Source organism: Colossoma macropomum, unplaced genomic scaffold (assembly GCF_904425465.1).
Source record: "Colossoma macropomum unplaced genomic scaffold, Colossoma_macropomum, whole genome shotgun sequence".
In the NCBI taxonomy this organism is placed as follows: domain Eukaryota; kingdom Metazoa; phylum Chordata; class Actinopteri; order Characiformes; family Serrasalmidae; genus Colossoma; species Colossoma macropomum.
In genome coordinates this window covers 19,582,388-19,651,654 of record NW_023494805.1, presented here as the reverse complement: position 1 = coordinate 19,651,654, position 69,267 = coordinate 19,582,388, and the positions used below count along the sequence as shown (strand labels likewise).

The window sequence follows — 69,267 nt, the reverse complement described above, 5'->3', positions numbered from 1 at the left end:
CAAACTTTGATAAAAGCTACTATGAAAGGGCTCCCAAGCGGCGCAACCATCAAGCCACTGGCCCTATCTTTAGCCCATTTCTGCAGACCTATATGATGAGATTGGCACCCTCTAGGGTGTGGTGTATAGATATTAACCTTGTGACCTTAGACTTTTTACATAAATTCTGTATTATTGGTGTATGTTTTGTGTATTTTGTATTTTTTTTATGGTTTAGATTTCATTTGTTTATTTTTTGTGGCCTTTTCTTTTGTTTGTGACAATTGTGAAGCACTACGACATCCAAAGTCTTCTTACTAATTAACTGAGTAAAACCAATTCACTGTTTTAACTTAAAAAAGTAACCTGGTTGCTTTATAATTTTGAGTTCACTGAACCTCGAATAGTATGTTAACAGAACAATAAACTGTGTTTTATATTCTGTTAACTTCTTGAATAAGATAACCAGGTTACTAACTTGTTAAGTTAAAACACTGAATCAATTTTCATAGTGAGGGTACTTGACTCTTCTTGAGGAAGACTCATGCCAAAACACACAGAAAGATTTTTTTATTGTCTACAGATGTTATAATAAAGGCTTTTTCAATGCTAGCCAGAGTGGCTGTCTTCTAGCTGACTTAACAGAACTGGCAGGTAGCATTCTCTTCCAAATTTGTTAAGCTGTCCAATAGCACTGTGTTCGAGCTAGCCTTCAAAACTTAGTAGTATTGTATGCTGGGAGATGTAGCTAGGGGGTAAAACTAGACATGATGTCTAAAAGGTCTTTTAATGATTCCTGAAAGAGTGGTGTGCAAAATATATCACACATATTATACCAAACATACGGTACTTTGGAGCGGTCATACAAAAGTGCTCAGCTTCGTCAGAGTTCTGTCCTTCAGAAATGTTTGCAATTACACTGTGATTTCCTCCACAGTCTGTCCTCAAATGTTACTATGAAATGGGGTGCACTTTAACCCACATACTATAATCCAGCCCAGTTCTGAAAAAGGTCCAAATGAGATAATTCATGTCTGTTTGGTCTAAATGGGAAAGCATCGTTTTCTAATAGAATCATATTTCACCCGGACTAAAAGCTTCCTCTGGAACAATTAAAGATAACGGATGAACATTGCCTTATTCGAACAGATCTGTACGCATATGCGCCCATAATTCTAGTCCAATTGCAAAACTGCCTATTTGCGAATGTGCTGCTACGTTTAATATGTTACTGTCTCATTCATTAATCTAGGGCTAATGAGATTGAAGCCTCACCGTTGACCAGGGCAGAGTTCTGCTTACTCAGATTGTGAAAACTCAACAGTTTTTGCACAGTAATCTCTTTCTTTTAAAATGCTTCTGTAGAACAGCAAAGGCAAGACCAACGCAACACTTTCAGGTGCTTGTACACCATATTCAATAGCAGCAAACAGCAACATATTACAAGTTTGCTACTATATTAGTTTTTATGCATATTCTAATACTTAATTGGACAAAATTTATGCACTGCATAACACCAATAAATATCTCTAAATGCACAGTCTACATTATGTACAATTATATATACGCTTACACATCATACATCATAAGAAGTCCATAACAAAACAACAAGCCTACAGCACCTGACCAAAAAAACTTCCTCTACAAACAGATTTTCTGTATGAGTTTAATACTTGTTTTAAGCACATTCTTTTCATTTGGACAATTGGCTGAAACAATGAACTAAAAATAGCTGCAAACTAACCAGCAAATTCAACTAAACTTCTAGGAACTACAAAAAGAACCTCTAGTGCTTCTCACTGCCCAATTCCTTTTATTAAATCTAATTAAACCTGGGGAAACCAAGACCATGATATAATTCACAATGAGACAAGTGGTACAAATTAGCATTAAAATGATAATGCTCCCTATTCTGGTGTTTCATCTTGAGGCATTTTTTGAATGATCTCCTCCAGTACAGTAGGCACAATCTTAAGACTAATAGCACGCTTAGGCTAAACCACTTATATATAGGTTACCCACCACTTTGCCGTATCAGACCTGGAACAGCAGTGATTTAGTAATAAAGAGAAAAGAAATAAGTAAATATGGGTTTCAACCTGCAGCTCTAAGGTTCCTGACCCCATTTCTCAGTGGCATTATCCAGGGCCTCTCACAGCACAGCCACTGAAGTGAAAGAAAAGCAAAGCTGCAGGGCAAAAAGACTGCCTTCTGGTTGCACCCGGTCTAAGATGTAGACTCCATCCATTTTCTGACAATTTGGAGTTTGAGCACTTTCCTTCAGCTGCCAAGAAAAATGGCTTTGGCAAAAGGGTTTTAGAGAAATGTCAGTGTTGAAACAATCAAAAGGATTTGAAGGTGGGTGCAAGGCTTGAAATGGCCACTCGGAAGAGGTTTAATGGGATGGACACCTCCTCCTGGCCAGGGGTCAGGTAAATACTGCACAAATCAAGAAGAGAATATCTGGTTTCTATTATTTAAATGACATTGTGCAGGGGATAGAATTGCTCTGGCACAGGCGAACGGCGAGCGGCAAGAGGGAGATGATTTAATGTAATGGGAGGAATAAAGCATCATTAGTGCAAATTAACTTTTGTCAGCTGAGGTGATCTTGTTGGGTACTAATGCCATTGGCAGCCGCTGAAGGTGGCAATTTATGCAAGGGGGGTGGGGTGAAGTGAAGTGCACCTCGCCATGCATTTACCTCCCAATGGCAGGTAGGTCACAGCCACTGCCACGGGTTTTGTCTCCTGGAGTTTGAGCAGTGCCAAGATGAGGGACGCCCATGTTTAATTCATGCCATTTTGTGTTTAAATCGGGGCCAAGAACGGACCGCAGTCCATTAATTAGTACCGAACGGCCATTCAAAACAAGAACGGCCTTGTGTAGGTCGCCATTCGGCTAGTTCAAGAGGAAACATATGTCCCCTCAGCACCTGCTGGGAGTTTTTAAGATGGTCTCTGTTTTTTACGGTAGATTTGTCTTCATCAGTTTATACACAATTTATAGCAACGGCACTAATAGCAACATTATGTGGCATCTTGTCCTGTCATGGTCATGAAATGCTAGATGATGATTACCGGCCATAGAAATAATTGCAATTAACAATTCACAAACTTGAAAATGACTCACTTCTGCCCTCAAGTGTTAGAGAGCATGTGAAAAGTTAGAGCTTGTGTTGTTTGCATTTTCTGATTTCTTTTATTTACATGTATTTGCCTCAACCCAATGGATGAAAACGCATCCAAATCACATACTGTTAGTTGCGTCGTAAACATACGACTGTAAAAGCTGACAACAGCTTAAATAACTGTGATCTGGTGATTATGTAATAACCATGACAGGCCTAGTGGCATCTACACAAAAATACAATTGGCATTTCATTTGCTAGCCTAAAACCATTTTTAGATGCCTAAAAATGCACCTATGAGACAACTCTCACTGTAAATTATAACAGCACTCTTTACTACAATGTTTTGAGCAAGTTCACTAATTTAAGAGAAATTGATATTTTACTCAAAGAATACAAGTTTTCAGAAAAGAAATGTAACTAAAGTTCAATAAATGCGCAAATGTTACTTAGAAATATTAACATTTGATTAGTTATGCACCGAAAAAGTTCAACTAGAACTACAACAAAGCACCAAAATCTAACACTTAACAAATTATTTGAATGATAATGAAAACAAGAAACTTTGATAATAAATGTTGGTCAGCGCAGACTTGTTCAAACAGTTTGAGCAGCAGCAGATCAACAGTGGGAAAAAAATCATGATTTCTGTGAGACAAGTTTCTATTAGACAAGTGATTTATCTCTGTTTATGTTGAGTATCAAGACCAAAAGTCTGATACCACTTAAAAACACAACATCCTGTCTGATATGCAGAATACAGTGAAATAGAAGCAGATGGAAAGTCCCTGCGAGCACAACAACATCTGTAGCCTCGGCTTTTGAAATGATGAAAACATTCGCAAACAACAGCCAAAGTGCAACGCACAGCTAAAAGTAGTAGAATTAATTACCTTGAATGACCATGTAAACTGTTTTCATTTATTGTCAGTATTATTATCAGCTTTGTACTATTGAAATTTATCAATAATAAAAGTATATTTTCTTTATTACATTGTCATTTACACAAAAGCATAAATAAAACAGCAAATAGTGTGGTTAGTGTCTTGAAATTCTGTTTTGGTTGGAGCATCACTACTTTTGATTCTAGACTTCAGAAATTATACACTACTTTACTGTAAATTAACAGGTCACTTAAGTTAAAATCAATTTGTAGACTTAAAATTATCTGTACATTAGTCCATTCTTCATGAGGTTTTCACACAATGTAAAGGGAAGCTAGTTTGAAATAATAAATGTTAAAGATGTCTGCATTGCTATAATAAATCAGGAGGGATTATTCACTGAAGTGCTCCAAGGTCCATTACTGAATGAAGTGCTAAATGTCTATTACTGCATATTTTATCGCATCTCTGCAAGCCTAATCAAAAGATACTGCAGGTGTCTCAGTCAAAACACCAGCTGTGAGCCCTCTGGGTGTCTTCCATAGAGGATCAGCCAAGCCCCGTTTCAAGTCATGTACACTTGTATGGATTCATAGCTTCAGTAAGAGCTTATAAGCTGCTGAAGACACCCTGCAGATCTGGAAGCAAAAAAAGAGTCAGAGAACCTAATAGTCTTGTTTGGAGTAACAGAAAGAGAGAAGAAAGATTTTTTTTAAATCATGATGCATTTAAATGACCTCAGTAATCTAAGAATTTTTGTCCCAGAAGGCAAAAATAAATGTCATCATTACATCCCTGAAAAACTCCCACAACAAAACAGAGCAAGCGAAAGGGAAGCAAAAAATTAAGATATCTTAGCATTGTTGAAATTTATACTGCACAAAGGCACACTGGCTATCACAGACACTTTGATCAGATTTTTAGATAAGCTACTGGCAACATGACCACTGCTGCAATAGTTTTAACATGAGGGTAGATCAGACACATACCAGGTATTTGGAGAAAACATGCAATCTGATGCTTGCATAGCCTGGCCTACAGAAAACAAGCACCACAACAAACAATATGTATCTTTGTGCAATGTCAATAAATGTGTAGCCAATTTTAAGCATGTTACAATTAATCATCATTTGAGAGATGTTAAATAACTATTCAGACGTTAAATATCTATGGAGAAGTTGAGCTCAACAGCTATGAAGAGGTTGAACTCAATCAATCAGCATTGCCATGTCAACCATTTTGAAAATGAAGAAAAAAAAAGAAATGTGTTCATAGTATAACACGTGCACTAAAATACAGCTACTGTTCATTAAGAGTCAATACTATGCTTTTTAAGGGCCCATATAATGGAACACTGAATTTCCCTCGCTTTTTTGCAATAAAGCAGTTGGAAGGAATATGCAAACCTTGTTGAAAGTTTCAAAACGTACCATTCACTACTCAGTCCACACAGTCCATATGAAGAAACTATGCTGTTTTAAATTCACTGTTTCTGTGATGTCACAAGAACAAACTCAATTAAATATATCAGCCTGCAACAGTTGAACCCCACCCATTCATACTGAAGTTCTAAGAAGTGTTTCAGCTCTCTGTGCTTTTTCAGTGAGACACAGTAAAAGACACAGTAAAAGAACAGATCTCATTCACATGTATCAGTCCGAAAGGCACAATAACAGAAACAGCCTGTTTAGTTCTAAGAAAAATACAATAAAAATGTAGGATAACAGCTCTTTAAGGCCAGACAGGGGCAGTCTTTTTACTTGGCTGGACTGTTACCCATGCTCTATTTCAAATGCAAAGCAAGGGGATGCCATACCTTGGTGAAAAAAAAAACAAATACTGACCCTCTGTAAAACCGTCATAACCTTTTCCCTTTTCTTTGAACTCATGTTACCTAATATCACTTAAGATTTCTGAGTGATTAGAATGACTTACTTATATTTTAATTCCACAAACATTTTAGTTTCTTACAGTTTCCTTGAATGTATTGGAAGCGGGGTCTTTGCTATGATTGGGGCCTAGGCCCACGCTTTTTTCCACTGGCCCATCCACAGTGACTGTTCACGTACTTTCTGTATTAAACTCTTAATATTAAATAAACCAAAAGACAAATAAAAACAGCAATTGCTAAAAAAAGACACATTTGAAATTCCATTTTTGACAATGACCAAAGTCCCAGCGTAACCTCCTATAAGGAGTTTGCTAAGCATTTCTTCCTCCTGAGCCACAAACACACTCTCAAACCCAGCCACAGTTTACAGCGCAAATCCGCTAAATCTCAGCACTCATCCTGGTATGAGAAGTACACATTTAACCAGTGCTGCATTAGCAGTGGTACTGTACATGTGAGAAGGACCGTTACACAGATTTAAGGATTGGATGTGTACAGGCTTGTTTTAACCTCTTAAATGGCCAGGGCCCACTGGCAGGCCCAAAGTTTTATTACACACTCCATGGCCTACAAATAGCTCAACCAGTTGAAGTCCCTGTAGTTACTGCACAATAAGCCTTAGTACATTATAAGCAATCATCAACTAATTCCTTAACACAGATGGCAAAAAAGCCAGTATATTAAAGTTTTGGTGGTCATTAGAGTTTCACTTTTTTCTACTATGTGTTCCAGTTTTCACGCATGTTCTGATCGACAAGCCGGTAAAATCTATTGCAATGTTTCCCCTTCTACGAATACCAGCGATACAGCTATATTTAACGACATTCTGAACCATGGCAGCATGTCTTATCCTCTAAACAAAAGGTTTGTAAAGAAAAAAGCGAAAGAATAAAAGTGTGCACACTGGGGGAAAAAACAAAAAGAAAAGTGACAGACAGGGTGTTTACAGAGTAGTCAAGATAAGTTCTAAAAAGCTTGCTTAAGATTACAATCTTGATGATATTAATAACAGAAAAATTACATTTGCTAGAATGCTCTGTCAAATTAAGCTTTGCTAAAGCTAGTCTAGCTTTGGTCAAGCTACAAAAAACTTCATCAAACTAATTCAGCATTTAAACATTCTGTAGTCTGCTGCCTAATTGTGGACGTCCAAGCCTAACAACATTAATAACAGAAATAAAAACTGAGCCTTGTTTTAAATTTGGCAGATCATTGCAAGTTTAACTTTGGTAAAGCTAACAAAGCCTAGCATTGATCACGTTATCATGGCCCAGCCACATGAACATTTAGAAGTCTGCTGCCTAAATGTACATAATGTAGCAACAAAGTACATAAGTACCTTCTATTGTAATTACTTTTGCAAGTAGCAATAAATGTAATGAACTATTGTTCAATTAAAAGGAAAAAGATTAGCGATAAGTTATTGAAATGACCAACCTGACAGAATTCTGCTTTCTCACAGGATCTGGGCCAAATCGATCCGGCCGCATGTCATCACCATTCTGAAGATGAAGTGCGTTTCTTCTCTTTTTAATTAGTCAGCGTATCTTGCCAAGAAATTGCTCATTACCTCACAGGCTAGAGACACATTCGCTCATTCCCCTGGATATCACATTTCTTTTGTACAGCCGTTCCAACTGTGTTGTGCCCTCAGTTGAACAAGGGTGGGGTAACAAACTGAAAGCAGCATTGTTGGTCAGCCTGCACTTCATCATAAGTACTTTTAGAATATACTTTTAATCAATCTATCTTGATAATACAAAAACTGGTAGAAATGACAAAATAATATACAAATAAAAAACAAAATAATATACAAATAAAGAAGCCAGACAGGCTTGAATTGAGTTTTAAAAATGTATTTCATAACGATACACTAAGCATTCACAACACACACATATGCTTATACGTTTACATGTTTTTGTTTTATGCGTTATGCATACTATATTTAGGTTATTTGATGTTTGTCATTGTTGTTTTGTATACTATTCTTGCATTTTCTCTGTATTTTAATGTTATTTAGGTGGAGGCTTTATATAAGCCTACTAGGTTTTTTGCCTCTTCCTGCACTGTATATTATGTTATCTTTGTTCATTTGTGCAAAAAAAACCCTTACAAACTACAAACTTTATTTTGCTACTAAAACACCAAAATACTAAAAACATTTTTTAAATGGTAAATACAATATGTAAAATGAGTACCTAAGTTATATAAGAGCTGGGAGATATGGCAAAAATGTAATAGCATGATACTCCAGGACATTTTAATGATATACAGTATGTCATGGTATTTATTTTGTCTGACATCTGAGAAGTTGGAACAGACAAAGTAGTGCCACATTTAAAAAACACTATCAAAAATCTTGTATTCGATATTTGCACTAAGCACTAAATTCAATGAAACGGGACTAATTATGCTCTCTTTGTTATCAAACAAGTCTACAATATCCACAATATGCTCATGAAAGCTTACTGTGACATATTGTAACAATAAATATTGCAATATTGCGCAGCCCTAAGTTATATATACAGTATAAAATATTAGCTCTTTCCATGGCTGAGGGGGTGGGACTAAACTAAATCAAACATCCTCATAAGCCACACTTTGGGCAACCTTGTCATAAACCTTATATAGCAATATCTTTACTGTAAAGTTGCACAGAAAGAATTTTTGAAGAGTCATATTTCAGCCTCTAATAGCAACACATTATGAGGCACATTTTCATAGCTATTTTTCACCCAGGCTTTTCTGCATTTTAAATTCACTACCTGCCATTTTTCCTCATGTCAGTCTACATCTACAATGGAGCACGATGGTGCCCATCATAGACTGCTGCACTACGCTAAAACAGCTTGCTCAGTGAATAAGACAAAACCTTGATGTGTTAATCAACCTATGATAAATAGGCCACACTCCCACAAACAGTTCTGTTGTGAGTCTCCAGGGTATTTACTGTGCTCATGTGTGCACATGTATTTAGCAATTTGTAGGGACCAAATGCCCTCAGATGGTGAAAAATGTCAGTTTTTTCATTGTGGGGACATTTGGCTGGTCCTCATAAGGAAAAATGGCTTACTTGAAAAAACAAACACAGCTTGTATTTGGAAAGGTAAAAAGGATTCACCTTTTATTACTGCAGTTTAGGTTCTGGCTGAGTGAGGTGCAGGCACAGCAAAATCTATCTACAGCATTCAAACTGTGGAGCAGGAAGGAATTGCAGGGGGCACAAGATGGAAAATAGCTAAACATCTAAATGACTTCATAAGAGTTCTTTTTTTCTTTTTTTTAACTTCCTTATTTTTCATAGTGTAATTTAGTAGTGTTAGTTTATTTAGCATGCGTTAAATAGAAATTACGCAATTTTGGTTTTGGTCGGGTGGTGGAGCAGTGCTTAAATAATTGGAAGGAGGCCTCAAAATCTACTGTACTCTGATCTACACACACACACACACACACACACACACACACACACACACACACACACACACACACATGCAAACATAAGTTTGTATTCCTGTTTTACGAGGTATTTCCACTGAGCCCGTAATGCAGATGCTGATGGAAAGACTCCATTAGAACAGAACACAAAGATGTGCATGTGTCTGCATTTGTGTGAGTATATGTTGAGATAGTAATGTGCAGATAAGTGATGTGTGTCTGGGGGAAATCGTGGTTAGAGAGCAGGCTCTCCAAAGTCACGACGGCACGGCACTCTGGAGAGGTGGGGCCCGTCATCATCAACACAGTGACACGTCTAAATCTGCTTAGTTAGTGAGCTCTGGCTAACGGATTATCAGCCAGATTTGAGTAATAGACTCCTCATTTGGGCTTAATGCGTTTTGCATAGAGAGCAACCTCCTCTCATCAGTCTTAAAGATGAATCGGCTTCCCAGGCAAAATTCTAAAGATATTAGTCTGGCGGCAACTGCATAAATCATACGATTTTTACTAATGGGACCAAAAGTTAAACACACTCCCATCCTCTTAAGGACACAAAGAAGATTATTATGATGTCAAGACGGCTGCACTGAAGCAAAGGTCTCAGTTATTTACTGTAGGATTTGCATGCAGGGATGACTGTCTGCTCAAAATATGAAATATCTTTTCCAGTATCTCTTTGCTGATAAACGCATTGTGCATACAGAAAACAGCTGGTCTACATTCTTATAAAAATCAAATAAGCCTTATAATGGCTCCTGATCCAGCCGACTCATCAAGGGAAATGTCAATGTTTGGAAGGTTGACCTGACTCTGAAGAGGATGAAGCAGGAAAATGACAATCCAGCACTGTGACTAATTTCAAAGCAAATATTCAGAGTTTAGGTGGTCCTTACGCCAGTACAAAACAATCCTGTGCTGTGTAAAATTTCGCTTGTACTTTTGTCCATGTTTATAGAAAACATTACATCAAACAGTGTCTGAAGCCACAAGTCAATCTGAGATTACCTGAAAAGGTTTGATGAAAGTGGTCTGATTAGTGTCACTTGGAATCACTTGTCTGTTATTTTTTAATCATCAATTATAAAATGTGCATTTAAATTCTATAAACTAAATGCCAGAAGTGTTTTAAGATGTTCTACTCAACATTTTGAGCATGTTGGGAACAATAAAAAACAATAAAATGAAAAAAAATGAATGGAATTATCTATTCAGAATAACTCATATAATGTCAAGTTATCTGCTTAGAGATTTGATCACCACTTTTGACATGCAGCATTCTGGATATTAATTTAGAGCTATAACTTCATTATTCATGTTATATTTTCAATATGTTTTTTCATTTATCTGCAACAAAATGGGTTTTGTTTTATTGAAAATACTGATTCCAATACTGACTGAATGTCCACTATGTAAGATTTTTGTTAAAACTGAAAGAAGTAGCAATCCTGAGCCAGAGGGAAAAAACATGCTAAGTGCACTGCTAAGGGACACCCTGTAAAGCCTGAAATAGTCAGGTCAGATTTCACCTAAGTCTTCAGAGCATGTCATATGTCTTTAAATATTAATGTGATACCCACAAAATTAGAAAAGGAGGTCTGACTCAATGCTTAGGTCTCAAACACAAAAGCAACATTATGCTGTTGAATAGCAGTAGATAATTCACTATATCCTCGGAAGAGTTATCTTTGAATGCTCACAATCATCAGATTCATACATGGTGAAGTGGTCCGAAGCACAATCCATGTTACAAAATATTATTCCACATGTTGTGTGCAATTAATTACATATTTCCAACAGAGAGGTCTCCAAATCCCCAAAATTTATGTAGTGTAGCTTTAAATAAGGTTGACATTTGTAAAAGCGTATAGTTCAATAAACACAGATGTTTTTTCTAAACAATAAGCACTCACAATAAACTTTCTGACTCCCATTGAAATCCAGCGTCTCAGCAGGAACCATGGATATTGTAAAAGCCTGTTGTCAAATAAACTTTGATCTTTGGTCCACCAAAACAGCATCTATTTGAATCTGCCATTAACTTGTATTGAAGCTTGGCTTCAACAGAATTTTACGGAATTGCTTCCACTGGCTTTAACAAACAAATTCATGCAGTCTATGCTGGCTGTCAGAAGCAGCTCATGTTATGTAAGCGAACATTAGTGCAGTGACAGAGTAGATAGTTCACACTTTTTAATTACTAAAAATATTGGAGTGTAAGTGAAGAGTAATACATTTCAGTGCAGTGTTATAATGAATATAGTGTTATAATACTGTTAGTATACCATCCATTATGTTAGTTTTTCTCTTGACCATGTTTGGTACAGAAAAGATAACAAAGGGATTTTGCTTTGCACAGGAGAATAAGGGAAGTGGGGGGAATGTCAAGGCGCGGCAGAATCAAAGGCATGCTGCTCCTCTTCTTCTGGTTTTTTGAGAGTCCCTCTCTCTCTGGAGGCCTGTCATACAACACTACTCCTCTCTACCCTTCATTAGACACGCGCTCTCTCCCTGCGCCCTATATGTGCCTCGCCTCCACCATCAAATTAAGCACCAACAAACAGATGTGCGCACGCGTCCAAGAAAGCCAAATATGCCTGAACTGTCAGACTTTCTTCATACACAAATGCAGGTATTGCATGCGCGCTTTCACTCACTCATGGCACACACACACACGCATACGTCACTTTGTCACACACCCTCGAATGCACCGTCCGCGTATCGTCATTGTGCCTGTGCATGAGCGTGATGCCACAGGGTTTGTTTTGTACATCTAATTTGACAGAGCTTTAGCAGGGGCCTCGCGCTTGTCAGGCTGGATGCCTGTGAGGAGCCAGGAGCTGCTCTCTTGAAGTCGTTCTGTGAAGCGCAGGCACTTTGAACGAAGCCTCCCATTCACCAAGGGTCTCTCTCTCTCTCTTTCTCTCTCTCTGCTTTGGAAGTGGAGTGGGGAGGGGGTATGGAAGGTGGGGTATGTGGTGTGGGGGCTTGGGGGGATGATTGGTTAGTCGGACTGAGAGAGAGACAAGAAAAAAATCTCTCTATTCCAGAGTGGTCGATTCTTCAACCAGCAGCGCACAGGGAGGCTTTTTTCAAGTTCGTCAAAGCAGAGATGACAGAGATGACCCCGTCTCTCTCTCTCTGTCTCTCTCTGAACTGAGGAGGGGGTCTCCGCCAGCTTCGGGCTGCTTCAGTGGGACACTTTTCCTCATTAGAGGAAGAAAGAAGCGACTTGAAGCTCCATTACACCGCAGCCCTGCCAAAACAGGTGCGGAGGAAAAGGCCGCTGGCTTTACTGTAAGCTCGGCGAGCTCAGTGACCAAACGCTGCTGGCGGCGGGGAAAGTGGGGGGAAGGGAGGTTACGGAAGGACAAACAAGGGCTGATGTGCAGTGTCTGTTTCCTGACACCAGTCGTTCAAGGCTGGAAAACAAAGATGACACGAAAGCACAGTGGAGTCGGAAGCGGAAGAGGCGTGCAAAGCAGTCAGCTTGTGTTTGGCCTCTGAACCATAGACACTGTTGACAGAAGCAGGTTTAGGAGGGAGAAATCATGACCAGGTGGGTACTTCACAAAGCAGGATTTCTCAGTTTAGTCAGATAACTTAAACCCAAGGCTGTCCAATAGGAAAAGAGCTGAGGGACATTCATATAGACAGTCCTCATCTTTGGGCTTACACGGCTAACTGGGAAATCCTGCTTCGTGAAATACTCTCATGGGCTGTAACCACGATCAACATTTTAGTGAGGTCCATTTTGCAGAAATGTGATCCATTTTACATAGTTAATAAACCAACTGCCAAATATGTGTGCGCCATGTGTGCAAATTGTTTTATTCACCACTTCATTGCTCCCTTTTTTACCCATTCATTGTGTTTATGTATCTTTCTCCTCTCATTTGTTGATTGTCCTACATTCTTTCATAAACTGCATAAACTGATTTGACTCCAGTTTAATTTTATTTACTCATTTAACTGTTTATTTACCTGTTTATTTCTGGCTGCTTATTGATGCTTATATACTAAATCAGCTAAAAGTTTCACATAGAGGTGGGCAATATGATATTTTATCAATATTGTTATAAATTATGCCACAATGCCCTTTTCTGAGCATATTGTATAACTACATCTTTCATTGACATGAATGTAATGGATTTCAGTACAAAGTGAGCATAATTAGACCTGCTTAATTAAACTTAGTGCAGTGCAATTTGTAAAACATTGAATAAAAATCATTGCAGCTGTAGGTTGATAGTAACTGTAGTATTTTTATATGTGGCACTACAGGTTCTAATTTGCATCATGATTCAATATTTCTGCCATGTTGCCCAACCTTAGTGTCACATGGATTTCTGGTGTTAATGACCTTATTTTAACGTATACTAATTTAACATGGTTTATGTTTACCTCTCTCTTGTGTTCTCTTTTTGTGTGCTTGTCCTCTTATTCTCTTTGCTTCTTGTTCCTCACTGATTGCTGAAAAGACATACATTAAATTATTTGTCAAATAGTTGTCTCTACTAAACCTCCTAAAATTAAAGGAAAGTTCTGGGCAAGTGATTAGAAAGTATTTTAACTTTTTTAGCCTTTTAGCTCTATTTACCCCTATTCATTAAGGACTCACTTGCGGGCACCCTCTGGCATTTTGCTGTCATGTTTTTGATACAACGGGGGAAACAGGAAAAGGCCAAGCTCCCCTTAAACCGGCTCTGGTCTTCCTGCTCGCATCCCATTATGCCTTATAGACCAAAGATTGCCGTCTCCAACTGGGGAAGGGTCTCTGTAGTATGTGTGTTGGATACATGTACATCTCAAGAAGTCAAAGTGGCTCTGGATATCGTAGCGTATCGTTCACAGTCAAACACAATGAACAATTAAGTCAATGGGCAAACCCAGCTATTCTGAGGTCAGTAAAGTGAACAACTTGTGTCACTGCTGATTGGGGATTCTTCGAATGCATGTTTTTCTAGCGCATTATTAGGAGGTCGCTGTTTCCTCACTGAATCTTAGGACACGTCAAAAGGCTCAGTCAAAGTTCATTTATAAAGTCTCTGACTCACTGTCCTCTATGATAGTCACGGCCATGATCGTGGACTCGTTCCTACACTGTGACGCAGCACATTACCAGTGCCAAAACATCCACCCACGTAAACAGTTGACAAAAAAGAATCAGTACAGCTGTCCCCTGTTAGTTAGCTAAGTTAATTTAGCTAGCTTTAGCTCTCCAACATGCTAAGATAGTATATAATGTATATTGTAGACTACTCTTTATGATTGCCAGATGTTATTCTATTTGTCTTGGTTTTTGTAATCAGAATTATTGTGGAATTACTGCGGAACCATTCCGAGTCGAGTCTCGGAATGGTTTCTGCTTCTCCATCACTTAGAACCGGATTCAGAGTCGATTCCAAAATTTCTGGAATGAACAGCTCTACTGTTTGGGGAAATGCCCCGCCCCTCAGCTGAAATTGAGATTTTAATTGACTTTACCGCTGAATTTCTGCAACGAACAGTCCTTCTGTTTGGGAAATATTTGTTATCTATGCAGTTAGGGACAGTGGACATTTTTTTCGAAACAAGCAGCCTGAACTCCGAGATACGTTGCATAGTTGTCCCGCCGATGGCCGAAAGCGAAAAAGCTTTCCTCTTAAAGGCACAAACATCCGCCCACAGCGAGGTAGAAGCCAATGAAATGGCAGAATTATTTGAGGTGCCCAATCAGATTTCATGAGAGGCACCCACCCCTTTAAAATCATGCATAGCGAAGCACCGCACTGGTAGTGTGATAAGTTCGCCTCGCTGTTCTGAAGGCCACGGTAATGTGAAGCTAGTAAAATGCTAGCTAGCTGCCAGCTAGCTTGTATATGGCAGTAGCACAGGAATGAAGTGAACACATCAAAGCACGTTACATTTCTTAAATGGTGAGGATACCAGCAAATCAGTTTGCTGAGATAATTGTATTCTCTTATGCTACTTTTATACTTGATAGGTGTGAGTGCAATCACTATTTTTTTTTTCTTTCACAGCATTATAGCAGTGGTCACCAACCCTCCTCCTGGAGTTCTGCTTCCCTGCAGAGTTTAAACATTTAGTTAAAGGGGAACTCTAGTCATCTAGTTAAAGGGGAATCAATTTTTCAAATTTTCTGCACAATGAAGTGTTAAAGATGTAAACAAAGTCACTCAGAGTGGTTTGGTGTGAAACTTACTAGTCAGATTTGTTCACAGTAGTGGTGATAGGAACCAGTCCACCTCTAAAGGCTCCCTATTACTCCCTATTATTATTACATGAAATTGTTATGAATACTCAGCCTGATGTCTGAGACATTGTTTTACAGCAGTTTTGTGATAATGTTTTTGGTATAAAATATATATTAATCCATTTATGTTAATCCATACATGGTGTAGGTATACAAGAAGGGTATTCTAAGGTGAAATAGTCCCCAAAGAAAACTTTTTTTTATGTTTACCACTATTTTACCACCATCAACATTGCATACAAAACTCAGAAGACAAGTGTAGATTCACTGGTGGTTTTGGATATTTAATAAAATAGCTCTATTTGCGTTGTAGATATCGGGACCCCTGGTTCCGATCACCGTAAGAAGATGTGTGTGTGTGTGTGTGTGTGTGTGTGTGTGTGGTTCCGATCACCACCACTGTAAAGAAATCTGAGTCAGTAAGTTTGCCTACAATGAACCACTTCGCATCAAACAACTCGGAATGTACTGTGTTTACATCTCAAGGGCTGAATTACCCTTTAGGAGTATATGAGGAACCTGTGGGTGTTCACAACACATGCTGGGGTGGAAGTCCCTAAGAAGAGGCGCAATTACGCTCACCGATTCAGACACTACACCACTGAGCGGACATGGTGTATCACATACTGTGATCTACAACTAGAAGTCTAGTTTGAAGTCTAATCTGCTGCGTATTTTTTGGCCATTTGTCTTTGAACCATTCCTTTAAAATAAGTTAAAAACACAAGTCGAAATGCATTTGTATATCTCAGCTGCGTATGTGCTCCATCTGAATAATTCATCTGTGTGGTGGAGATCACATGAATCCGTAGAGAGAGAGATGACCGAGATACCTGGACTGTCTAGATAACTTGCGGTCATTCCAGATTTATCCGTTTCCCTGGGATAAAGGGCAGTAATATCATATCTGATCAGCTCGCAGAATCGGGACAGGAATGAACCGGAGCGCTCCGTGATTGCGCGTGACGGCGGATCTCCTCGCGCGCTCCTCTCTCAGTCTCTCCGAAAAGAGCCGACATGTAAAACAGATGTATGACTTGACATTAAACTCAAAGTGCACGAGGACGACGGCGCTGAAATCCGAAACGGATTTGGAAAATTCCTCCACGGGCCTTCGGCACGGACGCGTTTGATGGTCAATGACTGGAAATGTCAAAACTTCAGATGGTAGAAGTGTAGCTTCACTTCCGCTTTTAAACTGTGATCCGTTCCAGCTTGTTTACGTCCAAGATCTTACGTAAAATTCCTTTTATTCCCAGATCAGGAGAGAACTGTACAAATAGAAAGAGTTATAAAAGTTGTCTAGATGTCGGCACATGAATGATATGTTGACCATTTTGGATCTATACACCTCTTTGACTGAGGCCAGACTCTGTGTGTCCGCAGACACCTGCTCATCCACCGATTCTTCTGAAATCAGGGACGTTAATAGGGAGTTTGTCCCGTTTTGCTGCAGTAACAGCTTCTACTCTTCTGGGAAGGCTTTACGCTAGATGCTGGAACATTGCTGTGAGGTTTTGATTGGATTCAGCCACAAGAGCATTGCTGAGGTCAGATTAGTTCTGGATCACAGCTCATCCCAAAAGGTGCTGGATGGGACTCTATCACTCCAGAGAATGCAGTTCCACAGCCCAATGCTGGGGGCTTTCTACCCCTTTAGCTGATTTTTGGCATTGGTCATTATTGTGACCTTAAGCTCATGTGTGGCTTCTCAAAAGCATTCTGTTCTACTGTCAATGCTCTCCTGTGGAGAATATACAAGAAGCAGCGTCAGCAATTAGGTGCACCTTGAAAGACTCATATTTTTGTATTCGTGTATTTAATTTTTTCCCTAGAGGTCCAATTTCTACCAAATTGGTTTAAAGTGAGAGTTCAAAATACATTTTGAACATGGACTGACTTGGGCTTTAGACTAAAATTATTTTGCTTTGGGTGACCCTATGCCTTAATTATGTTTATTTTGTATATCATTTAAATAAAATGTATGTATATTTTATTTAAATGATTGAACAATCAATTTTGTCACTTACAAAACAGTCAGAATTTTACCAAATGTTTTGGTAGCGACAATTTTTGCTAATTTTGAGGCGCTAGCCAGTACATTACTAGCAAACACAGCATTGAAAGTAAAACATTTTTCATTAAAATACAAAAAAGCTTACTTAATTGCAGAAAATGTGTGTATCTGTAGTGACAATTCGTAATGTTACACACTGGTTTTAAGATTTTGGGGCACATTTACTTCAAAACAATGAACTCTAACTGATCACTATAAGGCCATGAGGGACAGGGATACAGTCGTACTTCCTGCTCTAAACACAGGGGCGTGGTTAAAATAAGGCTCCGCCTATGGACTAAAACTATGTTTCAGTGGCAACACGAAAACATGGGACAGCATTTTTGGAAGTTTTTTTAAATTTAAAAATTAAAAATTGGCCAGTTTGCAGCTGAGTTGCCATATATGGACCACTGACTGGGGAGTACATGGTATCTTTTAACAGTTTAAAAATATTTACATACTACGTCACACTTAAAAGTGGGCAAAATGGTTTTCCATTATATGGGCCCTGAAGTAGCTGAATTCACCAATTAGAAGGGGTGTCTGGACACTTTTAAACATATCTGAAATTTAGCTTCATTTCTTCGACTATTTTTTGTCAAAGAAAAGCCAGGTGGTGCTGACTTTTCCACTCGCACCTGCATGGAAGTGAAAGGAGAATCAATTAGTCTTTCACTTTTGGGTTTGTGGGGAAGTCTCTATTTCTGGAGTTCTACTCTCTTCGCCGGCTTCTCTCTGTGAGCAGCTTGTGCCGGAGCTCCTTGCTGGTGAGGAGCTGCTGCACTGGCTGACAGTGCCATCTATTGGTAGAGATGGGGAAACTACACCTAATTCACTCGTCGCTAGCAACACTGTGTGATTGCGATGTTGGATCTAAAGACTGACTTGGCTTGAGGAGTTTAACAGTGTAATCAGAGGAACTGTATTGTATCGTGTATGTACGTTGTTACGTTAGTGCTAAGTGTTCGTGCGAGGCGTCTACAGCGTTTTTGGGCTGTGTTTTTCTCCCAACTCCCAGAAACTTCCACGGAGCTGGGGAAATGTTGCTCATCTGCCAAATGCCACTACTTAAAACCATCATTCTTAGGGCCAGCTTGCTGTGTGAGCATTCAGCTTCCCCTAATGTTCGGAGCCTGACAGAAGCCATTTTCCATGGACGAGGGGGCTGAAGAGGTCTGTTGACCCCTTTCCACCACAATTTTCCCACATCACACTGTGAGACTTCATTAACTCTGAGGGCAATTTGGGGACTTTTTTCCCCTCGCATTACCATCCTGGAGTGCTGTCTATTACGCAGCCTTGCCATATAAATGAAATCCAATAATAAAGTGTTTAGCATAGAGGTTCTTTGAAGGCCAGAAGACCATCTTTTTGACTTTACCCATAAATTTAATGGAGTCGCTCTTTTTTCGTGCGCAAAGCGTATCCTTTATGAGAGGGAACTGAGCCAAACTTTTAGATTTTTTAAACACTGAATGTAATCTTACAACAACGAACTGCTGAAGACTTCAACACAATACACTTTCAAATGACTATACACTTTCAAACGGCTACGTCCTCATATAATCCATGTAAATTTGTTCATAAATATATGCTTTGTTGCAGAAATGTTGACTCAAATGTACCAAGATGTCTTATTTTGAGAGAAAGAAGAGAAAGAAAAGATGGATGAATGAATGTTATTAATATTTATGTTGGAATTAAAGCCCCATCAATTCAAATGTTTACTATTTAATTACCTTTAAGATTTAACATTTATAAAATTTAAAAGAATAAGATTCTTTAAAGAACTGCAAGAAGACAGGCAGAGTTTCAGCAACGTTTTCATGTTTCACAAAGCTTTATAAACTTTTCTCGCAGTCACTGAACAGTGCAATGACATGACAAAGAAGCAGAACCTAATTGGTCCTCTTGTGTGTATTCGAAGTGATGACTGGTTTGCAGATAGAACCTTATAGAACTAAGTTAGAGTTTGACATTGGAGATAAAAAAAAAATCTGACATAACGTTAAAACGTTGTCACAGAATAAGAAAGAATATGTTAATACACACACACACACACACACATACATATATATATATATATATATATATAAGCTTTTACAACTATATATATTCACACTTAAGTTACAGTGTTTCGCCCCAGGCTGCATCAGGGCATCCTATCACAACAGAGGTAATTTACACATCTGTCTTAAAAATACAGTAACAAAAACAATCTGTTTAATTCCAGGGGATAAAGAGAGTGGGACATAGTCTTGTAACAATGAATTATGACTGGTTTTAGTACATAAAACCAAACAAAAGTTGTCTGGGAAAAAAGAAAAATTAAGCAAATGCAGGACAGAGGCCTTTTCAATAGGTCAGGCTTTAAATGAGCCAAATTTGGAGCTAGGCTGTAAATTAGTAATCTGAGAGAACGAGTACATACTGTATAATAGGCTTTTGTAAAGAGGAGGGATGCTAAGGAGGAATGGCGCCCCCCTGTGAAACTACAGCAGAAGAGCTGCCAGCAGTACATGTGAAGTCTAGACTATTTTTCTTCTACTCTGTCAATTTTCCAGTATATTAACACCCGCTGTGCTTGTGCAAAGATCAATTACACAGATAAGATTACCACACAGTATAACAGCCATACAACAGCCCTGTCTGCAAGTTTCCACTGTAAAGCCTCTTTGGAGATAATAAATATCAGTATCATGTAACCTGTCTGGGTTGAAATCAGGACAGTCCTCGAGTGTCTTTCCTACAGATATCAAACCTGAAGCACTTAAGCAACACGAGCTACTCGTCCACCCAGACAAACAGCAAGATGATCCATTCGCTGTGCACTCCAATAAGCGATGTTCATCTGTCTAAGCCAATCTACAAACTTCCCTCTTTCTCTCTCCTCTACCAGCGGCTCTAAATGATATATGAAGTACCAGCATGAGCTTTCTGGAGAGACAAATGCCAACGACTCGCTCTAAAATGTCAAATATGTCAGTTGGAGACATTCAATGGGAGAATCTGCCTGATCAATTTGAAAGCCTGCGTCTCACACGATCGTTGGCTGGCAGGGATGGCAAAGGCTGATTTGACCTGCCCAGAGGTGAAATGTCTCTCCATGCCAAGCATGAAGGTAAGCTATTTACAATCCTCAATTCCAAGTTAGTGCTCTCCTTGTGGAAAAGGTCTTCCATTGTCTCTGTTAAAATTGTAAAAAGACAAAACAGCACCCATTAGGACAACCTACAAAGTATTATGGCTAACAAAATAATACAACTTACACTGATGCGAATGTATCGTGACCGTGTCCTAAATGGATATTGGAACATTTCTGTATGTTATCTGACCTGTGGGACAAAAGAACTATTACCTTGCCTTTTACTTAAAACCATGACCAACCAACAGTGGTTAACTAAATGATTTTAGTCTTTATTTAAGGAAGGCACATAAGTCAAATACATAAAACAGTTCATTACAATCTATAGAAGTGTGAATTCAGTCAGCTTAAATTAAGTTAAATTAGTTTTCAATTCACAGTACTAGACACACAACACGTTAGAAGTCGGCTTGACCTTATTCAAGCTCAACTCATTAAACTTGTCAATCAGTAGTATTTATACAAATATGGTGGTTTGTACACTTGACTTTACAGTAGTTCCATAATCATAAACTATTTAAGGTCTGGGCGAGATCCCCATACTCTCAGTGTTGCACTTGGAAGCGCTTTCCTCTAAGCACCCCCTCAAAGTTGGTCATGCAGCTGGTCAGGAAGGTGTGGCACCTGTTGGAATAGTCCTCCGGACAGTCTCTGAACAGGCTTACATGGGGTGGGGTGATGAAGTCAAAGCTCTCTACGGACAACCCTTTCTCCTGCAGTGCTCTAACCATCCTCTCCACATCCCTATACCTGATCACCCGGTCTGCCCTAGAGTAGAGGTACATCTGAGGCCAGGGCGCAGGCCGCTCCATCATGGCATCGTAGTGGTTCTTGTGGAAGTATTTGGTCACAGGGTACAGGACGACCCTAAGCAGGACCACCATCACAGCAAACAGAGCTAGGAGGAAGCACCGCAGCAGCACATTGACGTTTGGGCCCAGTGTGGTCTTGAGGGCACGAAGAGCACCTCTCACGTTTTGGCTCCCTGGCGCACTGTCCACAACTGTGCCCATCACACACAGAGAACTGAACTGCTTATGCCTTTGCAAGAGCTCCACCATGTAGCGGTAGAGCATGAAGCCGCCATTGCTGAACACATGGAAGAATATAGGGTTGTTCTCCACCTCATAGTCATAGAGTATTTCAAGCAGTTTGTGAGCAGTGCTTCTGAGTTCCTTGTATCCAAATGATTCCGAGATGAATACCGTCTTCAGAGGCGCAGTGTAGCGTACAGTCACACATCCCTGAAACGATTACAGAAGAGGAGTAAGACACATACAATACCTCCAAAAGTTTGTACATACCTTGTAATTAGTGAATTCAGCTACTTTAAGGTGCACACATTGCCAACACAAGTGGTTGATCGTGAATACATAGCTTATAAAATATTTGTAGAAAAGCACTGTCACTAGAAAGGGACAGTCTGCAGCAGCCACACATGAGCCTAAGATCAACATGCCCAATGCCAGGCAATGGCTAGAGGGGTATAAAGCCACCTGCACTGGGCTACGCACTTGTTTAGTTGTCTAAGAATCTGAAGTCAGCCGATTAAACAAGTATAATCAAGTGTGCTTGTGCTTGCTTTGTATGAATCACTGCAGCCACACCAGCCCTTTGCAGGCAAGACTGGACACCCTGGATCCCAGAAGAGTACAGGCTGTTAGTGCAGCAAAGGGGGACAAAGTGCCTATTATTACTCTTGATTTCAGAAAAAACGTTGGATTAGCCAGTGTTTAAAAACCTTTAGACAGTGTAATTTAACCTCACCTTGCACACACCTGCTGCAGATGTAACCTACAAGTATTGAGTAAAGGGATACTTAAAGCTTTGGACTCACCTGCGTATTATAAATTGAGCTGTACTTTGACAGATGCTTGTCTCTGCACCCAGCCCAGCCTAAAAGAATAACAACTGGCTCCTTTGACCCGCGCCAGTATTTCTCTGCCAGAAAAGATAAACAAAACTGACTGAAGGTGGCTTGGCAACAGAGCATGACAAACAAATCAGCTGCAACACTCCTGTCATTTAGCTAGATCACCTAATGCAAGTAGCGAAAATTTAGGATGAAATTAACTAGCTAGGACTTCACCAGTTCGCGTTGATCGATCGTTATGCCAGCCAGCAACATGACATTAACGTTAGCTAATGCTTATTTCAGTTCAGTTCTCGGCAACCTAACAGCTAAACAGCTAAATATATACACATTCATAACTATAAAACCAATGATGTCTTGGCTCACGAAAACAGAAAGCCAGAATTCAGCAAATTCAGTCACAATTCGAGTGGTTAACAGTAACTACAGCACAATAGCTCCTCACTCCTGTACACGGGTGATAAAAGGAGGCGTTACTCGCTAATGTTAGCTAGCCAGCTAGTGCTAACACACAGCCGCCTTACCTGATATCTGAGGCTCTGGAAAAACTATATTGTAGTCTATGCCATCATCTCCCATATTGAGTTTTTTTAATTATCACTCCTGTCTGACTGCCATGAATGTGAGTTTCAAAAAGGGGTCTGGGTTTTACTCCGACCTCTCCGGCTAAAGGGACGGAGGAAAGCACAGCAAGGTGGAGCAGAGATCATCCCTACCACTTCCGGCTGACGTTCCTCATTCAAAAATAAATATGTAAAACCTAAATTAAAAAACGTAACTTTTTCTGTAACATTATTGATGATAATTTGTGTCTGTATTTATTTTTTATTTTCGTACTTTTTATTTATTTATTTATTTATTTTAAACTACACACAAAGACTGTTCTCAGGGTTTTTTAGTAAAGGCAATGGTTCTGTTTGGGCATTTCATCATTAAATGGCTCTTTACATGGTGAAATGGTTCTTCGGAGTGATTGAATGCGTTGTATATGGTTCTATGTAGAACCTTTTTGAAAATGGTTCTATATAGCGCCAAAAAGGCTTTTCTATTGTTACAAGCTTGACGTTGTAACAACAGCAGAACCCTTTTTGTTTCAGTCTGAAGAACCATTTCACCATGCAAAGAACCATTGAATCATGAAATGGTTCTATACAGCACTCATGGCTAAACAGAGCCATTGCCTTTACTGAAGAACCATCTTTTTAAAGTGCATAGTAGTATTTGGTGTCTGTTCATATCAGTGTGTGTTTTATTCATGGTTTAATGTCTATATCATCAATTTTATTATTGTTGGCTTGTTTGCACTTAGCGATGCACCAATATCCAATATTTTGATGTAAATATGTGCTAATGCATAAATATTTATAAAATGTAGAAATTGGGATTAAATTCACTTGGATTAGCATCATGGAGAATTTTTTTTTCCTGGATGGTTACAGATAGTAAATTTAATAAAATGTTAGCTTAGCAGCCCAGTGTAACATTCTGCTCCTCTGGAATAAAAATATCGGTTTGAAATGTCAGTCAAATCTTATCTAATCTGATGCCATTACTTTTAAAAAATTTTATATATCTACCAATACAGATATGATTCTGATATCATCATTCATCCATTCTTATGTCATATCAGTCAACTTTATTTATCTTTTAATTATCCTAATTAAATTATCTTTTGTAATTTTGGCAAGGCTCCTATTTGATGTGCTCTGAAACAGGCTGTTTAACTAGGAGAATTCTGGCCTTGACCCCATTTTCCCAGCAATGTATAATGTTGCCTTTGGTGAAGACTTGTGGCTTAAGTAGAAGTTTGTTCAGCTGGTACAACGGGGGATTCCGGTGGCAAAAGAGCAGAGGCTGTGCACCAGCCTTTACTGTGCGTAAATGGGCCTGGTTAAGGATATTATGTCACTGAAAATAAGAAACATGTTTGCTACTCAAAGTTTGCATTCACCATTTTATTCATTTCTAGATGAAATCTAGAGCAGACTTGTACAGAAAAAAAATGTCACATGAACTGGCCTATGAAGAGAATGAAACAGCTTAGGATGTTTACTCTTGAAGTAATATAACATGGGCCAGTGTTGTGAACATGGATTAAGCCCAGCAAGAATCATAATTGTACAGTCATTCACAATTTAAAATCTTTGTTAAACTTTGTTTAGGACTCATCTTAAAGAAAACCAGCACTAAAATTCTAATATAATATTCAAAGAAATAACCCACACCCGTCATGTAATGTCCAGCAATTTACAAGACGAAACAAGATTTTTTAGCTAAAACAGGTACAATGTTGAAATGAGACCACAGTGGGACAAGTTTAATAGAAAATTTGATTGCACCATACACTTTGTACAATGAAGCAAGTTTAGGTTTGAAGGAGTACTCAGACCAAAGCCTTACAGCAGTATTTCTTTGTCAGTTACCTGACAGGAGGAAAGCTTTACCGTCAGAAAGCATGCTTCCGTCTGAAACATCTGCTTCAAGAGTAATGGAGGGCACGGGCATGCTGCCAACCCATTCAGCCTGCCCCACTTTCTGCCCACTGCAAGCACTTGTGCTAGCCTGCTGTGGAGGGATGGCAGTGTCTGTTGAAATCTCTGTAGACACTCGTCTGGCGAAAGGTAGTGAGTTGACACTGGAGCCGTCTGCCTCACTCTCTGTCCAACAGGAGTCGGTGTCCGAGGCCGATGACAGCCGGGTCTTCCCCCAGCGGCCATTGGCACGGGCAGCATTGCCAATGCAGACACCCAGGGAGCATTGGCTGGTGAGAGTCGTCCGGCGAGAGGAAGAGCCACTGCCAGAGCTAAAAGAGGAGCGCATGTCCTTTTCACCAACGCACAGAATTATGCGGAGTATGGGCACATAGCGGGCAATAGCTGCTCGGTACTTGGGGTGCGTGATGGCATAGATTATGGGATTGTGGATGGCAGAAGCCTTGGCGATCACTGCAGGCACAGAGTTCATATAAGGGGTGAGAAGGTGGGCATAGCCAGCAGTGGCAGTGAGAGCCACAACGGAATAAGGTGACCAGGATATCACAAAGAGTGAGATGACCAGGAGGGCAACCTTGGCCATTTTCCATTCACTCTGCATGCGTTCAAACATCTTGTGCGTTTCCCCGCAGTCAAGCTCCTTCACCTCCATCCGAGCTGATCGGATAGCCTGGAATATGGCCAGGTAGCAGCCACCGATGATTCCCAAAGGGATAAAGAAGACAAAAATGAATAGGAGGATGGTGTAGGTACGTACCGATGGCGTGAAGGACATGTAGTCCCAAGAGCATGAGGTTTGGAGACCTTCTGGGACATAAGCGCTCCAGCCGAAGAAGGGAGGTAAACTCCAGCCAAGAGCATAGAGCCACACCAGAGCCAGCACCGCCCCTGCCCTGCTACGGCTTACCCTGCCCAGCAGAGCAAGAGGCCGGGTTATGGCGAGGCAGCGATCAGCAGCTATTGCCATCAGGGTCATCATGGAGCAGATCCCAAACAAGCCCCCACAGAAAGCATACAGCTCGCAAGCTTTCTCCCCAAACACCCAGCGGTGATGCAGGCTGGCCACAAAGAAGACAGGCGACTGAGTAAGGGACATGAAGAAGTCAGCCACGGCCAGGTTGACCACCAACATATTGCCCGGGGTGCGCAGTGAGCGGCTGCGGCAGAAGACATAGATGACTAGCGCATTACCAATCATGCCCGTGATGCCCACCATGAGAATGATTGAGCCGATGATGTAGTGAGCATGGTCAGGAACATCCACGGTGGGGAAGGGGTGAGGAGGCTCATGGTGTTGGTGGCTGTGGGTCGGCCCGTGGAAAGGCACATGCAGTATCTTGTAGTTGCGAGCGCTCAGGGACTCCTTGAACCCAGCCGTGCAGTTGGACTCACCAGAGTGGCAGAAATGCCCTCTCCGAGCTGAGTGGAGGCTCATGGCACGAGTCTAAAAATTGCCAAAATTCTTCAAGGAAGGTCAAAATAGTAGCGAATCAGTGATAAAATAACATAAAATTTTCTTTTATGCCAAAGGACCAAGAAACTCTACATTGAGTAGAAAATTTAAAAATGGCACATTGCTTGATGTGATAAGTAACTTCCTCCCTCTATCATTCTGGAGTTAACTGTGCACAGCATTAGCTTTTTATATGTATATTGATCAATCCACACAGGATATTATTGATCCACTGTTCTCTGGTCTGGTTTTACGTCTGTGGGCTGATACTCTCACTGAAAATGGGGGTTTAAAAAAGCAGCGGAGAAAAAAAGCAGCTCATCCAAACTGACCATTAGTGACCCCATTTATATAATTTCCCTTCAACATTCAGTTTGAGTTGAAGTCCTGCCAGGCTTTCCCCAAACTCAACTGGGTCACTTGGTAAAGGGCAGAAAGGGAGCTGTGCCCTAAAAGGGGACACCAAGAGAAAAAGTGGGCCATGACTAGCTATGGATTTTTGGGAGGCATTAACTGACTAAATGTCACCACTGTTCGTGATCAGGTTAATATATGGAAAAACAACACCTTTTGACCCAAAATGAAACAAAATAGATCGTTTGAGTGGCTGCAGTGAGCCGAATCAATTGTGCAGGGTAGAAAAATGTAGAGCAAAGTGTTTGCTCCAATAAGTAACATCCTTAATCCTGGTAAAGTGCTCAGTGACCTGAAAAGTAAACAAACCTATTCTGCTGGCTCCACCTAAGCAATGGCCAACTTCTCATCTGCCTCACAGAAGGGACTTAAATACCTCGTCAGAGACAATGACACTGGACAGTTCAGTTATGTGTTAGTGATATTTAGAGTTTATTGATTCATAATCAAATCCTAATGTACAAGAAATCGCTGTGTCATTTTATTCAAACAATTTTACATGATCCAATTACAAACTTAATTCCAAAAAAGTTTGGACAGTAGGTAAAATACAAATAAAAACACAAAGCTTTGACTTTTAAATATAATTTGAACGGTATTGGACAAAAACACTACAAAGACAAGATATTTAATGTTTTACCTCCTCAGCTTCATTGTTTTTTATGTGCTCATATGCTCATTCTGACATTGATGCCTGCAACATGTTTCAGAAAAAGTTGGTAAATGGGTAATTTAAGACTAGGAACAATGGGAAATGTTAAAAAAAAACTTAAACAAGTGAAAAAATTATGCTTGACTATAGAAGAAGCATCCAGGAAAGGCCTAGTGCTTTATGAGCAAGGATGGGTCAACTCTCGCCAAAATCCATCAGTTTCATCAATTTTCCTCAGCAAGCAACTGCAAGGATTTTAGGTATTTCACCCACTACAGTGCATAATATCATCAAATGATTTATGGAATTCGGAGAAATCTCTGTGCATAAAGGAAAAGGCCACAAAATACAACTGAATGCCCAAGACCTTGGAGCAACATATGCTGCCTTTTACATCTTTTCCAGGGACATCCATGCTTACTTCAACATGACAACACCAAGAAAAATTCAGCATGTGTTACAACAGCATGGCAATGTAATCAGAAAGAGCAGGTGCTAGATTTGCCCCCCCAGTGTCCAGAACTGTCTCCCATTGAAAACGAGTGTCTTATTAAACTCAAAATACAACAACAAAGTCCCTGTATTTTACAAAGATTTTTACAATGTTATCCTACCAAATGTTAAGCACTTTCTGAATTGTTACATGAATTTGAGACGATGTGGTCATTACTGACCCTATAAAATTACAGAAAATAAAGCACTTCTGTAACATCCTGAGTTAGTATTCTCCCATCCTTAATAAAGAGCAATGTGGCAATGATAGAAGAAAGACCATCCTTTTTTTTTTTTGGAACATGGCATTTTATGCTCCAGCATGACTGTCTTATTCCAGTATGTCTGTCTCACAAACTTCTACCTCGAGGAAGGACATGTAGTTAACATAACATTGTGGTCTAGTGGCAGTAACATTTAGCTCCTGAATGCCAGTTTCAGCAGAGTTCAAAGTCACAGGTTCTTCATTACAGTTGAGTCCATCCTCTTGTCGTGTATGTGTCCTTGTCAAAACCTGAGAGCTGAATGTTTGGAGAACAAAAAAAAAAAAATCAGTCCCACCTCACTGTTATAATAACTCTCCTACAGTATATGTAAGTGCTGAAAGATTCATACATTAGACGTTCATTTAAGCCTGTTGATTTTACTCAGTGGATCATGAGTTGTCTTACCTGTACCTTGCAGAAAGAAGAGAACATGATTTTTCTCGTTCCTTTGATAAATATGCATCATAAAGTATAGTTTCAGTATTGGCCAAGCAGAATCCATTAGACCGCCATATATCTGGGAAATAAATCACAAAATATTATAAATACAAATGGTTAAAAATGATATTTCACCCCAATTGAAATAAGAAGTGCATTACATATGCGTATGAAGACAAACCTTCCTCTGTGATGGGACTCTGGTAGAAGGGCTGGACAGAGTCAAGGGAGGATGTCTGAAAAAATGTGAGAGCTGCCTCGGACTGTGAATACTGGGAAAGAAAAAAAACTGCACATGAATGTTCATGCATGTGCATTAATACCTAAATATAATCATTCATTCATTCATCATCTAACACGCTTATCCTCCTAGGTTGCAGAAGGGGTGCTGGAAAGCAGGAAACACACTGGACAGGTGGCCAGTCCATCACAGGGTAAATGTATATGTTTGTATAAATATAGTAATATATCTAATGCTAATGAATTTTTTATCTATTCATGTTTACTTCCAATATTATTACAGTATTGTAATACAATAAATATACATGTAAACATTAATACATAAACAAATTTTCCTTCATGAATATATATATATATATATATATAAATTTGTGTTTATGTATTAATGTTTACATGTATATTTATTGTATTACAATACTGTAATATATATATATATATATATATATATATATATATATATATATATATACCACATTCATATACATTTTTATGTTTAAATATTTGTGTATATCGCCTTTTTTCTGTACGTTATTTATATATTTGTTTTCATTTATTTATATCTTTAAACATTATTTGGCCATTTTTATGTGTAGCTCAAGAATTGGTACATGTTTTCATACCTTTCTGGACATGCTGATTATATTCTTCAGTATTTTTTCCACTTCAGCCAATCTGGTTTCTTCCTTGTCGGTGTTTTTTTCTGACTCTTTTATCCTCTGAATTGCTGAAAAAGTAAAACAGAAAAGAGATATGTTTAAAATGTTAGGCAAAGGGCGAAGACTGTTATGGTATGCCCTCTACAGAGCATCTGCCCCGAATATTTTGAACAAATTCCATCAAATTTAAGTAGGAAATCAGTGCCAAGTCGTGATTAACGTTACCCTCCAGTATCGAGGCTTCAGCTGTCCCTCCATCTCCTGCAGCTGCTCTTACTAACTCCGTCCACAGTCTCTCCGCTCCTGAACTTCCCCTCCGCGAGTTGCTGTTTCTCCGGAGGCTGAACAGCTCCTCTTCCTGCTCCTCCTGCTGGGAGCTTCTGTCCATGAGGCGATGGTCCACCTCTGCCTGCGGTCACTTCTCCTCCAGTGTGAGACACACTACAAAACGTTTTCTAGAACAAATGTAGCAAACTGCTAACCAACAGAGGAGAAGTTCAAGAACCAATACGAACAACTAGCAATGCTAATCAAAATACAGCGGATTCAAACTCACACGAACGCAGCCTTTCTCCACACTTCATGCTAACTCGGACAAAGCTGGAACTGGCTTCTTGTGTGCCAGTTCTTACTCGAATTTTCCGATAGCCCTCAAATGGTGCAGCGGTTTCGTTCAGTGACTGCTGCAATATTTAAGGTGGAACGGGAAATTCGAATGAGAAGCTGACGAATAACAAGCCAGCTCCAGCTTCGTCAAACCTGGTACATTTGTGGGAAAAGAAAAAAAAACTTTTGCTTCGTTTCACTGAGATAAAGGCAGATTTATGTGCATTCAATTTAGGCTCCTTGGCAGCTCGCGATTAGGCGTGTTAATTACCTGCGAGCTACGTGTTTGCTGGTAGCTACAGTACAGTGCCTTACCCTATAAATGGAGCACAACTATAAATCTTAGGTGACTCCAACTTGGAAGGCTTCCAGTAGGCTTCTCTTTAGTAATGTGAATCAGACCCCAGGTAGGGTAATCCCATTTCAATTGGATTAGTGCTGGGATTTGTTTTTCATTCTCAGCAACTCCCACTGGAAAGTATGATCAACAGCCCACCCCCAAGCTAAGTGGACACTTGAGCTATAACCAACAACCCACCAAAAACACGGTATATTCCAGAGCAATCAACAGCCCACCAAGTTCACTGTATGTTCAAGACCTACAATCAGCAGTTTACCAAGTCATCTGTAAACTTAAGATATATGTAATTATCCCACTATGTTTATAATGCACCAATTACTAGAACTGAGGTCAACTTTAGGTTTCATGTCTCATCAGAAAAGAATTTCATTGTAATTTCCACATCTGAAGGACAGAATAGAGAGATTTGTTGATGTTATTAGAAGAACTTCAATGTTCCTACTCTTGCTGACGGACTGGCATAAGAAACAGAGTGGATGCAAGCACTGAAAAAGTTGTATTTAATATTATAAAACACTGAGTAAAAGGCAACAATTACATTTCACAAACATTATATTTCACAATCATACTATAAAATCTCTGCCCAAAACAATGAAAAAGAAAAACAAAAACAAAGTCCAATAAAAAAGTAAACATTTTCCTTAGAATCTCATGTTATTTGGAGGTACGTGGTCTATTGGATGAGCTGGAGCGTGGTCCACTCCTCAGCCCCAGTGCAGGAGACTGCTCAGAGCTGTGGTGTTTGCGCGTGTGTCGTAACAACAGCTGGCGGTCTGGTGTGGAGTACTGGCACAAAGAACAAGGGAAGGACTCTCCTGTGTGATGTCGGCGAGAGTGGAGGTCTAAGCTTTTCTTCTGGATGCTGGCAAAGAAGGAGAAGTTAATTCTATATATGCAAACCTGTACAGACTTCATCTGCCTGTTTAGGACAAATTATGATACTGTATATACAACATGTGTGTTTACCTGCTGTAGGGACAGTACTGGCAGCGATAAGGCTTCTCTTGCGTGTGTGTGCGCAAGTGGCGCCGCAGAGAGCTCCTGTCAATGGAGGCATAAGAACACTGAGGACACTTGTAAGGCTTCTCACCTACAGGAAGCAAGGAAGAAAAATATTTTCTAAAATTTTCCCTCTAAGGCACTCAAATGTCATGGCAACCTTAGCATGGGAAGCATTCTGCTGAAAGGGCTTCCATTAGGCTCTAAATCTCTATGGCACCATGACAGTGAGGCGCCTAGCTGTGGTCCTGTCCAACATTTCCATGCTGTTGCCACAGCTCATGCAGAGACTGTGGGAAAATTCTCCTAATAGCCCCATCATGGCCACAATTTATTCGCACTGTGAAAAGGAACTGAAAAAGTGGTTGACAAGTGGTGTCACCATCATCCTGCAGCAAATGCTAGCCATACTCTTGTATGCCTCCAAAACATGTAAACAACTGAATATGCAGTTGAGGGTAAACTGCATGTAAAACGATATATATAATGAATACTTTTTCTTCTTTGTCTGATACAAAACTAATCTAAGCCTAAGTCTGAATAGTGTGAAATCACCTTTTGCAATTTAGTCTGTGCACTAATGTTATTTCTACTCTTACACAACCATTAGATCACTACTTATTATGCTTCAAAAATATGATTCGCCAATAAGGCTGGCACTTAACAATCAAATTAAGGATAAACTACATGACCAGCAGTAACTCATACTGGTTAAAAATGGTTATGTGGAAAAAACAACTGTTCGAAGTTCAATATGAAAGTTTTTAAGCGTTCTATTAAATGTTGAGTGTTTTTAGAATGGTCTGATTTTAACAATTAGGATTTCCAAAGCAATGAGATTGATTTGAACAGAACTACAGCAGACGTCTCCAGTGAAACACTGTAATCATTTGGAGTGGAATGAAGGTGCTGTACCTGTATGGATGCGCAGGTGCTGGATGAGTGAGGCTTTTAGTCGCGTGCAATAGTGGCAATGGGGGCACTCAAATGGCTTATCCCCCTGGTGGATGCCCATGTGTCGACGCATGGTCAGCTTGGTGGAGAACTTCCTGTTAACAAAATAACTTTCAGACTGATGCCTTTAATTAATACAAGATTTACAGTGAATGTAATACTTCCTGCAACATTATTATTTGTTATATTAGATCAACAAGGACATTCAAGGAACATTCCTAAAGTAGCCTTTTTTGGAGGCCCCCTAATGGCCAACTTGGATATTTTTAATTAATATAATAAACTAAAATATTTTCCCCTAAGTCTAAGTCTGTTATCAGATTAACTAGGACACTGTAGGCTCTCTGTGTATGAAATGTTGTGACTGTGTTGAGCTGTTAGCGAGCAATGATGGGCGAAGGGGGGGGTGAGAACCCCCTGCTATGAAAACAACTCACATCTCTCCACAAAGACAGGTAAAATGGACCGCACAACTACACCCTCCTTGATTAAAAAAAAACACGTAACACTGCTACAATAACAAAACTACCATTTAAACACAAAGACACTTTAAAAATGCTGACTTGCTTGCTTACCTATGAAAGTGAAAATCCAATTTGCTTCCAGTTATACATTTCCATCAAAAGACAATACTGTGCAAATGTTTACAGCACATGAAAAATTATTTTTAAAAAGCTGTTTATTTTGGCAGTAAGCATTTATAAAACACTAATGTTAGAATAAATACAAATAACATTAATATAGTAAGTAGTTATTTTATGTGTTCATTTAACCATTTATAAAGCTCTCCACAGTGCAGCCCAGTATTATTTCTAGTTATTACCCAATACCTGGTTTTGTTCCCCAATCCTTCATTATGAGAAATCAAGTGTGTTGGTGGCAGAATTTAATAAATCTATGCGACGGCTGGATGTGTCCAGGAGAAATCCAGAACCACACTTTGATTTTCAAACCAAGATATCAACTACTTTTCCCAAAACAACTTACTTTTTACTGTATTTATATTTATTTGTATTTATTTTAGTGATGTATAGAGTGTTTACAAGCAAAAATGCACTTACTGCCTAGATAAATGGTTTTAATCAAGACATTTGCAAAGTACTGTATATTCTATTAAAAATATAACATACAACTGTATCTCACCTATTACACAAAGTGCAGCAGAACTCCTTCCTTTTAGGGACCTTCCCTCCTTCGCTCATCTTCTCAGTGAGCCTCACTCCATCTTTCTTCTCCTCATCACTCTTCTTCCTTCCCACAGTCTTGTGTTTCACCCTCGTCTTTCTCACCTGGCACCACGATTCTGGCGGCACCCCTTTGAGGCATTTTGGATAAGTGCTTGATGTCTGAGTGTCAAGCTTTAGTGGTCCTCTGTGTGTGAATAAGCAAGAGTCATTTAGCTCGGTATTTATTACCACCTGGATTCATATTAACACGGCTGTGGAATCAGCCCCATTCTTGAAGGACGTCAGTTTTTCTTTTTTCTAATCACAGCTACACATAGCACACTTCAAAAATGGAGTTCATCATAACAGGGCAACAGTATGGGCCATGTCTGATAAAAGTCAAGCTTTTGCCACAATTCAAACAGGCAAGTAAACAGGCACCTACATCTTATTTCGCTTTAAACAAGGGAGCTAAATCTCCTACTGATCTGATTGAATAATTCTGGCATAATTCAAAAAAGGATTCAAATTCATAGTTAGCTAAATCACTTGCTAGTAAAGGTTAAGCAAGACTTTCTGTTGACACTGATGGGAGCTATCACAACCAAGCAGTTACCACTGTATGCAATTCTATATTTAAAGTTTTCCAGAAACTGTTCAAACAATGAAGATATTTTACATGTCCAGAATAAATAACAGAGCTGTAGATGATTCTATAATGACTGGAGTCCATATTTATTGGATTTCATGGGAGAACAAATTTAAAAAAATTACTAAAATACATAATTATGGTATGTTATAGTATATAATTTATGATTTACTGTAACTATATGTCAAAAAACAAATTATTGAATACAAATATTTGGTATCTGGCTTACAATATTAGTCTACACTGTATAAATTATTATTGAATAAAATAACAGCTATAATGACAAATGATTCCAAATTTTTGAATGGTGGTGTATGTATCAAAAGGAAACACAGATGCTTTCAGAACTAACATTAGTTATAGTAGGACTTACACATGGTAGGAATTCTGACGGTCTGGATCTGGATCATCCTGTGTGTGCCGATTGAGGATGTGCTTATGTATCTTCTTCCATGACTTTTCTAAGATTAACAGAGATAATCAGATACAACTTCATATCATAGTTCCATTCGTTAAAAACTGCATGGTAGGGGTGGGTACTCTTTTTGCTGTACAGATTTTGACAAATAAACTACCCAAATATTAAGTCTTAATTATATAACTTTCACTGGGAACTTTTAAAAATTGATTTATTGGACTCACTGTAAGTGTGACAGTGAACAATCCTCAATAATCTTCTCCAAAAATATTTAGCATTTTTTAAAAACACAGATAAACCAAGCAATACCAAAACATAATACTTTATGCTTATTATGCCCATTCCTGTTTACATAGAAATGTAATTTCATTGTCATGTATCACAGTAACTGTATTTATTACTTAAGTAAAGGTAAGTAATTTTGCTTTACCTGTGAAATCACAGTACAAACACTTATAGCCTCCTTGAAAGTGGCAGCGTTGGTGTATCTCCCATTCTCTCTCTGAGTGGCACCACTCAAGGCACAGAGAACACTGCGCCAGATGAGAAGACTTTGGCCGTGTTCGATGATGCCGGTTATGCCTCTTTTCGTGAGCGTCGCGGGAGTCCGCTCTCCTGAACGTTCTGTGGCAAACAGCACATTTATGAGGCTTCGAGCTCCTCCTTCTTCCGTGGCCCCTCCAATGACGCTCCATATTCACCCACTCCACTGTGGCCCAACTGCAGCGTGGGCACTTAAAGCCCTGCTCTCCGTCATGACACTTCAGATGCACCTCAAGCAGGCTGTGGCTGACCATATTCACCTGCAACAGGGGCGTAAACTCAGACTTCACATCAATCGAATTGATTCTTAATTGATTACAAAACAACATAAAATCTCAAATTTCATCACAGTTTGATTCAATTATTTTGATATTACTGAATTATGTTTAAATACACTAGATACACAAATACAAATCATATTTATTCATAGCAGTGGAATAAACAATAAAAACATTAAAGGGGAAATGATCCAGTGACGTTGTTACGGATCACCAATACAGGAACTGTTGGCAGATGCTAACATCCAGTATTTTTCATGTACATGTTTGCTGATGCCGATACATAAACATTTATAAAAATGAGAAATTGTGACTAATCTACCTGCATTGACTTCACAGAAAAATATATGTACTTTCATTTGTAGAGAGTTACAGATGTAGTAAAATAAATAAAATATAGACATTTTAACACAGTAGTCCATTCTGCTTCTCTGAAGTGCGATAAATATATTATCAAATTTTAGTTTGTAATATCGGTCAAATCTAAACATCTGTCTGATGTCAATATATGTTCTTTCAAAATGTCTTATAAACAGAGTAGAGTTACTACACATAAACTCTATAATAAAGTTCTGATTGTTTTATAATTGAAATAAAACAACATTGATGTAGTTGAATTGTCAGCTTCACACTGATCCATTAATATATATTCATGTATTTTTACACCCTACCTGACAGAGAACGCAGGACAGCCCTCCATCCTCCTCAGCCTGCTTCTGCAATTCAGCCGTGGTCAGCAGGGGCCGTTTGTCGTCCGCAGATGCGTCCAAGGCATCCTGCCCTCCGGCAGTCAGAGCCAGTCTGCTGACTAAAGGAGCCTGCTGAGAGGGGCACTTAGTGCTGGAGATTCTGCACAGCCCAAGCGTCATTAAATGAGCCGACTGGGCCATTTCTTCATCCTGGTCCTCAGTGCAGGCCATCCCAGCAGAAAGGGGTCCAGGCAGGCCATCTCTGGTGTCCTCCAATTGGAAGACGGCCTCCTCCTCACTGCCTTCTCCATGTCTGTCTTCCTCAAACAAAGTGCTCACCTTGACAAATAAGGCCTTGCATCAATTCCCAAGCAACCCTTTTAAAAAAGCCATTTTCAAACACTTCAATTTGAACTCACCTCACATGTCTGGGCCACATGAAGGTTGCCGTCAGAGTTAGAGCTCAAGCCAATGTCGCATGGTGGGGGACTGATGTTCTGCAGCATGCCATACATGGGAAGCAGAAAAGACATGCGCTCCATGTCCATATGGTCCTCACTATTTTTTGAGTCAGAATGTAGGTCGTAAGGAGAGCCACTCTGGTCCAGCTCACCTTCTTCATCAACCCTCATGCCCACAGTCAAGCTCTCCTCATCCTCCTTTTCCAGGCATGAGAGGTGGGTGCACGGTGAGGGTGAAGAATGCCTCTCGGAAACATGGCTGCTGATCCTGGCTTTCTGACTGCTGGTGAACTGGCAGACTCGACAGCGGAAGACCTCGATTAAAAAGGCCTCCACCAAGGTGGACAAGTGAGCTTCAATTCCCTTGGCTGAGTGGCAGTAAAGGTGTGATGTGACGCTCTCCTCCGCAAGCTGCAGAGTAACAGGTTGGACATCTTGGTATGCATCTTTAATCCCACCCATGATATGGACTAGTGATGAAGAGTGAACACACACAGGCAAATACATTAGACTGCTAACATGAGCTGAATTTTCATGGTTAGGACTGATCATGATTCAGTCTGAGCAGTAAGGCCACATGCTCTTCATAATGTTTTACAATACCTAGTGATATTTATATTGGTATTTGGAAGTAACAATATCCTAATTCATATTACCATAACTGACACTGTTACACAAAAACACAGTTTGCCCATGCGCACTACTAAAATTAACTTTTTAAAGTGCCCATTAAAGAGGAATACCACAGAATTTTAAAAATGTATGCATAATTCAGTGGTTGAGATATAAACATAGTCACTCAGAGTGGTTTGATGTGAAATGGCTCATTTGCAGATAAACTTATAGATTTCTTTACAGTGGTGGTGATAGGAGCTAGGGCTCCTAATGCCTACAACGCAAACACAGTCAGTTTATTTACTATCCACAACCACCAGTGAACCTACATGTGTCTTCTGAGATTTATACGTAATGATGATGATGGTAAAATAGTGGTGAATATGAAATATCTTTTCTTTGGGAACTGTTGTATTTTAAAACATCCTTCTTATATCCTTCAACCATAAAAGTATAAAAATAAACTGAAAAGATTATGTTTAAGACCAAAAGCGTTATCGCATAACTACCGTAAAAACTACTGTCTCTGACATCAGACAATGTATTCATAACCATTCCATGTAATAGCCCTCAGTGAGGGAGCCCTTGGAGGTATTAAACTCTAAAGACGTTTGGTTCCGATCACCACCACAACGATTAATTCTGACTCGGCGTGTTTCTCTAGAACGAAGCTTACACAAAGACTTTGTTTACCTTTTAACCATCTAATTAGGCAAAAAAATGATCACTGAGATGCAACAAACAGAAAAAGTTATTACACAATTATTATAAACCTACTGACAACAATAACCTACTGTTTTGAAGAGGTGACTTCAACTTGATCCAAGTTATCCATCAAAAAGCGTTCGTCATTCGGCTTTAGCTAGCTGATCACTGGAGTCAAAAAGTAATTACACGCAAGTCGCCATAACCTTTTCTAATAATTATCTAAATGCTATGTGGTTATAACAGTAACGTTATTTTCTGTTTTTTTTTATATAACAGGAGGAAATAGATAAAAACACTAACTACACAAGATTCCTTGTCATCATTATGGACAACCAGCTAACTAGCCACTTTTTGTTGACGCGTTTGTGGTTGAGGGAGCGAGGGAAAGTGTTCAGCGATAATCCAAACGTATACATTTTTTTTTCTCTCCGCAGCAAACTTTTGGCAAGGTAAAAATAAGAAAGTCAGAGTGTATTCAAAACAACGTTGAATATAAGGTAAATATGACGTAAATATAAAATGTTATGGGTTACGGCTTGCTTTTTAAATTCTCGCTTGTATCTGTACGGCTGTTCTACGTTTCGTTATTACAGTGTGATATTTACCGACGGTGCCCAGAATTCACCCTACGGGGCTAGCGAGCTAACTTGCTATTGCTAACATGGAAACACTGATAAACGAGTCCGCGAATGATTTCGAGTAAGCGACTTTTACCTTTTGTCTGCATGTTTGTTCTTGTAAATGCACATACATGTAGCATATTTGTAATATAATGTTGTGCCATATGGTGGCCATACCAAATGTCAAGTTTCAGTGGTTAATGTTGACCAACAATCTAGCCAAGCTAGCTAGCTACTTAGCTTGCTACACAGACAGGCTAGCTGGCTAGCTTAGCTATCTAGCTAACTATCATAGCACGTTGGCTAGCAAATACAACCATGTTTTTGATTAAAAATGAATTTTGCGTTGCGGATGCATCGTGGGGTTGTTTTAGATTGTTTTTCTTTTACGCACGTTTGGGTAAAATGTCGTGGTGGCGCATTAGCTAACGTTAGCTAGTTAGCTAGTTTGTCAAAAGTAATATGAAAACATAGGATGTTCTGACAAGTTGCAGTGTTAACAGGTAACCTAACTAGCTACAAATACGAAAACAAAATGTTTAAAATGTGACTGACTCTGTTATTAGTTGGTTGGCTATACAACGTCATTTTTTAAAGGTTTTATGGTTGTTGTTTTTTTTTAATTAATTTAATAATATATTATAGTTAACGTGTGTGATGAATGTTTTTCCCTCGTTTAACAGTCCACGTTGGACATCCTAACAGCGTGTCACCGTGACATTTTAGTAACTCAAGGCACTTTGGTGTCTCATGTAGTGTATTGCAATATCGGGAAATGTAAAAGTTGTGTTGCGTTGTGTCTTTCCAGAGAAGATGATGTGGATAACTCTGACAGAAGTAGAAACGGCTCTGGTGAAGAGGAAGAAAATAAAGGTAGGAAATGTGATGACATGGAGAAACACAAGCGAAAGAAACACAAACATCATAGCAAGCACAGAAAGCACAAATATTCGTCGTTAGAGGAAAAGGAACAAAGACACAAACACAGACACAAGCATAAAAAACGCAAACACAGAGATTCCTCCAAGGTGGACGGTGAAGACTGTCGCAATGAGGATATAGCTGATTTTATCTCACTGAAGAGGTCCAGACTGGATGACATGGCAGCTTTGGAGGATTTAGAGAAGCAGAGGGCCTTGATCCAAGCAGAGCTTGATAATGAGCTGCTGGAAGGGAGAGTGCACTCAGGAATGGGACTAATACTGCAGGGATACAACTCAGGCTCAGATGAGGATGGGGAGATGCCAGAAGGGATGTGTAATGGGGAAGAGGAAAGGGACAATATGAATGAGCCCTCTACGACTAAGGGGTGTCCAGTAGCTGAAAAAGCCGAAAGACTGGATTCCTGGTGTCGAAGCAGAAGCGAGTCAAAAGAGATAGCTGTGAAACAGGATAAATCACATAAAAGAAAGAACAGGAATGAGCCAGACACTGATACCAAGGAGAGAACTCGAGGTCCAAGCCCATCCCAGGAGAGGAGGTCATCCAGTAGTGCTCAGCAGTCCAGAGATGGACATCAGAGGTCCAGATCTCCTGGAACATCCAGGAAACAACAATCTGTATACAAAAATCCACATTCACTTTCTTCAGAGACAGAACAGAGAAGTAAAAGGACCCCTTCGCCTTCAGCACCACAGCCTGGAAGCAGACAAAATGCTGATTACGCTAAATCACCAGAGAAGATGAGACGTTCCAGATCCCAAGACAGACATGGCAGACAGCCTGAGTCTGACCACAGACGGGACAGGGACAAGATAGCAGTAAAGTCTCCATCTAAGGAAATCTCATCAGGCAAGGAAAACAGATCTCCCCGCAGAAAGCAAGACCAAAGTCCATCTCGACATAAATCTTCTAACAGGGCCAGAGAACATCATTCTCCTCAGCATCTTCCCAGGAACCCCAGTGGCGACCGAGGGTCCAAGCAAGCCTGCTCTGAGCCCCACAACAGATCTCCAGCCAGGAGGGGTCGGTCTCGTTCTGCAGAGAGAAGACAGAGAGACTTTGAGCGTCAGAGACTCTCACCTGTCAGGTATGAGATGTTTGTAATGTTTACAACAGAAATTATTTTAACCCCTCTGAATTAGGGTTTAGCTGGGGGTATGTTGTAAAGGTTCAATATTCATAAACAAATTATGGTTAATTGTCTTAAATAAATCTCCTGATAAGTTTCTAACTCATCCTCCACACACCAATATTTCAAGCTCCCATATTGTTAATTGGAGAAATGTGTCAACCATTGTGGCCAGTGGTGGGTGGCTTTGCCTAACGAAGACTAGGCCTGGATATTGTTCACAATTTTTCAATACTAAAACCTGACTTTGATAACAATTCCTGAAGATTAAAGTTTTTTTACAGACAAATCAAAATCAGGTGTGACTCAAACGAAAATGAATGTGAGATGCTAAAAGTAGGTATATTAACAGAGTGCAAAGGATTGACCAAGAAGGCACTGATTTACAAGTATGTAGAATGTAATTTAGATGTCCAGAAAATCAAAGTCTAGATTTTGGAACAAGCCTGCTTTTTTAGCTGATAAGTTTGACTATTTAGGTATTAAAATTTTAGTATTGAATGACGACGTTTTTTGATACTCAATAGTTAAAATAATTTAGTTCGACCATAATGGCCGAAATGTTGCGCCAACAATTAATATGAAAGCTTGAAAAATTAGCATTTGTCTTGCACCCAACTTTGGTAGCCATCCTTCTAAAATCATATCTTTCCATATATTTTTCCAAAACGTGATTTGCATCCTACTCACAGTTTGTTGCTGTGACTCTGCTTTGTTTATTGTGTCTGTGTTCCTTGTAGGATGCGCTCCCGTGATGAGGCAGGAGGGGGCAGAGGGTCAAGCCCCTCTCTGAGCTCCAGACGGAGGTTGAGCCGCTCCCCTCTAAGGTGTAGATCCCGTTCCCCCAAGAGATACACCAGTAGGCCAACTCCTCCCAGACGAAGGTGTTTGAGTTGTTTATTCACCCATATACACATAAAGGATCCACATCACAGAATTCTTCTAGGGTTGTTGAATACCATGTTATACTGAGGAAGCCATATTACAATGGATGAAAAGTGGTTGTCTCTCTGTGGGTTGTCTGATCTGCAGTGCCACTAAAATTGCGCTGGTCATGTTTTAGGTCCATGGAGCGGGATAGACTGGGCCACAGGCAGCAACCACGCTCAGGATCTCAGGAGAGACGAAGGAGAAGCAGAGAGAAAGAGGACAAGTTTAAGGGCAGTCTATCTGAAGGCATGAGAGCAGAACAGGATGAATCAGATGATGAAGTGTGAGTACCCAAGGACTAGTACTGTCAACATGGATTGGTCCAGGGATCATGTTATGGTTTTAATGTGAAGCATGATTTTCTACATGCCTAAAGGGCAGTTGTGATTGTGGATCATGTCTGCAAACAGGCTGGAGGATTTTGATGTGGATGAGGAGGATGAGGAAGCTCTGATTCAGCAGAGAAGACTTCAGCGCTTGGCAATTGTGCAGGTCAGACTCCATATTTCTGCTATATCATAGAGTCTGTATGTGTTATTGATATACTGTATTTTGCTGAGAGACCTACAGTAAAAATTAGCATTAAAGATGCAACATCACTGTTGTATTTCATCTGACGGTCACAAATTGCTGACCGTCATGCTTTCACGTGGCCATACGACTTCTAACTATACATATCCTTCATGTTGTCCTAATGTAATAAATATTACATTTATCTCATGAACCTACATGATCTTTCAGTTCCTGTCACTTTGTTGCTCCTATAACTGTGAATAAGTGGGTATAAAATTGCGACGTACACTGATCAGGCATAACGTTATGACCACCTCTTTGTTTCTACGATCATTGTCCATTTGATCAGCTCCACTTACTATATAGGTGCACTTTGTAGTTCTACAATTACAGACTGTAGTCCATCTGTTTCTCTGCATACTTTGTTAGCTCCCTTTTACCCTGTTCTTCAGTGGTCAGGACCCCCATGGACCCTCACAGAGCGGGTACTGTTTGGGTGGTGGATCATTCTCAGCACTGCATCAACACCGATGTGGTGGTGGTGTGTTAGTGTGGATCAGACACAGCAGTGCTGCTGGAGTTTTTAAACACTGTGTCCACTCACTGTCCACTCTTTTAGACACACTTGCGTTGTTGGTCCACCCTGTAGATGTAAAGCCAGAGACAATAGCTCATCTCTTGCTGTAGAGTATGAGCTAATCATCCTCTAGTCCTTCATCAGTGGTCACAGGACGCTGCCCACAGGACTCTGTTGACTGGATACTTTTGGTTAATGGACTATTCTCAGTCCAGCAGTGACACTGAGGTGTTTAAAAACTCCAGCAGCACTGCTGTGTCTGATCCACTCGTACCAGCACAACACACACTAACACACCACCACCTTGTCAGTGTTACTGCAGTGCTGAGAATGATCCACCACCCAAATAGTACCTGCTCTGTGAGGGCCATGGGGGTTCTGACCACTGAAGAACAGGGTAAACGGGGGGCTAACAAAGTATGCAGAGAAACAGATGGACTACAGTCTGTAATTGTAAAACTACAAATAGTGACAAACAGTTTATCTGCAGCCCTCAGTAAACTTGAATGTTCTCTACTCTGTCCTGTGTCTTGTACAGAAATATAAGGAAACAAATGACGACAATATTAAGTCAGAACCCGGAAGTCCTCAGAGTAGCCCCCGCAGCCGCTCGCCCTCGCCAGATGACGTCCTCGAGCGTGTTGCAGCTGATGTGAAGGCTTATGAGCAAGAGAACCTGGACACCTTTGAAGCCAACATTAAAGCCAAGCACAATCTGCTTAGCCAGGAGAAAGATGGTATATTTTATTGTCTCTAGCGTTCAAGCTTTTAAAGATAACAGTGACTGTAGACAGCAGTCAGGACAACATGAGCCTGTTTCACATTGTATACATAGTTTTTATATTTTTTGTGTTTTGGTTAGCAATGTAAATAAATTTGTTGAAAACCAACAGCTTGGTTTCACACCTGGACATTAACATTTGACTAGTTGTTTGTGTGAAATTATAAAGGAGTAAAAGTCTCAGTGAAACTTATTTATTCACTGCTGTCAAGAATTCGTCCTAAAAAGGGATGCCAGAAAAGTCAGTCTATTCATGTCTGTCATGTTTTCAGTTTTAAAGCTTTAATGTCTGACTGTTTTAATTTCAGTGCTTTGTAAATTCTACACAGAAATTAGACACATATGATAAGTATTATTGAATGCAGAAGCAGCGTTCTGATGGGAGCAAGCTGAATCCTGTATGTGATGATGCAGAGAATGTTTGTCCTGAACAGTTTCAAAATGTCTACGTTTAACACAAGCGTTCCAAAAAAACAAAACATTTGAGATCGTCTTGCTTGCTCATTTCTACAGTTTCTACCATTTACTAGTTTTATGTGGTGTGTGTGTATATTTGTTTGTTTGTTTATTTCTTTATTTATTTGAATTATTTTCTCCAGGGGCTAATCCGAAGAAGCCATCAGCTCCAGATATGTTCACGGAATCAGATGACATGTTCGCTGCGTACTTTGACGTGAGTAGCCTGGAATTGGTTTTCCATTGCGTGGGTCTGAAACCTTCCATGCTTGAGTGCTTAAATAAAGTTGTATGTGTAAGTAGATCTGCGCAGGTAGAGTTGCAAACTCTTGTCTCTCTCTTATTGCCTTTAACAGTTCAGGTAAGCTAAACCCCTTTATGCTGAGTGCTGACTTTTTACATCCTTAGTAGGCCTTCAGGACTTGGGCAAATCATAATGAGTTTATATTGTTACTGTGATGTGACCTGCATTTTGTCAAAATGCTTGGATGAACACATCATTCAGTTTTGCCTGGTTTTAGACAGAGCTGCACTCTCTCAGTAAACGCTTTACATGCATTTGCTAAACTACAGAAGACCAATGGTCAGCACCATTCACCATGCGTTTTTTTTTTAAGAAATATATTTTACACTTTTGAAATGTCTTTTAAAATCTTGAATAGACAATTTAGGATGTGCATGATTTTGCTGCACCAGAGATGCTTAAAAAATGCATTATATTTTGACAGTTTGCAGTATTACACCAGAAGTATAGTGATGATGATGATGAATAATTCAAATATCCATAAAAATTCATGAACAGATATTAAGTTATCCACGGAGTGGATTAGAGAGAGAGAGATAAAATCAGCGTGTCAGTATATCATATGCCAGTGCAATTGAACTTTCCTCCAGTTGGTGGCACACTTGTTTGTGTTTGACAAAATGAATAAATATCACCAATGAGCTGACAAAATGGATGTACTCCATTGAAAGTCTGTTGAGAACTATGATGAATATAAAGACGTTATCACATTACATAAAACATGTCTTTCCTTGTCCAGCACTATCATTTCTCCTGGACTTCCAATGAATACTTCCTGAATAGTGATTTCAGTATTTGAACAATGGCACCTGGAAATTGGAGTTTTTTATTATGCATGCTCTCATTTGGTTATGCTTAACATACAGATTAACATAACATATTCTGACAGTCTAGCCATGATACTTGCTGGTAGTTCCACATTTTTATGTAGATGTAGTCATGAGTCGTTACACTAAATGAATAGAGTTGCAATTTTGAAAAATCAGTTGGATCAGGGGGAGACAAACGCTCAATCATGATGACTAAACATTCAACATCCCATCATTGAAAGTTAAGAAAACTATGTACTGCCTCGCTTTACATATTTTCCTACTGTACTGTTGTGTGCATAAAACCGAGACTGCGGTTTCAAAATAAAGTTCAGACCACTGATTAATGCAAAAAAAAAAGAAAAAATAATATGCTTGACATCTTTTTCAAAGTTATTGATAAATCAGTAATTGGCCTAATTTTGTACATTGGTTTTTGATTAAAGTGGTACTCTACTATGTTTCCTCAAAATATAGAGTGGTATCAGTGCTTTAAGTAAAGTCTGTCTGCAAACACTGTTTGATTCTGCTGCTGTGTCTTGCTCTAAAAATTGTAACCCTAATCCCATTTGCTGCCATCCTATTTATTATATTTATCACAATCGTCTGAACAGTACTATGCACTTCTTTATCTCCTAAAAGTGTACAAAATTAAGAGCATATATATTAGTGGTTTTGTCTTTTGCAGAGGTCATTTACACATTTTGTGAAATCAGTATATTTCAACTAGGATCACAAGTGCTGGAGCAAATGTAGTAACACAACATCCCTCGTTGTCACAGGTTTTGAGCAGATAGTTGTATCATGTTTGGATTGTTGTTTCTGCTTCTGGCTTTATGTCCTGTCTTACTATTTTTGATTATTGTACCTTCAGAGTGCAAGGCTACGAGCAGCAGGCATTGGGAAGGACTTCAAGGAGAACCCCAATCTCAAAGACAACTGGACAGACGCAGAAGGATATTATCGTAAGTTGCATAAACATATATGCTTAAATCGTGTCTTTGTTGCCTACATGATTTCTATGAAATCAGTGTGTTTTGTAGTGTTTAATGCTAATGACATGCCAATCTTATAATCAGTGTTCAAAACCATCACTAGTCATGTTTTGATTTTCCTGATGTTTTCAGGAGTGAACATCGGAGAAGTGTTGGACAAGCGTTATGATGTTTATGGCTACACTGGGCAAGGTGTGTTCAGTAACGTTATCCGTGCAAGGGACTTGGCCAGGGCCAGTCAAGAGGTGGCAGTGAAGATCATACGCAACAATGAGCTAATGTAAGTAACACACAATAATTCACTTATACATAGTTTCATTTTTCATTAATAACTTATTTTTTCTCATCTTGGCATATATAAAATTAGAGGTGGGCAGTATCTCAGTATTATGACACAGAGTGAGTGTGAACCCATTCATTTTTCCTTTTAAACCAATGATTGATTTTGTCTTGCTTGTTCCCCCTTTTCATTGCCTTTTTTCAAAATATTGCACTACTGTTGTGCCAATGCATTGTGTTTGCTAATTTATTAGCTTCAGAAAATTGTGATAAGTATCATGGAAATGTCTTCGGGTGTTGTGGTAATATGTTTTTGGCACGTTGCTTACTCGGATATAAAATTACAATATCACCAATATTAAAGGTGAATCTTTTGAGGGGTAAAATGTGGGTTTGCTGATGCTGTGATACAGATGCAGAATGACTGAAAATATGTGACCATGTAGGCAAAAGACAGGCCTCAAAGAGCTGGACTTCCTGAAGAAGCTGAATGATGCCGATCCTGATGATAAGTTCCACTGCCTGCGTCTTTTCAGGCACTTCTACCATAAGCAGCACCTGTGTCTGGTGTTCGAGCCACTCAGGTTAGTTTGTCTCCCTTTAGAACTCATATTCACATCTTAACATCTTCAACTTCTAAAATCATATCAAAGTATGCTATGTACATTACTTTCCATGTTAATGTCTTCAGAATGATGTTAGTTTAATAACTAATTAGATGAAAGTCAGCAATGTTAGCTCAGATTTGTTATTAGTGAGTACATCATTTGTAAATGTGCTGGGTTGATCTGGCTCCAGTATGAACCTCCGCGAGGTCCTGAAGAAGTATGGCAAAGACGTGGGGCTCCACATCAAGGCAGTGCGCTCCTACAGCCAGCAACTTTTCCTGGCTCTCAAACTCCTCAAGCGCTGCAACATCCTTCATGCTGACATTAAACCTGACAACATCCTGGTGAGGCTCATCTGTTTCTGCACAATACAATACAAAGTAACAGTGGCTTCATTTGTTAATTGCATTCTTTTCTGCTAGGTGAATGAGTCTAAGACTATACTGAAGCTCTGTGACTTTGGCTCAGCGTCCCATGTTGCTGATAATGATATCACACCCTACTTGGTCAGCCGGTTCTACAGAGCACCTGAGATCAGTGAGTCTGCCACTGCGATCTCCGAAGCTGGTTCTTGTGCTGTAATGGCAGTAATTGAGTCACTATATTTACGCTTACTCACTCACTGACCAACTTCACCTACCTCATAGCTCCACTACGTAGGTGTGTAGTTGGCAAAAACTGTAGTCCAGGGGTGCCCAATGTTGGTTCTGGAGATTTACCACCCACCAGAGTTTTGCTGCAACCCTAATCTAACACACCTGATCCAGGTAATAAAGGTCTTCAGCGGCATCTGAATACTAAAGCTAGGTGTGTTACATCTGAATTCTACAAGGTGATAGGTCTCTGGTACCAGGATTGGCCACCCCTGCTGTAGTTTTATGCATGATTTGTGCATGATTTGTTAGCCACCCAGTCCCATTCATCATTGGTCAGTTTCTGGCCACAGCACTGCAGCTGACTGGATATTTGGTGGACCATTTTTAACATGAGTTATAGTGGTTTGGTATTTTTGTGTTGTGCTGGTGTGAGAGTATCCAGCACAGCAGTGTTGATGGGGTATTTTTGCACACATCAGTGTCACTGCTAGGTTGAGAGTGGCCAAAACCCAAAAATATCCAGACAAGAGTGGCTCTGTGGTTAGAAACTGACCATTGAAGGTAAGCAGAGAGTAGATATGAATTTAGCATTTAACAAATGGACTACATTCTAACTGTACACCAGCATGGCGAACCTTAAGGTACCTTAAGGTAGAGTTCAGGCTTACAGGTCTTTCAATCATATGCTATGAGTTTGGTACAAGTAATGCAGATTAATATAGTGCTTTCTGTTGTGTATCCTTCTTAAATTCTGTAAATGCTTATAATATGTATCAGAAAAGGTGATCTGGCATAAGTCAACTTTAGTTTTCTAAAAACATTTACAATAATCTTGGGTTTCATAAAGTATTGGTTTTTCAGCTGAATTTGGAGTTGTTGTTTTCTTTTCCTTTGTAGTCATTGGAAAGCCGTATGATTATGGAATCGACATGTGGTCTGTGGGGTGCACGCTGTATGAGTTATACACAGGGAAAATCCTCTTCCCTGGAAAAAACAACAACCACATGCTCAAGCTCGCTATGGACCTTAAAGGAAAGATGCCCAACAAGGTAAGGACAATGCTAGACACGTCAAATTGGATGCAGCTGATGTATTACACACATTTTGCTTTTGTCAGGTTAAGTGAGTTGTGTCTGCAAGTGAATGAATCCCCTATGCTAACATGAATAGTTCAGTACTTGAACAGACTAAATATTGTTAAAATATTTTCTCAGATGATCAGGAAAGGCTTGTTCAAGGACCAACATTTTGATCAAAACTTGAACTTCTTGTATACAGAGGTAGATAAAGTTACTCAACGGGTAAGCATCATTTATATTTGCTTTTTTATGTTTTGTAATGTACTGTTGTTGATTACATTGCCGTTGAGCAACAAGTTGCTCAACTACTCGTTACTTCTTGCTTAAATGAATTTCTATTTGTCATGTCATTATATGTTTTTGTAACTGTCTTCTGTGCTTTTTCCACCTGTTTTTCCTCTCTCTCTTTCTCCCCCTGTCCAGGAGAAAGTCACAGTGATGAGCAGCATCAACCCCACTAAGGACCTGCTGACAGACATGGTGGGTCGCCAGAGGCTGCCAGAAGACCAGCGGAAGAAGGTGGTTCAGCTCAAAGACCTTCTGGACCAGATCCTGGTGCTGGACCCAGCCAAGAGGATTAGCATTAACCAGGCCTTGCAGCACCCCTACATTCAGGAGAGAATGTGACAACCTCTTCCAAATGACCTCTGAGGACACATGGCACGAAGTGCTCAACAAGTCAGCCAGCAAAATGATGGTTTTGTATCTACAGACATGACTCAAAAGATGAAGAGACATTATTTAAGTAATGCTAAAGCTTTCATTTACTTTCTGAACAGCTATGCCATCTTGGCGTCATTTTAAATTTATGATGCATTGCTAAAGTAGTCCCCCACTTTGAATGACGTGCAGGGTGTTTCAAAAAGTTTATTTTCAGTCGGTTTTGTTTTGTTTTTCCGTCCTCTCACTTATGATCTCTGCGGGTCATTAGTCTCTGGGAATGTTGCGAGGACATACATATTTACAACTGTTCAGCAGAAAGTAGGCCTAAGGATACTCAAATGATTGTAAATTGTCCCAGTACTCTGAACTGCCCCTTATTCTGTACAGAATGTTGTCAGATCAGCATAAATGCTGTCTATATCCACATCTCCCTCAGGTGTTAAAGCGTGAGCGCACCCTGGTGCGCGGGCCTGTAGGTGTGTGTCTGCTGAAATCGGAGCTCTTGAGCCCTACCTGATCCCATCTGCAGGAAAGGCCTCCTCTGTAAAGGCAGGTTGTGTTCCTCTATTAGTACACTGAAGGTAAGCTTGCCCCTATAAAATTGCCATCGTTCTTATACGGTGCCAAATGTTTTGGCCAGATGTCCTAAAACTCAGAAATACTCATGCTCTGGCAGCTCTTAGAATGCAGAGACAAGTGGACATCAGCCTAAACCCTCTATCTCTCTGTGTACTGGAATTTCTCAACATTGCTTCCAGAAAGTTCAATCTTAAACGCAAAAAAAGCTCTTGCTTAAACAAGTATGGAAGGAATTCCTTAAGTGAGTCAGTCACAGTTGTTGTTGAGGGTAAGGGGGGGAAAAAATCTGGAATTTTATAACAGAACAGGCACCTTCAGTGTACTGCCTGTGACAGTAAATGCACTGTTTGACAAGAGAAATGTTTGTGCTCTCTAAGTGCACATGTACAAGTTTCATTGTTTTCATTAGTGTTCTTTCAAGGTGTGCATGTGTATATCAAATGCTGCACTGTGTACTTGTTATAAGACCTTCGTTGTGTCCTTCTGCTGTTGTCCTTTGTTCTGACGTGATGTTGTCTTTTGATACAGGGGTATTCCTCATCTGATCTATGAATCTGCTTGTTTTGAGCGGTAATTGCTTCTTTATTTCATATTGATTTATTGTTGGACTCAAACAGATAAAGACACCGAAAGACTAGCTCATGCTGGAAATATTCACCTTGTATATTATTTTTTGCAAATATGTCTCGCCCTGCATGTTAACAACAAGCTTGTATTAATTGTAAATTCACAATATGTTATCGTAAAATAAAAAATAAAGATGTTTTGTGCTGGAGGAAAACTAACAAAACCTGGTTATAGACCTCTAAAGAGTTCTGGTTTGTATTTGATACACCCTGAGGCAGGTAGTCTTAGTTATCATAGTTTAAAGTGATGGCTTATTCAGTGTTTGATTGGAGGCTTTACATTTTTTTGGTTTCACTAACTGCTGTTTGTGATGTTTCTCCCACTGTTTCTCCGTGGATGCTGTGAGAGAGAGAGATTTTATTCTCCAGCCAAAGGAGGCTCTTCTCTGTGCACCATCCTCCAGCCTGCCTCTGCTTTCAAAGAGACGAGACCTTCACAAGAACCCCTTACCCAGGTCACTCCTAAAGGCATGTGTAGCTTCACAGCAATACAGAGATAATCAGAGATTAACTGACATGAAACTGACAAAATTGATGCTTTCTGTCTAATTTGAGTGTAGTTTCCCCCTGAGGCCTCTTTTAAATAGATACGACAATACTTACTGGTATTTGGGAGGTCGGCCACTTTTTTACACTGCAGAAGTACTGCATATGAGTTGTCATTTTTTGCAGGGAAATTGCAGCAAGTGTTGTGAAAGGGGATAGACTTGTAAGTTGCGTAATGTCAAAGAAAACATGAAGTAAGCATGTTTTGCAACTTGTCTAGCACTAGTAACATCAAGAGTAAATCATGTAATATTTATTAACCCTTTACTGCATGAATAATGATTTTTTTCTTACTAAAAATGTCCTAATAAAAAAAAAAATATTCGGGTGGTACACTGCATTTTGTTACATGCAACAATGAAATAGCAGTCTGCAGTGCAAACAATGGGAGTAAACCAATGCACCGCCATCAAGCATAGTTATATAAATAAAAACTATATAAATAGCTTTATGCAATGTGTGCAGTAGCAGTATATCCATTTTCTACTATTGTATGCATTGCAGATTGCAGTTCCATTGATGCATGTTGTTGCCATACGACAACAATTATATATAAGACACAGCAACTAAACCTGTGATATTTATGAGAAAGAATTGCAACTTTCTACAGGTTTTATTTCAGTTTTTCTTGAAGTTGAGGTGTATACATGTTGACTACTGCACACACTTTAAGAGTCCCTCAGCAGCCAGGGCTCACCATGTGATGTATGTGTGAAAAAGTACAGATTGCAACAGAAAGGGACATGATCAGCAAAAAGTATATACAGCCTTCAGTTCCCCAAAGAAAAATATTTTGATATTGTAATCAGGCAAAAAAAAAAAATACTGTTGTCATATGGCAACATAATGCAGTAAAGCGTTAGCGAGTTTTGGGCTTGCTTTGTTGTAGATCCCTAAAGCTTACCCTTTTTTTGAATTTGGATATAGATGGGCAAAAGTTGGAATATAAGGAACTACAAAACATTATTTTGCAGTATACAGTTGAATATTTGGATGTACAATCAATCATATTACTGAACGGCTATGAGGCCAGTTGTCCTACTGATTAACACTTTTTTCATATATATATATATAAAAAAAAATCTGAATTCATTAGCTTACTGTCAGATGTTGATGGAGAATGTTAATTAAAGTAGACCACTTCAAAGATTTATAAAATAAAAACTGTAATTGGAATCTATTTTCATTTTAGCTGATTATTGGCCATATGTATGGCATCACTTTCTGAAGAAGTAAAAGCCTCAGTAATGGCTTTCAGCTTAAAAATGGCTCAGTAAACCTGGGAAGGCTGATGTTTGTGTATTGCTTTATGGTGTTTCAGGATCATGTAGTCTTGACTGCAACCACTTTGTAGGAAGATACTGGTTTATTTGTTCTCTGTATTTTAGGTGCTGCCCACTAGAGAAGACTCTTAAAGGGAACTGCACCTGACCAAAGGTTTCTGTTCTAGAGAGAGATCTTTAAGATTGTTTTTGTCTAACAGTTAACAATACTGTTTTATTTTCTCTTCATAACTCGTTTGTCAGCCATTAAGGAGAGGCATGGGACACTATTCTGCAGGTGTAAGCGCAGGTGCTCAGAGTTCTGTTATAAAACAGTGCCTCAAGCACTTCACTGGCTTAGAAATAACAAATGGTGGTTTGGGTGAAAACTGCTGGCTTTTGACTTAAGAACTGCAGGAGAATAAAATATGTGATAGTTATCACATAATACCCAGACCCTGCCACCTGCAGAATCCTTTCCACAAGTTTTACATCAGCTCCTTCCGAGCTTTAATATAAAAAATGTGTTCTGAAACATTGTTATAATTTGGCGGTATGTTGCCAAATTGAACAACATAAAGGTAATACTCTTCTTTTTTAATTGAGATATATGCTTGTTTATACATGGTCCTTTAGACTAATCTTTAATTCTGTCTTTATTTCAGGGTAAGTCTACTTGCTTCCTGTTCTCATCACTACAAGACCCAAAGCCAGAAAGATATCCTGAGCTTCAGCCAGCCAGATTTTTTACCCAACAGAAGATTTTGTCCTTGTTTCAGTCATCCACATAGAATGATATCAGTACATTTTCAATGAACTGTTTTAAAACTGCTTGTTCAGTCATACTCATTCGCATACTTTATGCTGTTTTAATGTGCAAATGTGTAACTTAAATAAATAGTAAAGAAAAAAACTTCTTTCCATGCTCCGATTTGTTTTTTGTACTGCTATTAGCTAGAGGAATGAACACATCTTAACAGAGACATCATTCTGTCCTGATAAAGTTTAAAGCTTAGCGATTACAATTACTAAATGGCAAACACACTGAAGAAACCGTATTTACATCAAGCTTTTCTGTTAAGTGCAGTCACTGTCTTTTTGGCAGAAGTTGGAGGTGAATCTGCTCTCCGTGGCTTTGTGCTTTTCTTGGTCGCTCGAAGTCTCTTGATCCTAATTGAAGTTGTGGGCTTTGGCGAAATGCTAGCAGATGGAACTAAACTTTCAGTCCTGTTAAATTTGCCTGACATAGTTTGTGGACGCTTAGGTAAGGTTTGGTGTAGGCCCATGCTTCTGCTTCCTTGTCCTGATTTTGTCAAGGGGCAAGTATGATGCCTGTCTCTGCATAAAGAGTTGGGACAGAGCACAAGTTTGGTAAAGCTGCATGTAACAGAATTGCACTCTGTATCCCCTGAAATCCCTAACTTGGATCCTGCAGGATCACCATTTCTCAAACGAGTGGCATTTCGTGTCGGAGTACTAGCAGTAGTTGGGCGGGATCGCACCGGTTTCGCTCGCTCTTTCTGCACAGTGGCAGCCTGAAGCCTTTCTAGCTCTAACAGACGTGCGACCATGGGAGCAAAGCAAGGGTCACTCGTAAACAGCCTCTGCAGACCCTCAGAGTATTCTGTGGAGGAAAGACCCTGAGTAAAATCCAAATCTTTTAGAGGAGCAGGAAGAACCTCTGCGTAAACTTCTATCTCTGTGGAACAAGGAAGATCCAGCTCCTTGTCAAACGCCTCAGGCCTCAGGTCTAGCTCCACAGGCACAGCCCACTTTGAAACCTGAACACTTTCTTTCTCCTGATCTGAAATATCACTGTCATCAGAGTTTAATGATACTGCTGTTTTACTTTGTATGTCCATGTCACAAACTTTCACCTCTGGGATTCCAACATTAGAAACATCTGAACTTGAGTGGAGTGAGCCTTTCATTCTTTCCTCAATTCCTTGTTTTCTGGCTCTCAGAGCTTCAGTGTGGCTAGTCTGTATGGCAGTGATTTTCAGTGGACAGTCAGTCTTAACTTCATCCTGGCTTTTCTCTTGGCTGTGTCCGAATGTGTGGTCATCCCTATTTCTACTAGCAGGATATTGGAGACCAAGCCTCTTCCATCTTTGGGTCAGCATCCTTAACTGGTTGTTGTGATGATGTCTCAGTCTATAAGTGATAACAGAATATCCCATATTTAGGTGGAGAAAAACCTAAGTAGCACAAAGTAATATCTTGAAACAATGTATCCTCCTGAACTGATAAGAGTTCTAGACTTGATATCAGGTCACAGTAGGTAGAAAGCAAGGGGTCTAATGTTGCAGGATAATGTGGAGCTACATTCAGTTCAACTACAGGTTAAAGATTTTGGCAAAGCCGCTAGGCCCTCGTGCCAAGTGCTGTCAGGAAAGATGGTGTACATTTCTGATTTATTCAACACACATCAAAAGCAAAGTTTGAGATGGGCAGGCGAGATAACTAATGAACAGGCCATTATTAAAATACTCATTGTTGTCTGCACAGGTGGCAGTTAATACGCGTCCACCATCACATTGCTGGAAGTGTATGAAGGTAATATTCTGAAACACTCTGGACTTAGATGAACTCATTATGACGATGGCTTTCATCAGGCTGGGAGTGTCCCTAGTGTCCCTAGTGTCCCTAGGGTGAAAAGTCCATATCTACTTACACTCGGGCTGATTCCGGCGAGCTGCAGCAGATGGTTGGCTCCTGTGCCAAATGGACAATGGAACTCCTGGCTGATAAAGATTTCTGTGGAATATATTTCACACTGACTTTACATGCTTTGCCATAACATAGTCGAAGATCAAGACTATTAAAGAGGCTTTTTTTAAACATCCTAAGGTCTTCAAACATGTTAGTATTATGTTTACAACAACAATGAAAAAAAAGACTGATACCTTTGGTACACTTGATCCAGTAGGTATGTGTAGATCTTCAATTTTGTGTATTAACCGTGTGATTAAGAAGTCCTATGAGGACAAAATACTCAGTAGTCCTTTTTTGATCATTTTTACAGTATCAAAGATAAGCTGTCAGAACCAGAACTGTCAGAACTATCATTAATGTGATACACAATGTAGTAGTTTTGTAGTTCTCAAAGTCCTGAGAAAATACACAGAAATAGTCTGAAATCAATGGATGTTGCATAACATTTGTCAAAGTGGTACTGATAGAGCTCGCTTGTTATATGAAATTCCTACCTCGTTAGTTTCTCTCAACAGAGACACACCTGTGCTGAAACATGCAGGCAAACTGAATAGTGTTTCCAAGTGATGATGAAAGTTGATCAGTTTTAAACGCAGAAATGCCACTGACCTCGAGATGGTGCTGGAATGGATGGCACTAGCGTCCTGCCTTTCCATTTAAGCTAAGAAAAAAGAAAGTCAGTTCAGCCAAGCACTCCAACTGAAGACAACTCAGAAGCTGAACACAGGAGAAGAACGTTTCAGTCATGCTGGCAACAGGCCACTTACGCTGTACGTGGTGCTAAGGACGGCAGGTCCTCTGGCAAACTCAGAGCCAAAACGCTCCGTCCAGCCGCTCCTCGCAGAAAATGGAGCCATAGTTCTGACTGGCTGCTGTTCGATACGGAACGTTTATGAAAACATGTTACATCTTCAAAAAAAGAGAACCTTTTAAAGCTTTTAAGGTACAACCTCTGACTTTAGTTTTCAGGAATTTTCACCACAGCAACAACAATCAGCACTAAGCGAATAAATATATATATACAAAACAAAAAACATATAGGCCTAATTGAAACCCACAGAATGGCTTCACTAATACTCAAACCCAGTTGAAGTCACTACAAACCTGGTAACCCCTACTTCGTTTTTCTGATGCTGCTTGGTGGCCGAGAAATATGGCCTCTCGTGTTAGAGCTACTGTACAGGGAGAATTAGTCATATCAAACATCCTTTAGGCAACGACTCAGTGTGGAAAATTCGTGTTAAAGCGCCGAGTTAGTTGCCCTGAATCACAACGTCTTCTAGATAACACTTGGTGAATGAGTAGATTGGTCTGTGATAGTTGTCAACCGCAAAAACTGAAAAGCGAAACCATGGCAACCAGCCGACAGTTAGGAACAACAAACACAAGTGAAAAAAAAGCGCCGCAGGTAGAGACCCTGTTTTTCTTCCTCTGTTTCTGGCTGCAGTAACGTGATGTCAAAAGTTGGACTACGTATCTCCAAATAATGACTTGTTTCCTCAAAATATTGACTTAGTATCTCAAAATAATGAATTGTTTTCCGATAAAACTGACTTAGTATCTCAAATGTGATGTGATCTTTTTTCTTTTTTTTTTTTTTGATCTCGTGTGGATGTGGGTGTTAATGTATTTTTTTATTATTGCTGCTAAACAGAGACGGGAATTGGTTTTCATATCTCAAGCAGCCGTTACTCTAGAATACTGAAGGATGGGGACCCCAAAGCTGTGCCTACAGAAGACTTTTTTACATCTGAACTATCTGGACCAAATGTGCGATTTGAGGGACACAGATTTTTGTGTATGCGTCCTGAAGAAGCACCCCATCTATTAATCATGTTTTATGTGAAAGCATGAATGTTAGTGCTAGCTAGACATTTCGTACTACTGCCTTTGAGACGAAACAGACCCTCGACTGATAAACATTAGGGATGAGATGGTTAGTATGAAACTGTGAATTTCCCTGCTCATAAACACGACACATTTGTCACCTTTATTTATCTTAACCATTAAGTTTAATTCCCCGTTTTCAACATTTGAGCCCAGTATTTGTCTCTCAAAGTACAGTTTGGCGCACTTACGTTATCAACTGTATTACACGCCACTTTAATTGAACGTAAATCCACCCCTTTAATGCAAATCATGGAATGTTCCAGACCTCTTTCCAGTGCTCCGACTTTTCCATGATGAAACTCCGGAGGGGGTGATTTTATTGACCAGCATCTTGACGGCCTAACCGGTGGCTATTGGTATTCATCTGGCTAGGTGGGTTATTTGTTTTTATACAGTAACCACTAATGCTTGTCATCGGTTACACTGCTAAATATATCCAAAATTAACTGGTTACTTTCGTTTCGAGCCAACTAGTAGTGTCTGTGCAGTCAGGGTTAGCTCGGTAGCTCGCTAGCTCCGTCACTGTAGCGCAGCAACGCAGAGCTGCACAGATTCGCTGATCTTCAACTCATTACTTCACGGAGGATCGCCGTGGATTTGATATATAGATCTGTAGACGGCAGGGCGTTTGTTTTGTCGCATGCATCCCACATATTACACTTGACCCACTTATCTCATTAAAATCTGGCAGCGTGTGACTGATATTGTGTGTAGCTGGCTAGTTAGTTAGCTTTATTGCTGAAAGTTAACGTTAGCTTGAAAGCACCATAATGAGGACACTTAGCTAACGTTAGCTTCTTAGTCGGCTACGCTAACTTGCTAGCTAGCATAACAACAGAGCGTAATAGTGACAGATTTGAGCTTTTGTTCTTTATTTTGTTAAAACTTGATCTTTATATGATTTGTTGTTATCATATTTGACAACGAATATGAAAATTGGCACGTTCGCTAGTAGAAAATCTCTTACGCACTATTAATATCATGAGCTACTGATTAATGGTATTTTTAACATTGTTTTTTTCCCCTCAGCGTCTTAAGACAGAACTGTCAAAATGTCCAGCAAAAGGGCTAAGGGGAAGACCACCAAAAAGCGTCCCCAGAGGGCCACTTCAAACGTCTTTGCCATGTTTGATCAGTCACAGATTCAAGAATTCAAGGAAGCCTTCAATATGATTGACCAAAACCGGGACGGCTTTATAGATAAGGAGGACCTACATGACATGCTTGCTTCATTAGGTAAGACCATTCTAGCAGGACTGTTCAGATCTGTTCAGTCTAGTGGGACTGAACTGTGAACAGAGAATTTCCTTCAAAGGAAATTAAGTGCAACGTCAGTGTTCACTCTGTAAACTAAACCATTGGTTCTTGTCAGGTAAGAACCCTACAGATGAATACCTTGAGGCTATGATGAACGAAGCACCTGGTCCCATCAACTTCACAATGTTCCTCACAATGTTTGGAGAAAAACTGAATGGCACAGACCCGGAGGATGTCATCAGAAATGCTTTTGCTTGCTTTGATGAGGAAGGGACAGGTAACTCTATAGAATAATAGTAGACTTAACAACTATTCGGACTGGATTAGTTTTACATGGGGAGGTAATGTAGTTTTGTTTGTTAATGTTTATGACTGATTTGAACAGGATACATCTCAGTTTAAATTAAAGAGGTTGGGGTGACTATTTAATTCACTCAGTGCCGTCACACCAAAAAAAAAGGTTCCATACACAATACATTTGGCTGCTCACAAGTAGAAAACATTTAATTTGATCATAATTTTGGTTACGCTCCACCTAGCTGTCTTAAGTGAATGCCGAGTGTCATTAGCATGGTCATTAGTATAAAACAAAATAAAACCTTTCTCTGTCATTTTAAATGTTTTAATGTTTGCATTCGTGCACATGAGATAGGATAATGCATATTGGCTTCATTTGGGCCACAAGAATACAAATAAATGTTTTTTTTGACTGCCTCTATTAAAAAAAAAAATGTCAAACTCCTTTTCCACAGGATGTGATGGAATATTTACCAACATGGCAATACGTATGGGGTTAATTCTGCAGTTCGTTTAATAGTAGGCAAAAGCTGCTGGAATCTGTACTGATGTGGATGTGATGTGAGTCCATAAAACATTACTGACGAGGAGGATTCAAGAAACACTGGTAATAATTACACCTCTCCTCCTCCACGTGTAAAACGAATCCCATCCAAATAGTACTTTACTGAACAAATGAACATCACATGGAATATTTAATCAGCTTCTTAGTTTCAATACCCTCTTGTGACAAAATAGTGATACAGGTTTGAGTATATAATGATAATGATATCATAATAATGACAGAGGGTTTGAGTGTACATTTTTCATTATAAATACATCATTTAGAACACTTTTGAGGTGGTAGAGTAATTTTTAAATGTTTTCCTGATAATCCATGTAGGATTTATACAAGAAGACTACCTCAGGGAGCTCTTGACCACCATGGGGGACAGGTTCACAGATGAAGAAGTGGATGAGCTCTTCAGAGAAGCCCCTATTGACAAGAAGGGCAACTTCAACTATGTGGCATTCACGCGTATCTTAAAGCATGGTGCCAAGGACAAGGATGATTAGGAAGGAACTGGAATTCACTGAAGATTAATGCAAGTGCATACACTGTTCATAATACTGCACATCCTGTTTAATTGTCTCTGGTTCTTACCTTGTTTAAGACACCTCACACACACTGGCTTTAGAAGAGAGGTGGAAGTCCATAAAACTACAAGGCAACACTAAGGCTGTTAGACCCTTCCCATGGACCTCTCTCATATTACTGTTGTAGACTTGTATATAAGTAATTAACTACATATATGTAAACTGTGGTGTACTCAGGTGCGAAACGAAGCTATGGCAGTTGGAAGGATTGGAAATAAACTGTGGAATGACAGTGTTGTTCACAACTGTTTTTATGTAGTTAAATTTTGCTGGAGGCTGGTTTATTGGTTGTGATCCCATGACAGCATTAATGAAATGTGACAGCTTGAGCAATATCAGCAATGTTAAGACTTAACATTGCTATGTTTAGTGTTCATTTAACCACTTGGCTTTATGTTGGGAAATGTTACTTAGATAAAAGAGTTTAAGAAGATAAAATGTTACTTATATAAGACTGTGTGGAGAATACTACTGGAATTTTATCTGATTAATAGAGAGGAGTGCATAAAGCCCAGGAAAAATCATTTCATATTTTGTTCTGGTTTGTTTCTGCCAGTAAAATTCAATATCTGTGAAAGTCTGTTTCTGTTCAAAGCTCCTTCAAAATTGTGAATTATTATTGCCTAAATAGAAGTTGCTAGGGTGCTTGCAACTTGCCAGTCAAAAGAAACCTGGTGCTGGAAGCATCACCTGATACACCTCACAAGAAGCATTCAGCAGCTGTCATAACCACAAGTGTTCACACCTTCTTGAATATACACTGACAGCAGCGATCTCTTTATCAGACTCCAGCAGTCATTACGAATAACAAAGCAAAACAAACTAGGTGAATGAAAAATGGAAATAAATAACAATAAATAAGTAATATAAATAACATATAGAGTTTATTTTTAAGTGTAATGAAAAAAATCCCATGTTTTGGATGTAGTCTCAGACATTTGGACTCCACCATCCGCTCCGTGCAATTTATGGTTCTGCAGTTACAGACTATAGTCCATCTGTTTCTCTGCATACTTTGTTGGCCCACGTTTACCTTATTCTTCAGTGGTCAGAACTCCCCAAAGGACGTTTTTCGGGTGATGGATCTTCCTCAGCACTGCAGTAATACTGACATGGTGGTGGTGTGTTAGTGTGTGTTGTGCTGATGCAAGTGGATCAGACACAGCAGTACTGCTAGAGTTTTTCAACACCTCAGTATCACTGCTGGACTGAAAATAGTCCACCAACCAGAAATATCCAGTCAACAGCGTCCTGTGGGCAGCATCCTGTGACCACTGATGAAGGACTAGAGCAGGCATGTCTACTGACAAACTTCCGGGCCAAAGTACTGTGGAGATTATCATTTGCCCTCAGTTATTGCTCTGATTTCAGAAGGCCTTGGGAATTAGCAGATGAGCTGAATCAAGTGTGTTTCATGAGGCAGTGAGCTTAAGTCTGCAGTGTTTTGGTGCGCAAGGACTGGAGGCTCATACCTTCGATATGGCGGTAGTTCAAGGGAAGATTGATTGAGGGAAGGAGGAGAACTTTGAGAACTTGGACTGGAGTTCTGGGCAGCTTCTGCCTGTAGCTAGAAGGCCAGACCCCCCTCATAGCTGTAGCAGGACTGATGTAGGACTGAAGAACAGGAAGGAGATGGGATGGCGGTAAGGTTTGCAAACCCTTTGTCACAAGAACGGGAGGTAAGGATGTGAATTTATAGGGCGTTAGATTGGAAGAAGGAGAGGTTTCAGGCATGTTCCTCCCCCAAACTTCAGTTGTAACATAACTACATATCTACAACAAGGTAGTAGCGTGGACAGTATGTGGACACAGTGTCCAAACTCCAGCAGCACTGCTGTCATTGATCCACTTGTACCAGTGCAACACACTGATGCTACCACGTCAGTGTCACTGCAGTGCTGATGATCCTCCACCCAAATAATACCTGATAAACAGGGTAAAAGGGGCCTGAAACAAATGGACTACAATCTGTAAATAAAAAATGAACTAAATGCACAAAAGTTTTCTAATGTCTTATGGAGCTACTGATGCCTTTTTGCTATTTACTACATGGGCTGCTGGTGAATATTTAACAAATAAGTGTGACAAATAAAAAGATTTCAGTATTTCCAAAACCTTATGAACCCCAAGTAACCTGCTTTAACATCATCAAAGCATTTTCATAAAAGGGAAATCCACAATTTTTTCAAACTTTCTGTATAATTTAATCATTAAGATGTAAACAAATTAATTCGTAGTAGTTAAATGTGAAATGGTTCATTGTAAGGAAACTTATTCCTTACAGTGGCGGTGATAGGAACCTATTCTATTTTATTAAATATTAAAAACCTAGCCATTTTATTAAATATCCAAAATGACCAGTGAGCCTTTTTATGTACAATGATGATAATGGTAAAATAGTGGTAAATCTGAAAAAATAAGTTTTTTAGGATCTATTTAGCCTTACATCACTCTGCATGTACCTTTCCACCCTGAACATTTAAGGCCAAGTCCTTCTCTGTTGAACTGTTGTAAAACAATGTTTCAGGCATCAAGCAGTGTAATCATAAACGTTTCTTGTAATAACTTCCTTTGAGGAAGCTTACACTTATCACACATCTGGTTCCCATCACCACTACTGTGAATTATTCTGACTCTCTAAGTTTCTCTAGAATGACACATTTCATGTCAAACCACTCTGAATGACTATTTATGGTTTAACTATTTAATTATGCAGACATTTTGAATAATTGTGGTAATTTCCTGTTAATATAGTTCTGCACAGTGCACAATGTAGGCCCAAACTATATACCATGCATCACAAAGCCCCTATGAAATGTGATTGTTTTTTTTTTTTGTTATGGAGTACTTCTACTCAGTCACTAAATTGTGTAGTTTTGACCATGTCACTGTAGAATCTGCATGTAAACAAGACTTGTCTAAGTTATATTAATGCAACCCTTTATGCAAAAGATGTGGTCAGTTCCATGTGTCTGTATTGGAAAGAACATGGTGTCACCCTGAACCTCCATGCCACTTCCTGTCGTGAGAAGGTGGTAGATTCTGAGAGCGCATGTGTATGTGTTTGCGGCTTTTTTCTCACCAATCTCATCTCCTCTTGGGGCACAAAATAACAGCTCACCTCTGTGCACTGAACATTTTGTACTGGAGTATCTAATGCTCTACCAGTTATCCTTTAGTCCTTCATCAATGGTCAGTTTCTAGACCACTCCAGCAGTGACACTGACATGTATCTAAAGTTAGGTGAACCTTGTAAAATGTTCAGTGAGTGCAATCACAAGATTGGTGTTTCTGCTAAAACGGATGATAAGCAGGCTTGCATGCTGTTGCTATGACTCTGCGACTGTAGTTCTCTCAATAATTCACAGCTTGTAAGTGGCAGCTTTCACTGATGGTTCTCTTGATGAAAGTTATTTCCAGCTGCTGCCATGCCATGACTTGTTTATCACCTCAGTACATTGAGTCTGACTTGTTTATCACCACAGTACATTGAGTCTGAAGTATCATTTACAAGCTAAACTCACCACTGATGCCTGTAATATCAGTAATATCAGTAACGGTAGCACCAGAGGGTATCTTTGGCAGACTGCACTGGGCAGTGCTTGTTGGACACCTATGCATAGATCAACAACCTGCAAACTAACAAAAATCAGCAGCAAAGTGGAAAGCTACAAACATTTTACATTCTCCTCAAAACAAGATGAAACAACAGTGAGAGTGAGAAGCTACATTACAAGAAGAGTTGAAATCATTGACTGTAAAACCGTGTTTCCAAAAAAGTTGGGACGCTGTGCAAAATGTGAATAAAAACAGAATGCAATGATGTGCAAATCATTTAAACCCTATATTTAATGGAAAATAGTACAATGACAACATATCAAATGTTAAAACTGAGAACTTGTATTGTTTTTTAAAAATATATGGCCATTACAAATTTGATGCCAGTAAGACGTTTCAAAAAAGTTGGAACACAACACTAGTAAGAGGCTAAGACTTTCAGAAGTAAAGATGGGGAGGAGTTCACCACTCTGTGAAAGACTGCATGGGTGTAGCAATTCAAGAATAATGTTTCTCAACAGAATCCAGAGAAACCTCTGTATGCAAGGGCAAAAACCCTTAAAAAGAAATATTGGCTGGCCGTAATCTTTGGTCCCTCAGGTTGCTACCTGCATTAAAAACAGACATGATTCTGTAGTGGAAATCACTGCATGGGGTCAGGAACACTTCCAAAAACTATTGTCAGTGAACACAGTTCATTGCTGTGTCCACAAATGCAAGTTAAAACTCTAACATGCAAAGAAGAAACTGTACATAAACAGGATCCAGAAATGCTGCTGCCTTATTTGGGCTGAAGCTTATTTAAGATGGTGAGGCAAAGTTAGAAAGTGTCCTGTGGTCCAATGAATCAAAATTTGAATTCTGTTTGGAAATCATCGACACCACATCCTCCAGGCTAATGAGGAGAGGCACCATCTGGATTGTCAGTGCACAGTTTAAATGCCAGCATCCATGACGGTATTGGGGTACATTAGTGCACATGGCAGGGGTGACCTGCACATCTGTGAAGGCACCATTAAGGCTGAATGATATATACTGGTTTTGAAGCAACATATGCTGCCATCCAGACAATGTATTCTTCGGTGGCCTTGCTTACTTCAGCAAGATAATGCCAGGCTTAACTCTGCATGTATTACAACAGCATGACTCTGTAGCAAAAGAGTCCAGGTGCTAAACTGGCCTGTCTGCAGTCCAGACCTGTCACCTGACAAAGGAGACCCCAAACTGTTAAGGAACTGAAATTCTATATCAAGCAATAATGGAAAAAAAATATCTCTTTGAAAACTACAGTATTTGGTCTCCTCAGTACCCAAATGCTTACAGAGTGTTGTTAAAAGAAGAGGTGATGAAACACAGTTATAAACATGCCCCCGTCCCAACTTTTTTGAAATCAATATTTGATATGTTGTCTTTCTGTGATTTTCAATTAAATATAAGGTTTAAACGATTTGCACATCATTGCATTGTGCTTTTATTTACATTTTGCACAGTGTCCCAACTTTTTGGGAAATGGACTTGATATATGATATGATAAATACACTCTTTGGAACTTGCAGCTACAATTGTTCTCACTGGACATGAGTGAAAACAGCATTCACCCTATTTTCATGTTCATCCAGCATTCACAATATTTTATGTGTTTAGGTTCAAGTTTAATTATTGAAAGTAATGAATAAAGCACATCACTGCTGGACTCTGGAGCAGTGGAAATATGTGTTTTTTCTTAACTTGATTCTAATGAAAAAATGTTATTCTTCAAATAACTTCTTTAGAATTAGAATTACTTTCTTTTCTTAACTATTTTCTTAAGAATAATTCTAAGAACATGTGGTTTTCTTTAAAATATTATGTTCTTAAATGCTTTCTTAACCTTGTGATACCCCACATAAGTTTTTTTTTTAATGTTGTCTTGAGAAGGGTCCTAAAACAAAGTCCACATCAAATTCATGACGTGTTCTTAAAGCGCAGAATTGTTCACACCTTTGTGCTCTTGAGTGTGTGTAGATTCTGTTCTTACCAAAGAACAAATCCGAAAAAGAAAACATTGGTGAACGTCAGAATCTGCGTAAAAACTGCATAAGTGGGTTTTAAGAAGAAATTTCTTCTTAAGAACGGTTGGTGAATGAGGTCCAGTCTTATGAACTTCTTAGTGTTTGTCTTAGGAACCTTCGCAAGTTTTTTCTTAAGAAAGTTTTTGTGAATCTGGCTCCAGAATCTTGTTGAAAGCCTTCCCGGAAGAGTGAAGACGCAAATGGGGGGCCAATTCCATATTAATGCCATTAATGGTTGTGGAACGGAATGCGATGTCGAACAAGCTCATGTAGGTGTGATGGTCAAGTTTCCACAACCTTTGGCCATATACAGGTTTATGTGTGTGTGTGTGTGTGTGTGTGTGTGTGTGTGTGTGTGCGTGTATATATATATATATATAGCTTAAGCATCTTGGGGCCATTTAAATTCAATTTTGAGTCACATTACAAGTCTGAATTGAAGCAACCTTTCCCGGTTTCAATGAACAGGTACTCTAGTTCTCTCTGTGAGTACACTCATGTGATTCTCTGGTCTCCCCACAAGGCCGACAGTGACTCTAGCAAGCAGACAATGTACGTCATACTCCTAACGGTTCTACAACCGCAGTGTGTGGTGTGAACTACTCTATCTGTGGTGGAGTGCCAGAACTTTGCACGAAACACTCTCTACAAGTAAACAAGCACGTTCTGTATGTCACTGAGGCATGTACTTCTCCTTATGAACAAAGATGAACTTATAGTCGCCTACTCTCATGTTTCTGTTTGGTATATTTTAGTCTGAGGACTACTGTGTATGTATTTGTGTGTGTGTGTGTGTGTGGTGTGTGTGCAGACAGGAACTGTGTCGCAGAAACCAAACTAAAAAACATCAATTTTGACTGGAATTTAATTCAGTCTCGTAATACAAAAAAGCAGCAAGTATATAAGAACATTGGCTCAGTTTCGCATTACACTTATTGTTCAGTGAATACAAGCACAGTGAGGATAAAAAAGATGATACTGACTGAAGTTCAAGCACAACGTTCTTGCACCAAAACATAGAGGCCCTATGCAATCCTGAAACCCACGAGGGGAAACATTCAGCGTAGAATCTCCCACTGAGAACACTAAAGAAGCATTTTGTACATTACTCAGTGTAACATAATGTAACATATTACTTTACAACATACAAAACTGAAAAAATAATGCCAACTTGGATATTGATAATATCCTTACATTCAAAAAACGAAGTAGTCACCAAACAGTCCATGTGCATTTCCTATACTATGTATTCCATGAATACACCTTAGACTAGGTTCAGCATTCACATTGTTCAGCAAATGGCAGAGGACCACACCCTTATCCACAACATTCTGGGCGTGACAAATTCATCCCATTTTGGTGAGCACTTTCTCAAAAGGAGATGTCTCTCTTGGTCAACTATGACCCCCTGAAAGTCATGTTTCTGTCAACTTTCTGGCACAAAGTGCTATGAGTCCCATTCTTGAAGTCACAGTTCAGATGCTGCCCATCAAGGACAGATGCAAATGCTGACATCTCCTGAACCACTGAAACGCCCTGCAGCCAGTCTTACAACGAGAGAGCCATGGTGCTGTCCGCGTCTGACATAACAGAAGAGCGCAGTGGGGCTCCTTGCTTGATGCTCTTTCCACTGGTACGCAGACACCCATTCCTGCGGAACAGTCTGATCAAGTCTTTTCGGAATCGCACACCAACAAAGGCGTACAGGAATGGGTTGAGGCAGCAGTGCGTGTAGGCCACGCTCTTCATGACCTGTGTGGCAATGTTAAAACTTTTGACCTTGTCACACTCTGTGATGGTCGTGTTGGCAGCCTGTGTCGCCTCCACCACCAGCATGCTATTGTAGGGCAGCTGAGAGAGGACGAAGACGGCCACAACAGCCAGGATGACGCGCAGGGCCTTGTGCTTCTCGAAGTTCCTGGCCTTGAGCAAAGTGTAGATGATGTTGCTGTAGCAGTAGATCATCGCCAGCAATGGGATGCAGAAACCCATGCTGATCTGCAGGGCCAGGACCAGGATCTTGGTGCGATTGTTCTCGTTGTTTGAGTAGATCATGGTGCAGAAGCTGTTGCCTTCCGAGTCCACTTTGGTACTGGCGAAGATGATCTCCGGAACGCTCAGCACCACGGCCAGCAGCCACACAAACATGCAGATGTACTTGCTGTAGGTAAGGCGCAGCTCCTTAGAGTTCTGCGCCTTAGTGGTCTGCACAATCACAATGTAGCGGTCCACGCTGATGCAGGTAAGCAGGAGCATGCTGCTAAAGAAGTTGACCTTGTAGAGCGCTGACATGCCCTTGCACAGAGTCCAGCCAAAGGTCCAGCCGTTAACAGCGTCGGCCGCCCAGAAGGGCAACGTGCACAGGAAAAGCAGGTCAGCCACGGCCAGGTTCAGCAAATAGACGTCCGTCATGGTCTTCAGGCGGTTTTTGACCTGCGTGTAGATCCAGATCACAAGCAGGTTTCCCACAGAGCCAAGGATGACGATGAGCCAGTAGAGAGGAGGCTCATAGTACTTGCGAAAGTTTCGCACTATGCTCTTGTCACAAGGGGAGTCGAGGTCGAAGTCGTCATAATCTTCAGTGGTGGTACCACTCCCATAATCCTCCTATGGAGATAGAAAGGGGAAAGGTTCATAAAAACAACATCACATAAGCAATATAACTGTTTTATTACAGACATTTTAGACAAATGAACGAACTTTTTCAGAGATACAAATTAGCAATGTCTGCATTCAGCTAGTCATTTTTATCATGCACTGATTTGTTTTTCATTTCTAATTCTACTTACATTTGGAGTGACTGTTGCTGTGAACATTGTGGTCAAGGCTTCCGTCATATTTATCATGATTTTCTCTGAAATCTAGAAAAAAAAAACAGGTAAACATTTACGTCAATTTACTTTTGCAATGATAACCAGAGTAACTTCAGAGACTTATGAAAATATGAAATCACCATAAGAAAATATAAAATCACCAGTTAAAATTTGATTTTGAAGTGATTAAAGCATTTTCCTTATGTAGTTACCCCTTTGAATGATGTTTTTTTATGTCACTTACCCGTCTGTCTGTGAGAGTGAAAGGGGTGATACCAATGCGTCTGTGCTGCTGAGTCTTTGTCTCGCTCTGTCTGTTTTGCAGAAGCTTTTAAGGTTGTCGGTTTAACCACAGAGTGACGCACATTGTATGCAAGGTTTTTTTTCCTTCGCTTTCAGTAGTCACCCCCAACAAAGCCCGCGCTTTATAAACTTATATAACTTCCTAATTTTTCATCATTTTTTCGAGAAATTAATGATCAACACATAAAAATAGCTACAGGCAATTGCGTCAGGTTGAGCTACCACTCAGTCTGATAGGGTTAAGAATATATATAAGCTCTTGAAGAGCACTTGAGTAGTATGACTATTACTAGTATCATTTTTTGTCGTGTCTTTTTATGATGCAAGACTGCATCAGAATGCACACTGACTTTGCACAGTCATATCGAAGAAGGGCAGACATCAAGTAGAGCCACTGGGCACGATGCATTTTTGAGCAAGATTCTCCCGATTCTGCCACTGACTCCAAGTTTCTCATATAAGATCAAATTCCCACAGTGTGCTGAGTGACAAGGGGTATAAAACATACCTCCAGGAACAGAGCCAGCGCCTATTTTCCAGGCTTGTGGTTGAATGGGTGGGTATATGGTTACTGCATCTGGACACGCAAGCAGATGTCTTGAGGATTGAAATCTGATGATTCTGTGACATTAGTTTAATAAGCCTGCTCTTAACAGCCAGTTCCGCTGCCATTGCTTGGGGCTTTCCATCATTGGAGTTATTATCTGCTGGTGTTGGCAGCTGGAGAGCAGACAAATCATCATGCTTCTG

General features: G+C 39.7%; 8 protein-coding genes across 11 annotated transcripts; 2 read left to right on the top strand and 6 right to left on the bottom strand.

Annotated features, from left to right (window-relative positions):
- Window positions 1-21,027: 21,027 nt before the first annotated feature.
- tmem53 (transmembrane protein 53) lies at window positions 21,028-23,385 on the bottom strand. The gene is made up of 3 exons (XM_036597343.1): window positions 23,177-23,385; window positions 22,617-22,720; window positions 21,028-22,023 (listed from the first exon to the last, which is right to left on the bottom strand). Exons 1-3 carry the CDS (start codon window positions 23,229-23,231, stop codon window positions 21,325-21,327), a joined length of 858 nt encoding a protein of 285 aa, XP_036453236.1. The 5' UTR covers window positions 23,232-23,385; the 3' UTR covers window positions 21,028-21,324.
- A 1,682-nt stretch (window positions 23,386-25,067) lies between these two features.
- Window positions 25,068-26,579, bottom strand: opn4.1 (opsin 4.1). The gene has a single exon (XM_036597342.1). It carries the CDS (start codon window positions 26,577-26,579, stop codon window positions 25,068-25,070), a length of 1,512 nt encoding a protein of 503 aa, XP_036453235.1.
- Window positions 26,580-27,647: 1,068 nt separating this feature from the next.
- On the bottom strand, window positions 27,648-30,534 carry LOC118826388 (PX domain-containing protein 1-like). 3 transcript variants are annotated; one of them, XM_036597345.1, is made up of 6 exons: window positions 30,312-30,534; window positions 29,981-30,229; window positions 29,720-29,823; window positions 29,041-29,131; window positions 28,827-28,938; window positions 27,648-28,676 (listed from the first exon to the last, which is right to left on the bottom strand). In XM_036597345.1, the coding sequence occupies exons 2-6, from the start codon at window positions 30,141-30,143 to the stop codon at window positions 28,487-28,489; spliced, it is 660 nt and encodes a 219-aa protein (XP_036453238.1). In that variant the 5' UTR covers window positions 30,144-30,229; window positions 30,312-30,534; the 3' UTR covers window positions 27,648-28,486. The 3 variants fall into 3 exon arrangements, with proteins under 3 accessions (XP_036453238.1, XP_036453239.1, XP_036453240.1); XM_036597346.1 differs by having other exon boundaries at window positions 29,981-30,210; XM_036597347.1 differs by having other exon boundaries at window positions 29,981-30,196.
- Window positions 30,535-31,208: 674 nt separating this feature from the next.
- si:dkey-154p10.3 (zinc finger protein Xfin) lies at window positions 31,209-38,558 on the bottom strand. 2 transcript variants are annotated; one of them, XM_036597566.1, is made up of 9 exons: window positions 38,289-38,558; window positions 36,838-37,349; window positions 36,401-36,757; window positions 35,339-35,711; window positions 34,864-34,951; window positions 33,819-34,046; window positions 32,637-32,770; window positions 31,689-31,812; window positions 31,209-31,584 (listed from the first exon to the last, which is right to left on the bottom strand). In XM_036597566.1, exons 2-9 carry the CDS (start codon window positions 37,339-37,341, stop codon window positions 31,377-31,379), a joined length of 2,016 nt encoding a protein of 671 aa, XP_036453459.1. In that variant the 5' UTR covers window positions 37,342-37,349; window positions 38,289-38,558; the 3' UTR covers window positions 31,209-31,376. The 2 variants fall into 2 exon arrangements, with proteins under 2 accessions (XP_036453459.1, XP_036453460.1); XM_036597567.1 differs by having other exon boundaries at window positions 31,689-31,763.
- A 235-nt stretch (window positions 38,559-38,793) lies between these two features.
- Window positions 38,794-52,624, top strand: prpf4ba (pre-mRNA processing factor 4Ba). Its single transcript, XM_036597492.1, has 15 exons — window positions 38,794-38,901; window positions 39,631-40,851; window positions 41,634-41,777; window positions 41,957-42,106; window positions 42,234-42,315; window positions 43,452-43,650; window positions 44,294-44,367; window positions 46,138-46,228; window positions 46,391-46,538; window positions 46,984-47,121; window positions 47,336-47,489; window positions 47,568-47,682; window positions 48,639-48,790; window positions 48,956-49,042; window positions 49,244-52,624. Exons 1-15 carry the CDS (start codon window positions 38,864-38,866, stop codon window positions 49,445-49,447), a joined length of 2,997 nt encoding a protein of 998 aa, XP_036453385.1. The 5' UTR covers window positions 38,794-38,863; the 3' UTR covers window positions 49,448-52,624.
- Window positions 52,625-52,900: 276 nt separating this feature from the next.
- Window positions 52,901-55,915, bottom strand: LOC118825373 (protein FAM217A). Its single transcript, XM_036595960.1, has 5 exons — window positions 55,706-55,915; window positions 55,403-55,474; window positions 55,171-55,253; window positions 53,919-54,650; window positions 52,901-52,907 (listed from the first exon to the last, which is right to left on the bottom strand). The coding sequence occupies exons 1-5, from the start codon at window positions 55,865-55,867 to the stop codon at window positions 52,901-52,903; spliced, it is 1,056 nt and encodes a 351-aa protein (XP_036451853.1). The 5' UTR covers window positions 55,868-55,915.
- A 1,449-nt stretch (window positions 55,916-57,364) lies between these two features.
- On the top strand, window positions 57,365-60,369 carry LOC118826508 (myosin regulatory light chain 2, smooth muscle minor isoform). Its single transcript, XM_036597493.1, has 4 exons — window positions 57,365-57,473; window positions 58,131-58,337; window positions 58,474-58,635; window positions 59,539-60,369. The coding sequence occupies exons 2-4, from the start codon at window positions 58,154-58,156 to the stop codon at window positions 59,709-59,711; spliced, it is 519 nt and encodes a 172-aa protein (XP_036453386.1). The 5' UTR covers window positions 57,365-57,473; window positions 58,131-58,153; the 3' UTR covers window positions 59,712-60,369.
- Window positions 60,370-66,239: 5,870 nt separating this feature from the next.
- Window positions 66,240-68,520, bottom strand: ccr9a (chemokine (C-C motif) receptor 9a). The gene is made up of 3 exons (XM_036597530.1): window positions 68,459-68,520; window positions 68,191-68,262; window positions 66,240-68,008 (listed from the first exon to the last, which is right to left on the bottom strand). Exons 2-3 carry the CDS (start codon window positions 68,245-68,247, stop codon window positions 66,950-66,952), a joined length of 1,116 nt encoding a protein of 371 aa, XP_036453423.1. The 5' UTR covers window positions 68,248-68,262; window positions 68,459-68,520; the 3' UTR covers window positions 66,240-66,949.
- Window positions 68,521-69,267: the final 747 nt, after the last annotated feature.

Excerpts from the sequence above, each read along its gene's own strand:
- si:dkey-154p10.3 (XM_036597566.1), bottom strand. The coding sequence starts at position 37,341 with ATGGGTGGGATTAAAGATGCATACCAAGATGTCCAACCTGTTACTCTG. Across the intron at positions 34,952-35,338 it reads TTTGTACTGTGATTTCACAG|AAAAGTCATGGAAGAAGATA; the intron begins GTAAAGCAAAAT and ends TGTTAATCTTAG. Across the intron at positions 31,585-31,688 it reads CAGTACTGTCCCTACAGCAG|CATCCAGAAGAAAAGCTTAG; the intron begins GTAAACACACAT and ends CTTCTTTGCCAG.
- LOC118826388 (XM_036597345.1), bottom strand. The coding sequence starts at position 30,143 with ATGGACAGAAGCTCCCAGCAGGAGGAGCAGGAAGAGGAGCTGTTCAGC. Across the intron at positions 29,132-29,719 it reads TAATCAGCATGTCCAGAAAG|TATTCACAGTCCGAGGCAGC; the intron begins GTATGAAAACAT and ends TTTCTTTCCCAG. Across the intron at positions 28,939-29,040 it reads GAGTCCCATCACAGAGGAAG|ATATATGGCGGTCTAATGGA; the intron begins GTTTGTCTTCAT and ends TTTATTTCCCAG.
- LOC118826508 (XM_036597493.1), top strand. The coding sequence starts at position 58,154 with ATGTCCAGCAAAAGGGCTAAGGGGAAGACCACCAAAAAGCGTCCCCAG. Across the intron at positions 58,338-58,473 it reads TGACATGCTTGCTTCATTAG|GTAAGAACCCTACAGATGAA; the intron begins GTAAGACCATTC and ends GGTTCTTGTCAG. Across the intron at positions 58,636-59,538 it reads CTTTGATGAGGAAGGGACAG|GATTTATACAAGAAGACTAC; the intron begins GTAACTCTATAG and ends TAATCCATGTAG.
- LOC118825373 (XM_036595960.1), bottom strand. The coding sequence starts at position 55,867 with ATGGAAAGGCAGGACGCTAGTGCCATCCATTCCAGCACCATCTCGAGG. Across the intron at positions 55,254-55,402 it reads CTGGATCAAGTGTACCAAAG|AAATCTTTATCAGCCAGGAG; the intron begins GTATCAGTCTTT and ends TATATTCCACAG. Across the intron at positions 54,651-55,170 it reads TCGCCGGAATCAGCCCGAGT|ACTGAGACATCATCACAACA; the intron begins GTAAGTAGATAT and ends TATCACTTATAG.
- opn4.1 (XM_036597342.1), bottom strand. The coding sequence starts at position 26,579 with ATGAGCCTCCACTCAGCTCGGAGAGGGCATTTCTGCCACTCTGGTGAG.
- tmem53 (XM_036597343.1), bottom strand. The coding sequence starts at position 23,231 with ATGGGAGATGATGGCATAGACTACAATATAGTTTTTCCAGAGCCTCAG. Across the intron at positions 22,721-23,176 it reads TCCAGAGCCTCAGATATCAG|AGAAATACTGGCGCGGGTCA; the intron begins GTAAGGCGGCTG and ends CTTTTCTGGCAG. Across the intron at positions 22,024-22,616 it reads GCTCAATTTATAATACGCAG|GGATGTGTGACTGTACGCTA; the intron begins GTGAGTCCAAAG and ends TAATCGTTTCAG.
- prpf4ba (XM_036597492.1), top strand. The coding sequence starts at position 38,864 with ATGGAAACACTGATAAACGAGTCCGCGAATGATTTCGA. Across the intron at positions 38,902-39,630 it reads GAGTCCGCGAATGATTTCGA|AGAAGATGATGTGGATAACT; the intron begins GTAAGCGACTTT and ends GTGTCTTTCCAG. Across the intron at positions 46,539-46,983 it reads ATACGCAACAATGAGCTAAT|GCAAAAGACAGGCCTCAAAG; the intron begins GTAAGTAACACA and ends GTGACCATGTAG.
- ccr9a (XM_036597530.1), bottom strand. The coding sequence starts at position 68,247 with ATGATAAATATGACGGAAGCCTTGACCACAATGTTCACAGCAACAGTC. Across the intron at positions 68,009-68,190 it reads CAGCAACAGTCACTCCAAAT|GAGGATTATGGGAGTGGTAC; the intron begins GTAAGTAGAATT and ends CTATCTCCATAG.